This window comes from Paroedura picta, chromosome 1, assembly GCF_049243985.1.
Source record: "Paroedura picta isolate Pp20150507F chromosome 1, Ppicta_v3.0, whole genome shotgun sequence".
In the NCBI taxonomy this organism is placed as follows: Eukaryota; Metazoa; Chordata; class Lepidosauria; order Squamata; family Gekkonidae; genus Paroedura; species Paroedura picta.
Genome location: NC_135369.1, coordinates 131,228,063 through 131,300,151, shown reverse-complemented (window position 1 = coordinate 131,300,151; position 72,089 = coordinate 131,228,063). Strand labels below are relative to the sequence as shown.

The 72,089-nt window shown below is 41.9% G+C and overlaps 1 protein-coding gene across 2 annotated transcripts; it reads left to right on the top strand.

The window, feature by feature from the left end:
• Positions 1 to 35,239: 35,239 nt before the first annotated feature.
• Positions 35,240 to 71,092, top strand: UFL1 (UFM1 specific ligase 1). Of its 2 annotated transcripts, XM_077303882.1 has the most exons (19): positions 35,240 to 35,445; positions 38,276 to 38,421; positions 39,465 to 39,493; positions 40,862 to 40,959; positions 45,761 to 45,875; positions 49,765 to 49,895; positions 51,446 to 51,504; positions 53,430 to 53,576; positions 54,924 to 55,099; positions 56,219 to 56,398; positions 58,857 to 58,977; positions 61,498 to 61,620; positions 62,845 to 62,965; positions 63,069 to 63,235; positions 63,901 to 64,031; positions 64,655 to 64,735; positions 65,990 to 66,075; positions 68,352 to 68,532; positions 70,844 to 71,092. In XM_077303882.1, exons 1-19 carry the CDS (start codon positions 35,369 to 35,371, stop codon positions 71,057 to 71,059), a joined length of 2,385 nt encoding a protein of 794 aa, XP_077159997.1. In that variant the 5' UTR covers positions 35,240 to 35,368; the 3' UTR covers positions 71,060 to 71,092. The 2 variants fall into 2 exon arrangements, with proteins under 2 accessions (XP_077159997.1, XP_077160006.1); XM_077303891.1 differs by lacking the exons at positions 35,240 to 35,445; positions 38,276 to 38,421; positions 39,465 to 39,493 and having other exon boundaries at positions 40,862 to 40,975.
• Positions 71,093 to 72,089: the final 997 nt, after the last annotated feature.

Sequence of the window (72,089 nt, the reverse complement as noted above, 5' to 3'; positions counted from 1 at the left end):
TTGAGAGCAATAGCTGGGAATGCTTGACTGGGGAAGGCCCAAGTTTTCCTGCTTCTCTGTGATCCAGCCCCAACATACACACTGTTAGATCCCACATAAAAATGGAATGTAGATTTCTGAGCATTCTCTTGATGTGGGCCATCTGAGGGGGCAAGTCAGACCAGGAAGGCTAGGAGGTGGCTGGAGGAAGGGACTCATCACAGCATCAAGGAGGTGGGATGCAGAAGACTGCTGATTACCATTATAATGCAATCATGGTCAAAAACATTTACAAATCTTGAGGGGAAAGGGAAGGATGATGGGCATTGGTCAGATCTCAAGCATCATCATTTTGAGGTGAAAAACTGAAGAAAGCCAATGTGACTTTATATTACTGTGAATTCCCTCTCAGGGGACGGGGGGGGGACACAAATAGGGAGCACATTTGGTATTGTGCCTGAATCACCAGATTTTTGCGTGGAATGCTGGTAATCCCACAGAACATTAAGACAGCCATTGCACCATTTCCCCCCAATGTGGAAAGGGTCCAGGAGTCTCCCAACCTGGATCTGGCAATCTTGCCTTCCCCAATGCTCTGCCAAAGGCCATGGGGGACCTCCCGGCCCTAATCCAGCGGCACCTTAAAGACTAACAAGATATACTCCAGCATTGGTTTTCAAGGGTCAACACTCATGTCATCAGATGCATAAAGTGTACATCCACCCAAGAAAGTGAGCTATAACTCATGAATGGCTCATGCTGGAATATATTTTGTTTGTTAGTCTTTATGGTGCTGTTGGACTTCTGGAGTTCCAATGGAGAAAAGGGCATTTGCCAATTTAGACTCTATGGTATACAATAGACTTTCCAGATTCCCCCCTCCACAGGTACTGCCTAAATCTCCAAGAATTTCCTAGGCTAGTGTTGGTAACCATAGTGTGTAAAGTGCTAATAAGGATTTTTATTGGGAGGAAAATAAAAAAGATTTTAATCATAGATCTCTTATGCCATAGCCAATTTGTTTGTGAGGCTCATTGCATTTCTGGATGTAGTCAGGAGACATCTCTGGTTCCTAAAGTTCTCTAAAGCATCCTCTGGCTTCTCCCGAAGACTTTATGTAACCTTGTAGCTGTGTGCAGATAGCAATGTTACAACCTGTCTTCTTAGACAGCTGAAAAAAGTGGTTGTAATCTTCTCCCATATTTCCAAAGACTTATTTTAAAGATAGCTGGCTATAACACCTATAAAACAAATACTTGCAATCTTGATAGGTTTATACCCATCCATGGTAGCCGATAGCTGACAGTGGTTTTAAACAACCATTTCATGTGATAATTGTAACTGTCACATGGGAGGAAAAATCTGATTGCGGGATTCTAATTTTAGTGTGAGAAATCCTGAGGGAAAACTAAACAGATGCTTTAACTGACCGCATTCCACCTTCAGGCTTAGGATGTGGCTGAAATTTTATGGCAAATAGATTTTAATTTTTTGTATGTGGCTGCTGTCACATATTACCCCAAAGGAAAGTCAATAAAGATTGACTCATCATTCAAAGAGGTAAGCTAAGATTGTATTTTTGTATCATCTTATGAGACAAGTTTCAGTGTTTTTATTAATATTCTATATCACTCTGGCACATTTATTCACTGGGTATCCAGATTTTTCAATATGCATTATTCCAGTGGCTACAATATAAAACTTTGAGCTGTTTCGATAAGCAATTATTGTTCACTGAAAAGTAGCAATTCTTAATTGGATTTATTTTTTAAAAATATTATGAAAGTTAATGAATTAGAGGGTTTTTTATTATTATTGAAAACAGAATTATCCTTCTGCCCTGACTTTCTAATAGACAATTGCAGAGCTACCTACATTTTCCCACCCCTCTCTTCCTATTGGAAGGAGAGAGAGAGAGAGAGAGAGAGAGAGAGACCACTTTTCACTACTCAAAACAGCTTACAAATAGCTTTCCCTTCTTCCTCCTTCCTTCCTTGCTGTAAGAAGTAGATTTTTGAGTGGCAGAGCAGTCTGCCAATTTCAACAAGGCCAACTTAAATATGTAGCTACCAAAACAGGTGAATTTGCACATTCCTCCCCTTCCATAATGATGACTAGGCCTTACCTATATTCTCATATAATATTGTTCTGGGAGGCAAGAGTAGTAAATGTAGGACATGAGTAGATTCTACTGGATATTACAGACAGAAGGGACCTCCTGGATCTCCTGTCCTTCAGTACAAGCCTGTAGAAGACAGGCTGTTCATTATGGTGTCAACTGAAGGCACAAACCCCATCGTATTGAAGTTTCAGAAATCTTGGGGATGCATGTGGTTTCATGAGATCTGGGAGAGGAATGAGAGAAAGAATTGTCCCTGTAAATGGGACCATTTCAGCCAGGGAAGACAAATAAAGCAGGCTTCTTCTAGAGAAGTTGATTATAGCTGGATCAACTCACAGAGGATTTTTGCACCCTTTAAAAATAGTGAAATACTTACCTTTCATTGTTGTTATATTCTTGCCCCTCTACATGACATCACCAACATGCAGCATCTGAGCAGTAAGTAGCCAGCTACATCCTCCATTTTAAAGCGCTAGTTGGTGAATTTGCAAAAGTGGATTCACCAACATATGCAGCGCTACATACCAGAGAGCAACCAGCAGGCCACCAGCAAAAAATAAATAAATAAATGTATGGAGGCAAAGAAGCACTATCTCTGCCTTCAACGTCCCACCCGCCTCCCTCTCCCTTCTCCCGGAGATGGGAGTTTTTGTTTTTAAGTTAACTGCCTGGAGCAACGAATAGGTGTTCAGGTTTGCAGGCAAAGGCAAAAACAATTTTTCGCTCAAAGTTGTAGCAAAAAGCATGCCTCTCTAAGCTTCCTCCCCCCCTCAGGAATGAGATTCATTTTTAAAAGAAGCAAAGCTAGTGATTCCATAAGGGGTGACAATAAAGAAGCACAATGCATCTATGATTAGATACACAGGCATTTCAACAGATAATTATTGACACTGTGGGCCCTTTAAAACATGGAGAAAGGGGATTGGCTGCCTGGCTTGATTGACAATATAAAGAAACACCATTGGTTTCTTGTAGAAATACATCCAAAAGCAAACGAAACCAATAGGCAAAAAGTGGTATCTTTTTAGAATCATAGAATCATAGAGTTGGAAGGGGCCATACAGGCCATCTAGTCCAACCCACTGCTCTACACAGGATCAGCCCTAAGCATCCTAAAGCTTGAGATTTATCAAATGCAGTCCTAGGTTATTTAAATAATTTTGCAACCAGAACGGGGTTGCAAAAGTATTCAATCCCACTTTCTGTTACGTCTTCAGTGGTTGCAATTGTAGTCTATAATAAAGCAACAACATTGTGTAAAGTAACAAAATAATACTTTCATCTGTAGCCAGTAAAGCACACCCTCTCACTTTTAAATAAATTATACACAAAAATATATCAAGATCCAGTTAACCTACCTTAATATAAAGATTTAACATCACCAGTATTAATTTCAATTCTAAAGGTAAAGCATATCACATGGGCAATAGCTCTTCAGTAAAGGCATCATGTCTTCAATTGCGCCCAACCTGTTTGTAATGTACTGATTTAAAAGGGCAAAGGGAGCAAAAAGGGTCTACAAGAAGCATGTAAATCCATTGTAAAATTGAGTCCCTTGGGGGAAATCATATCCAAATGAAACATTGAAAAGCTCTCTCTCTGCTAGAGAGTGGTCTGAGACTTCATACCCACCAGATTTGGTTTTAAGGCTTGCAGTCCAAAATATCATTACTGTTAGAATGTTATTACTGTTACCTTTCATTCATTATAATCACTGAGTTGGATGTATTGTTCTATTTACATTCCATGTGAACCACCCTGAGCCTTGGAAGAGGGCAGTATACTAAATAAACAAATAAACTAACTAACTAACTAACTAACTAACTAACTAACTAACTAACTAACTAACAGGAGCTTGCACATTTTATTACTCCATCAAAACCACTCCCTCCAGGAAGTAGATATAAATATAAGGGTATTTATATTTGTTCTCTAGTGATAGTCTTAATGATTTGGGGTGATATAACTATTAAATATTAGTTTGGGGGGAGATATAGGAAAAATGTCATCCACAACAGCTTGCCTTTTCAAAACAAAGATTTGAGAAAAGCATTCCAGCAACTGTAATGTTAGTGTAAAATAAAAGCAAGGAGAGGAGGAGAAAATTGCTGCCATAGAATTCCTTTGCAAATATGCTTAGCCATTCACCAGCAAAACATTACAGTGTTGGCAAAACATCCAGATGGTTTTATATTCTTGTTTTGAATAGGGCCAAAGATAATGTGCAAACCAGACCAACTCAATTTTCATAATTATCCATGCAGCTATTAAAAGCAACTTGAGGGCATTGTGTCCAAATCTAAACAAATGCATTTGGTATATTTACATGCACAAGCAACGGCACCAGAAAAAGAGCTTAGAAGATCAGACCTGTGCCTCAAATGGTGGTAGTTTGCAGATGCTGGTGGGACTAGTTGAAAAATTATTGTCTTCCAGCCGAGAGAAAAAAAGTTAAAAACTCAAGTTCAAAAGAATAGCAAATCCAATAGAGTCCATAGCAACGTCTCCCAAAATGCCAATAATGGAGCAAAATGCTATCAGTTCCACCCCCACACTAGCTCTATGTGGAAGCAGCCAACCAAAGTATGCCACCATATACACACTCTTGTCTGCTCTTGGGCAATTGAATCATGGGATAAAATGGGGGGGGTGGACTTCCATGGAACTGACTTCCGGTTGCCACATCTACAACATTCTAGGAATTTCACCAGTCTCTACAGTCGTTACCATACAGATATTGGGAGGTAGTGACATCACTTCCAAGTGATCACATGGAAGTGATGTTGCTAGATCTGTAAAACTGTAGGCAGAGTTTACATAAGCAAACAGAGTGGCAGAAAACCAGGCTGCTTTAGGAAATTGAATAGTTTTATTGTGAAGAGAAATAACTTTGTGCGGAAAGTAGAGAGAGACCTAGCTAACTGCTTAACTGTTGTCTGTAGCCATATGTTTCTGGTACTATCCATTTCTGGTCCCTGTACCAAGCATAGCCGCACTGGCAGGTTTATACCAGTGCAGCACACTTCTGTGCTGGCAAACTACCAATTCAATGAGGAGCTTTAATGAATTCGGTCCTATGTGCTGGGAACCCAGCATTCACTAAGAGTGTGTGTTCCATGCAGTCCTCCGATTATGCATGACTGTTATTTGAAAGGGGCAATATGCATATTTTCAGCTTCAGTACACACATCCAAGGACCCTGAAAAATCAGCCTTGATACATGAATTATTCTATGATTCTATGATTCTATGAGTGATGGGGAACAAATTCAGGTGGGTGGTCTGAAGCAACAGATGGAAAAATTGGGTCCAGTGGCACCTTTAAGACCAATGAAGTTTTATTCCAGGTACAAGTTTTCATGTGCACACACACTTCTTCAGGGCAACAGGTTGATGTTAAAAGACAAAAGTGGTAGTAGCTGAAATGCCATTAAGATGAAGCATTTCTTGTTGTTACTTTTTATACCTCTTAATCACTAGAGACTATAAGAATGAGACTGCTGAGGAAGAGGGCAGAACATCATCCCCCTGCTAGTGTCTTCTGCCACCATAAATTGATTTACTTTATTGCCTTAATTGTGCATTGTTTTAATTTGTTTTTATTGTTAACCATCTAGGGAGCCATTATAGCTGAAAAGGGGTCTATAAATAAAGCAGTAATTAATAATAATGAATTCTGCTGCCTTGAATAGTAGTACAATAGAAAGGGGGGCTATAAATATTATAAATAAATAAATAAAATTAAGATAAAGGTGTCCTGAGGAATGAGGTAAGAAGCCCAGAATGAGATGGGCTGTGGGAACTGTTCTTTCTTCTGTCCTAGGAGGAAATCCAACACTTAACAGTGTTTCCCGCTACATATAAGGAACCATTTGTGCATTTGGTGATTTTGATCTCCATACAGCAATGAGAAACCCATGAAGAAAGGTCAAGGAAACTCATAACTATCTTATTTATTTATTTATTTATTTATCAAACTTCTATACCATCCTCCCCGGAGGCTCAGGGTGGTTTACATTATAACAGAGAACAATACATAAAACAATCTGTAAAACATGTATAACTGATAACTAATAATTGTAACCAAATAACAACACAGTCATAGAGCCTCTTGTGGCGCAGAGAGGTAAGCGGCAGAAATGCTGTCTGAAGCTGTCTGCCCATGAGGCTGGGAGTTCAATCCCAGCAGCCGGCTCAAGGTTGACTCAGCCTTCCATCCTTCCGAGGTCGGTAAAATGAGTACCCAGCTTGCTGGGGGGTAAACGGTCATGACTGGGGAAGGCACTGGCAAACCACCCCGTATTGAGTCTGCCATGAAAACGCTGGAGGGCGTCACCCCAAGGGTCAGACATGACTCAGTGCTTGCACAGGGGATACCTTTACCTTTTACCTTTAACAACACAGTATAACAGTAAACAATATAGTAATACAAACAGGTCCAGGGCTTATTGATGGGATTCTGAGGGGGGGAGCAGGGGCCCTTGGTCGCTGATTGATTACGTCTGGTCTCAGCCAAATGTCCACATGCCTCAGGTTTGGGGACTTCTCCCCCCACTCCCACTCCCCACATACTAAAATGTTCTGCCTAGATGCCCAACGTATATAGTCAACCTTTGGCACTCTAGAAAATCCCCAGATTCTTAGTCTTCACAGAAAACTTTAGCCCATAATGAGGCAGTCACTGGTAGTATTTTGGATCACTCATGGCTCCAAAACAACAAAGCTTTTCTCATACAGTTAGCTGCCCTGAGCCCTTCTGCCTATGGCAAGCAGAATGGTTCAGTGACCCTGTGATTTGCCAGCTTCACAGAATTTCCCCTCAGCATTTCAGATTATAGGGAAAGTAAAGGTCAGAGTGTGCTACCAACCATCAACAAAAAACTCACACTACACATAGAGTCTCTCTCTCTCCTTCCCCCTCTCTCAATTGTAGAGAGTAAAGCGCTGTTATTAAATTTGTGTAGCATGTTCACCACTGAAAGTAGTAGAAATAGTAGTCGTAAATGAGTAAACTAATAAAAAGAGAAAATACAACAGAGAGGGAGAAAATGCTGTCGCTGTACATTGGAACACTTGCTGTGAGAAAATGCTGCTTACGGCACTCAGCATTCACTCATCCACTCTGCCATCTAGAGTCCATTATTACAAAAAAAAAGAAATGAAATCTGAACAACAAAATGATACTCACACTGAACAAGACACATCAATCTGCAGATAGCTGTGCAGGAATTCTAAATTAAAGGCACTAACTGAAGCCAGCATGTGTCTTCCATTGGATTTTTTTTAATGTCTTGTTTGATGATAGAATGACTGCAAACATATGCTCCATGTTATTCAGTTGACAGGTGTCCAGAATAACAATAATCCATGGGTAGCTGCCCCATTTTGCCATTTTGAAAGATATTGGCCAGCTTTTCAGAAATTATGCCTAAGCATTTCCTTCTCAGAAAAACACTACAGATGCAGAAGAATAAGTAACCACATGTGGTAACCTACTTAGATATCCAAAAAGCAGGCTGGAAAATGAGCTACCCTGCCAGTCTTTAGAAATTGCTAACAGTGGCAACCCAATTTCCCAGCTGACCTGTAGGAGATGGCAACATTTACTTCAAAGTCTCTATTCAGAGCCTGGGCTCTCATGCCGAGCATAATTTGTTTAGGGATGAGCTGTGAACTTGGATCTCAATTTGCACAACAGGACATGGTTGGATTAAATGTGTCCAGATGCATCTGTAAAACAATTATAGATTTCAATTAGAGACAAGATAACAACCATCACAAGGTGATATTTTCTGGCACAAGGGCCAGAAGTTAATGTGCCCCCCCCCCATTTTTTTTTCTCTCCCCTCATCTCTGTGCTTCCTCCTCATTACTCCTTTTCTTTTTCCTATTTTGGTTTTTAACCTTGAAGTTTTGACATCAGAAGTCTGAAAACATATTTCAGGTGAGAAATTAGAGTCAAATCTACTGAAATGGTTATAACATGTCAGATAGAGATAGATGCAACAATAAAATAAGTAGCCTAGGGATCAGACTATCAAATGGCATTATATAAAATTTTTGACATTGGGTAGATTATAGGTAATTTATATGGCTGGACTAAGGCTGGATCTATATATTGCTGAATATTATGCATTCATGTCATTCAAGAAAATCCAAAAGTTGAAATATGACAACAGCATAATGTCCAAGAAGGTGTGGATCTATCCCAAGACATTTTTACTCTTGCACCAAAAAAGAAGAACAATCCAAATAACTCTCTCTCCTTTTCAGTAAAAATTATACTACATTATATCTAGGGGATTGATTGGCTGTTTTGACAAAGGATTATCACTGGCTGTATTTGGTTGTGACACGGTCTACTGATGTAACATAATTGATTTTGCTATATATTCCCAGTCATGTAAGAAGATCATAGTCTGTCAAAGAGTGTTTGCACTTGAAAGCTTACTCCCTGAATAAATCTTTGTTGATCTTAAAGGTGCTACTGGATTTTATTGTACCCATCTTATAAGATCACCATTATTGGAATTTGAAGGAAATATAAAGAAATAATTAATTCCAGAATATCTCCATTTAAATCACCAGTGGATGTGTATATGGATAAAGTAGAACAGCGCAGACTGGGCTTACTTAAGCACCAAGACGATATCACCCAATGGACACTTTAAAGACTATAGTCAATTAGCACAAGAAAGTATGAATTTAGATTGGTTAGCACACATGCAATTAATCTCTAGAATGAAACATGATTTGGAAAGCATTAGCAAACAATTAAGAGGTCTTACTTGATTAGAAACAAAAGATGAGCAAGTGAAGAACTGCATGATTAAATAGATCAAGAATTTCAGACAAGATATTTGATTTTAAAAATGGGAACAATTGTAGTGCAAAAACATCAAATTAACCAAGTGTCAATTATTGAGAGAAAACTGGTGTATGATGTTTCATAGACGGTATGTTACCCCTAAAGGAATTAGTAGAATATCAAACCAATCAGCTGGGAAATTTTGGAGATGTCAAAATGTAATAGGATCTTTTTATCATGTCTTGTGAGGTAATCCAAACATTTTGGGTCAAAGTTCATTGTTTGATACAGAATATTATGAATGTAAATTTCCAGTGCATACTAAACATATGCTGTTATGCTTTCTCCCACCAAACCTACCAAGACATCTGAATGAATTTTTCTTTCATGCAACAGTGGCAGCCTCTGAGAATGAAACAACAACTACTGCCGGGAACTGAGGTATGGATAAACAAGTTGGAAGAATTTGTATCAATGGCAAAATCAATGAGTTTAATGCAGATAATCACTTGAAGTATTCTTAGATTGTTGGCAGTGGTTTCTGGATTATCAGAAAAATACTGTTTATTTTATCAAAATGTTATAAGAAATCTGCAGGTTTAGTTTTTAATCTGTATGGGTACACTGTCATCTTATTTCTTTTCTTTCTTCTAAATTAATTCTGCTGAAAGTCAAATAAAATGTTTATTAATAAGGACAAGTGGAGACTTACAAGAAACTTGTAGACAGGGGCATTCTCCCTTTGTTTTCTCCCCTCTCCCCCTACTTTTCTGCCTTTGTACTATTTGGAATAGTGTCTGATTTGGGCCACTGATCATCTCAGCCTAAACCTGCAGGGTTATTGTGAGGAGAAAAATATGTCTGATACTTTGAGCTCCAGTAGGGAAAGTTGAGGTAAAAAAGTGATTGAAAGAAATGACACCATGACAAAAAATTCTTTTCTAAATTAGAATAATCCTGTTTGACCCCCCCCCCCCCAAATAAAAGCCCTGAAGCTAGGCCTGTTTTTTGAAAAACTAATAACACACTGAATGATGCATCCCAGGTTTGCTGAATGCCTCATTATAAAGAATGCTTCTAGTGTCAGCAGCAACAAATTGCTATTGTCTCTAGAATGTACACCCATGAGAGCCTGGGACACAATCAAATTAATCCTATTAATTAACAGGCCTTTCCCTCAGCAACTCTATTCCCAAGCTCAACATGACATGATTAGGCTGGCCATAACGGAATGAAAACAGTGTATATAACTAATATGAGGAGAGAACAAAACTAAGTTTAGAGGGAAGGGAAAGTGGGAAGTTGATATGAAAGGATGACAATATAGAGTAAACCTTTTTGAAGAAATCATGCAAAGCACTTTACAGTCTGCTGCCCTCCACTTTGACATCAACCTTGCGTCATGTGCCAACAAGGTTTGTACATATAACACACTAATGAGAAAATAAAAAAACATCTGAAGTAATTGCAAGTAATTTAGAGGGAAACAATCACTGCCTGACTGCTCCTCAGCTTTATTTCTATTATTTTGACAATTTCATTGAAGAATTTGATATAGAGATCAAAATTAGCTTTTATTCATTCATTCATTCATTCATTCATTCATTCATTCATTCATTCATTTATTTATTTATATGCTGTTATCCCCAAAGGCTCAGGAGCTGTACAAACAGTATTAGTTGACTGCAGGCACCAAACAATAGAGTGGGATGAGGATTCCCAGTGCTCTGGATGGCTCCATGTGCATATAGCCATTTGCATGACATGAGAAAATAGGTGTGGTATAGTGGCTGATAAAAGAGCTGTGAGCCAGGGATTCAGAATTCAAATCATGTCTCAGCCAAGAACAAGCTCACTAGCAAATAGGCAAAGATCCCCTAATCTCATCATCACCCCATTCTCTCCAAGACAGATGCAGAACATGCTTCCTGCTATAACTGGATAAGTCCATTCTTCATATTCACACATTAAGATGCATGATGTGCCGAACCATGGTGAAAGCTCCAGGATAGCCCGAGCTCTTATTCGCAAATTCTAATAATTTTTTGGGGTGCTTATTTTGATGATCCAGTTATTTTATGTTCTGCAAAATTTCCCTGAATAGGCTTCATTTTATAGTCTTGTGGTTGTTCTTTGGGCTTTATTCTGTTATTAAGATGCTCCTTCACTGATGCAGAAATGGAAGCCAAAAGGGGACCAATTGAAATGTTTCATGCTGTGAAAAGATGAGCATGTAATAACTTGAATATGTTAGCAAGGGTTCCCTGGCATAAATAAATGCTAGGGACTGCAGCAATCCTGAGGGTTTGCATAGTCATCCTCACTCACAACATTGCTGCTTCTTTGTCATGTTTAAAACTGAAACACTGTTAAGTGCACAAATTAACTGTTATTTCAGTAACATAATTCAGCATCCTACCATAATGTTCTACAGTAAAAAAAATAAGCACAGAAATACAGTACACCACCTGATGATTTAAGCTGTGGATAACCAGGCAGCAACACAATGCAGGAGACATACCAAGGCGTACTAACCCAGTTGTATTAGGCCGCTTTTTGGTAGCAAGTCACAACAGAGTTATGTTTGTTATTTGAAAATATATAAACATGAAGTAGAAACTTGTCTTTGTCTAGTTACTTGTCTTTAAAAGTTTTTTAAATTCTTTGAAAAGAATGTGATGGAAAGGAAAAGAAGCAGAAGAGTTGGTTCTTTTATGCCACTTTTCCCTACCCGAAGGAGTCTCAAAGCGGCTTACAGTCGCCTTCCCTTCCCTCTCCCCACAACAGACGCCCTGTGAGGTGGCTGAGGTTGAGAGAGCCCTGATATCACTGCTCGGTCAGAACAGTTTTATCAGTGCCGTGGCCCAAAGTCACCCAGCTGGCTGAATGTGGGGGAATGCAGAATCAAACCCAGCTCACCAAATTAAAAGTGGTTAGGCACTCCTAATCACTACACCAAGCTGGTTCTTGGTTCACTCAGGCCCATTATGCACGGCCGCCGAAACGGCGATTTCGGGTCACATGGAAAATGCGGAGGGGGAAGACGCGACGCATACCGGTTATGTACGGGGCGGGGCGCGACGGCGGCAAAACCCAGAGTAACCGATTATGCACGCGGCGATCCGGGCGCCGCTTCTGGTTGCGCCCCTTTCAACCGGAAGCTGCGCTTTCTTCCGCGTTTCACTGACGCGGCTTTTTCGGCGGTATGCACTGAAGCTGCGGCCAGTTGCAGCCGGCTCCGTGCGTTATCAGTGATTTTAGTCGCCGCCATTCCACCCCGAATGTGCGCTAAAACCCCCGTGCATAATGGGTCTCAGTGAACACTTTCTGGCCAGGGGACATAGGGAGCTGAGCAGAACTGAATTGAACCCTGGCTGCTATACCACATTGGGGGAGGGGGTGATTACTGGTGCTTAGCATCTCTCAGCACAGTTCTGTGCAAAAAATTAATAGTTGTGCATGGGGGGATCAACCCACTAAGGCAAGAGAAGGATCACACAGACCCACCATGCTCAGAAGAATTGGTCACAATTTTATTTGACGATATCAGGGGTGGCCAAACTGTGGCTCTGGCACAGCACGTTGCCAAAAAGCCTTTGTGCAAAAAAAAAAAGAGGAAAAAAGGGGATAAACATTAATATATTAAATCCTGTCATGGAAGCCAGACAAGATCTTTGTGGTGGCCTTTCAAGTGGCTGACAGCCTGAGGAAGACTTGGGGGCAAATTGGGAGGGTGGGATGACTTTGAAAGTGAAGGGTGCTTGGGGGGAGGAGTGAGGCATCGAGGCTGTCCAAGGCGAAGGAGAAAGCAAAACCAGCTTCAGCTTGGGAGGTGAATCCCCCAGATGGGCAGGCCCATCTTGGACCTTAAGGGGGGGAAGCAGAAGGTGGGTCTTTTGGGGGAGGCTTTTTGCTCCTTGGGTCCCATGCCTGACTTCCCTCCATCCTCTGCATGAGAAAACTCCACTGCCCCACATAAAAATAATGATGAAAAAGAGAGAGTGGTCTCTTTACCCTAAGTCCACCATTGGATAACTGCTGGTTATTTATTTAGAAGTTCAAGTCCCAATTTTCTCCATGACAGGGACCAAAAGTAGTTCAGGGCATCCCTTTTCCCTTCTCCATTTTATTCCCTCAACAATTATCCCGTGAGGTAGGCTAGGGTGAGATTCAGAGATTCAAGAGCACCCAGCAAGCTTCTGTGTACTTCCTGGCAAACTGAACTTTTTGGCGGACGCTCTTTCTCGCTTGCCACAGTACAACAGATGTACTTCATACACCTAGACTAGAGATAATAGCTACATCAACATAGTTTTGGTTTCAAGCAAGCATGCATAATATATGGGCCTGGGGCCCCCAGGCACAGAACTACAAAGATCAATCTAACTGTCATGGAGAAACTCAGGCTAATTCATGACAGGGTTTTCTAGCAATCCTGACACTGTGGCCAAATGGGGATTTGAACCTTGCTTTCCCAGATCTTGATCTGGTGCTGTGTCTAATACAGCGTTAGGAGTAATATCCTACCTTTTGCCCATGGTAAGAACTTACCTCATAGGGTCTTTGTGAAGATGTGACAGGAATTCTGAAGTGCTTTATATGTTCAATATTGCTATGCTACTGATTAAAAACTGTTCAAGAGATGTGAAACAATTGGGATGTGTTTTTTCGGTGTGTCTTTTCAATGTGCCATAGGAGTGAAGGTGTTGTTCTAGAACTTGGAAAGTGGAGTTCAAATCCCTAGTCAGCTGACTAACTTTGAACCAGTTACTCTTTCCCTGTCTTGAAGGATAAGATGGAGGAGAAGAAAGTGACACTTCTTGGAGGATGGACAGGATGAAAATGTACTAGATAAACAACATGTGAGAAAGCATGGCCTGTGTAAGAGATCCCTTGTGAATTTGTGCCTGTGATGTGATTTGATATTTCATAGTTCAGTCTCAGTAACTCTCAGTACTAATGACTGATGATAAAGAAGGAAAACCTACAACCAGTACTTTGCCCTAGGAATTCTCAAAATCTCCATGGTAAGAACCAGTGAGTTGTGTCTCTGCCAGGTTTTGCCATAAATCCCTCCCTCCATGCATACTTTCTTCTGCTGCATTGGCAAGTAAGTGAGCCCATAAGCAGATAGTCAGCCTCCTGGACCAGTGGTCCCCAACCTGCGGGCCGCAGCCCGGTGCCGGGCCGCAAAGGCCATGGCGCCGGGCCGCGGCTCCCTCTCCCCGCCCCCCCCCGCAGTAAAAAACTTCCCAGGCCGGGAAGCTTCTTACTGCGGGAGGGCGGGGAGAAGGAATCAGGGCCGGCCGCGCCCGTGCGGGCGTGGCCCAATGCGCGGGTGCGGCCCGATGCGTGGGCGCGGCCCGCGGGCGCGGCCCGATGCGTGGGCGTGGCCCGCACGGGCCACGGGCCGCGCCCCGATGCCCTGCCAGTCCCCAACCTCAGAAAGGTTGGGGACCACTGTCCTGGACATTACCCTGAGCTGTGCCAACTTCTGGTGCCCTAGGCAACTGCCTAGCATCTGGGCTACCACTGACAAGCCAGATTTCAATCACACATATCATTGTAGACTCACCTTACAAACGTCTTTTGTCTTCACTCTGGCTCAGAGTTTACCCTGGCAGGAATAGCCTGATTGATCCATATGCCTTGGGATCATGAGATGTGTGACTCCAAGTCAGGCTTGGGAACTGTTGACTCAGCTTAAAGGTAAAAGGTAAAGGTATCCCCTGTGCAAGCACCAAGTCATGTCTGACCCTTGGGGTGACATCCTCCAGCGTTTTCATGGCAGACTCAATACGGGGTGGTTTGCCAGTGCCTTCCCCAGTCATTACTGTTTACCCCCCAGCAAGCTGGGTACTCATTTTACCGACCTCGGAAGGATGGAAGGCTGCTTCAGCCGGCTGCTGGGATTGAACTCCCAGCCTCATGGGCAGAGCTTTCAGACTGCATTTCTGCTGCCTTACCACTCTGCGCCACAAGAGGCCCAGCTTACATCACATCTATTGTATAGCTAGGCCCTGAGTGTTACTGCCTGCCTGGGTTGCAAAAATAGAGGAGTTGTGAAACACTTGGCATGTCACACTGCAGAGCTGGTAGACAAAATCTGACTAGGTGAATCACAAGCTGTGTGCAGCTTTCTTTCCCACAAACCCTCATTTCAGCTGATGTCACAACATGGTAATGGCATGCCTATGGTTGATCTGGGAACACTTCACAAGTTTCTCTCTAGAAACACACAGATTCCTACAAGCATACACAGTAGCACATCTTCCAATCTGTACCCCATCAATTTGATTACAACATTAATTCTGAAGGTAAGGATTAAGTGACAGTTTTATTACTCCTTGGGGAAAGACATAGATAGGTACAGGAATAACAATGGCAGCTCCTGTTTTGTGGGGATGGGCTTTATCAGAAGTAGCAAAAGCGGCAAGTTGTTCCCTAATGTTGGTCTCATAGCTGTATGCCAAGCACTATGTGCTCCTACATCTCCTACATTGTGCTTTATATTTTTGAGAGGTAATATGGTATTAGCAGTTACAGTGTCAGACTAGATCCCCTATGGGGAGCAAAGCAGGGTATAAGTGAAGTAAATAAGAAAAAATCTCATAGTTATCCCTAAGCAGATTTGGAGTTTTAATTATAGGATGTTTAAATTTTTTATTATGAATATTTTAACTATTTTGTAAACCGCCCCAAGCCCACTTACAGAGAGGGGTGGTCTATAAATCAAATAATAATAATATACTATAATATATATAATGTATAATGTATAATGTATAATGTATAATGTATAATGTATAATGTACTAGCTTTAAAGCCCATTCCTAAGAATGGGCCCTGAAAGGGTCCCCTCCCTTGGCCCCCGGCCAGGCAGCTTAAGGTGGCTTTGGGCCGAAGATCACAGCCGGATCAAGTGGGGCGGGCAGGGGCTTGCCAGCTCCTTAGCAGGCTCTGGGAGGCCCTTTTTAGCAGCCCCAGCCTAGCAGGCCAGGAGGCCCTCATTAGCAGGCCGTGCTTAGCAGATAAAGAGGCCCTTGTTAGCAGGCCCAGCCTAGCAGGCCAAGAGGCCCTCGTTAGCAGGCCCTCCACCATGACCCTTTGCCCAGGCCCATCTCCCCTTACCCGCTGCTAGCTCCAGGCACTGAAGTGCAGGGACAGAGGGCGGGAGCTGCAGGGGCAGGGCCAATCAGGGTACAGCCAGCTTTGCCATGGATAAGGATTATATATTATATATTATATATTATATAATAATATACAATTATATATATATATATATATATATATATACACACATACAGATGACTGGGGAAGGCACTGGCAAACCACCCCGTATTGAGTCTGCCATGAAAACGCTAGAGGGCGTCACCCCAAGGGTCAGACATGACTCGGTGCTTGCACAGGGGATACCTTTACTTTATACACACACACCCAATAATATATATAATAATAATATAAATATATTATTATTTATATATTGGTTTTTATATTGATTTATTTGCTTCTTTTATACTCCACTCAAAGTGTCTGACATCCTTCTGCTCTCCTCCATTGTATCCTCAGACCTCCTATGGAAGGTAGGCTGGGCTGAGATTGTCTAGCTGCCCTAAGCATCCATAACAGAGTGGGGATTCAAACCTGCGTCTCCCACATCCTAGCACTGCACTCTACCTACTATACCAAGCTGGCTGTCAACCAAATGTACTTGAAGTCATAGGGAGCTGTGCAAATATTTCTCTGGGAATAAAACCTCAGCACATGAAGTAAGGTGCTTCCAAAAGAAGAAGAAAATGTTGAAGCAGGGGGACTGCTTGGTATTACTACCTGACTGGAATTACAAATAGTAAGGGCAAGCTCCATTTGGCTTGATTTAGAATTGGTTTGGTACTTAAGACTTTTCTTGTTGAGCATTTGGGGAAAACTCATCTTTCCCAGCTTGAATGCTAATGAGAGTGCCATGAACATTATCTCATTGTCCCCTTGGAACTATAGTTTGGACTGCATGCATGACTGAAGTTGTGGCAAACACAGATGCTTCAGCAGCACCATGGCTTGGACATAATCCCAATATAGCTATTTATGCTACAGTGTATTATTTTATAATAGTGAAGACTTGAAACAAATATTGATGAAGGTTAAAGCAGAAGATGCCAAAGCAGGATTTCAGCTGAAGAAGAAGAAGACAAAAGTAATGACTACTGAGGAATAACACAACTCTCTTTAATTTAAACTTTAATTGCATAACTTTGGTCTGCTATTGCTGTCAGGAAAAGTTGGAGGCAGAAGAAAAAGAGGAAGAGCCAACATGAGATGGAGTGACTGTACAAAGGAAGCCATGACCCTCAGTCTGCAGGATGGCACTTAACCCACACACACACACACACACACACACACAAGACTGTCAATGAAGAAATTGAAATCGCTAAAAGGTTTCTATTCCTTGGTACCATCATCAACTAAAAAGGAGACTGTAACCAGAGAATCAGAAGGAGGTTGAAACTGGGAAGGACAGCCATGAAGGGACTTGAAAAGATCCTTAAATGTAAGGATATGTTACTCACCGGTGACTGAAATCAAGATAATTCAAACTATAGTATTTCCAGGACCAGTTTATCCATGTAGCACATGCTACAGGCCCTGCACTTTCAGGGGCCCCACATGGTTCCTCCCTCCCACCCCCCTGGATCAAGGCCATAGCCTCTCTTCTCCCCTGTTACCCCTCTTTAAGCACACTCAGAGTGACACCCCTTTCTACTGTGGAGGCTTCTCTGCACTCAATCTGGACAATGAAATACACTGACAGGAAGAAAGTTGATTCATTTGAAGTGTGGTGGTGAGAGAGAGCTTTGCAGATACTGTGGACTGCCAAAATGACAGATAACTGAGTTATAGATCCAGGAGTCTATCTATGGAAAACAGTGCCCATGGCAAGGACTGTCCAAACATCTGACACCCACCTGAGGTGCAGGAAGGGAAGGTGGCACGGCTGATGGGCTCCTTGCAAGCCAAGAGCAGTTTTATCCATTGTGGCTTAAGAGTAACATTTTCCAGGGACACACGGGCTGCCTGTAAGGACCCTGCCTCACTCAGCAAAAAGGTGATGGACTCTCTCAAACACTGTGTGTTGTGTCTCAGTGCTCGGGGGGTAAGGGAGCATTCATAAAGAAGGAGTTGGGGTGGAGGGAGGCTGGTTCTTTCCTCAGGTTGGATGGACAGGACTGCCCATGAGGATTTGAACCTGGGTCTTCCAGACCTTAGTCTATCACACTAAATAATGTAGCTCATTTCTCCACTCATAGTCTTTTTATACCAGAGACACTGAGGGGGGAGGGGGAGGTCATAGCCTTCATAAATCCCCACTATATTTTCAAGTCACATTCAGCTTCCTTCAGATCTGAGCGTGACTCAAGATGGCGTTCTGGGGTCAGTGCGCAAAACCTAAGCAAGGCTTTTAACGGAAAATATTCTGGGGGTCATGAAATCATAGGCTCACTGTAAGTTAGATGTGACTTGACAGCACTTAACACAGAGACATTGTTTTATAAATAACAAGGCCATTTCAAATCTTCACTTTCAGAACAAGCCATGAGATTTTCTAGAGCCAGATGCACATGAAAGAATTCTGGACACATGCCTACAAAACCCACTTAAAGTGCTTCCCAAGGGAGGGGGAAGAACCTCTGGGGCAAATAGTGCTTAATTCACAACCAACCTAAGCATTATAGCTAGTACAAAGGCACGCACTGCAGCCGATATTTAATTTATATATTTTGGATATCTCCATGCTGCCTTCAACAGACTATTTCCCACAAGTATGGCAGGTTGTGCCATAAATGACAGAGAGAGCTAACTTGTTCAGTCAAGCATTTAGTTGCCCAGTGACATGCAGGTGGCTAATCCTGCTTTAATTTTTTTTCAGTATATCTTCCTAACATGACAGTGAATTGGATATCACACTGTGCAAAAGCCTGAAAGCATTAAAAATGTATCTCTTGTCTGCTGTAATACTCCGCATGGTACTCAAAAGACAAGGTAGAATAAATAGTTTTAGTAAACCCCTGTGTTTCATTTCAACAGTTTCCTGAAACAAGATCAAAGAAAGTTTGGCATACCATAAGAATGTAGAACTTTACTTAGCAAATTGCTCTAGCGTATTTAACTTTCTAACCAAAGCAAGGGAAAAAAAGAATGTAATCACCCTGGAAAACAAAGGTTTAATGACTACTTGGATATTTTGATCTGGGGGGGGGGGGAAATGGGTGCTATTGTTAGCCTCCAACATGTGACTATTAGGAACCCACAGAGTAGAAGAAAATTGGATCTTTTAACATCCGATATTTATATCCTAACACATCTCAAGAGACTCTGGAATAACTGCTTCCTACCAAAGATGTTCAGCGTCAGTTTTCATATCAACCACCGGAATCTTAGAAATTGTTTTTCTCTAGTGCAGGTCATGAATCCCTAACCTTGTTGAGCCTGTGGGCAGTATTAGAATTTTGAGAACAAGTATTAGGCACCAATATAAAATGGCTGCTGGGAGGGGGGGTAGATCTGCCCAAAAATAACAGCTGCCATGGAGGTTGGATCAGTCACAAAATCTTGGGACGTAATGTTAGAGGGAGCTGTTTCTGAACAGTTGTTGCCTGCAGACAGAAAGATGATACCTCTTCAGCTCCACCAAAACACCTCTGGCCCCAATGAAGCTGTTGAAAGCAAGAATTGGCTCTGCTTTGGGGAAAAGATACTTGAGGAAGAAGGTGGGGCTGGGAGAACTCTGGGACTTCTGTGTGAGAACAGTTCTAACAGGACTGTGACTAGCCTGAGGTCACCCAGCTGGCTGCATGTAAAGGAGCTGGGAATCAAACCCGGCTTGCCAGATTAGAAGTTGCCACTCTTAACCACTACACCAAGTTGGGTCTAACAATCATGCAATACGTTGATTACAATAGTGCCCTTGGGCACCACATTAGAGCATTCAAAGAAGAAGGAGGAGGGGAGGAGGAGGAGGTGGAGGAGGAAGAATTGGTTTTTATATCCCACTTTTCACTCTCCAAAGGAGTCTCAAAGCAGCTTACAATTGCCCTCCCTTTCTTCTTCCCACAACAGGCACCCTGTGAGGTAGGTGGGGCTGGGAGAACTCTGGGACTTCTGTGTGAGAACAGTTCTAACAGGACATTGACTAGCCTGAGGTCATCCAGCTGGCTGCATGTAAAGGAGCTGGGAATCAAACCCGGCTTTCCAGATTAGAAGTTGCCACTCTTAACCACTGCACCAAGCTGGGTCTAACACATGTGAGTGTGGCTAGCTCTTGGTGGGAAATACCTGGGGTTTGTGGGTGTGAAATCTGAGGCAGCAGGGTTTGGAGAGGAGAGAGACCTCAGCAGTAAACAATGCAAGTCCACCCTCCAAATCAGCAAATTTTTCCAGGGGAACTGATCTCTAGAGACCAATTGTAAAACCAGGAGATCTTCTGCCCTACCAATTGAAACCCTATCTATAATCTATAATCAACAGGCACTCAATGCAGCATTTTTGAGTCTCTACCCTGGTTTACACATGTAGTGAATGAAATGGCAACCCGATAGCACAGGCCCCCAGGAGTCCGAAGGAACTATGCCATTTCAGAATGCAGATGGAGGCCTTTCCTAGTACAGAATTTTGATAGCTGTGTCAGTTATTTTCAATAATTGACTCTACCATTGGGATATCTTCCAACACACAGTCAACTTTCACCTCAAAGTCTTTGACATGAGCAACTCCATTCCTCATGGTGACCCCTCTTGTTCTACCATTTTGTGGGGTTGCAAGATCTGCCTCTGCTCACTTCCAGAGTTCCTCATCTCTATCACCAGTCTCTCTGGAATGGCCTCCTAGAGGAAGTTACATGCTTACATATACTTCATTAGCTTTCTGGGAGGTCTGTAAAACTGTTCTATTAGGCTATCCTGATGCATACTTTTGGTGCCTCTTATTTCTATTTAATATGCTTTTTAAAATGTGCTGTTGTTATATGTTTTTGTGTGTGTTATTGCAAGCTGTCTTGAGGTCCCTTTTTCAAGAAAAGTCAGGAATATTTAAATAATGTATTAAAAATACATTATTAAAAATACTCACTGTCTTTGTTCCGGATAATGTTCAGGCTGCAAAACAATGGAATAAGTGAAATTAATTTGCTGTGGTTTTCTACTCATAAGGGAATGTTTACATAGGGAAACACTCCAAAACGTGACCCTGTGCCTGTAGTCTAAAGTGTTGTAGTCCACTCCACTACCTTAGTTCCCCGTCTAATGTAGCCAACAGCCTGAACTAAAAATGTCCTTTTGTAGAGACTTAAAGGAATATTATTTATCAGTATGTTATTGAGTTAGAAGATTTAACCCATGCTTATATAGTGGTGCCATTAGGGCCAGTGGAGCTTCAAAAAATATTGCAGCTTCACATTTGAAGTCTAGACTATCACTGAAGGTGATAATATAAAAGCCATCAAGTCAAGAATTTAAATTTGTTGACTGTGTCATTAACAGACTATTTTTCAAGTGACATGGTTAAAATATTGTCAACATTTCTCTGTGCAAAGACATTTCCTGGGGAGAAGGGTCAGATACAGCAAGTGAGGGGTGGTATATAAATTGAATGAAAAAATGTTTATTATTGCTACAGCTAAAATTTCTATAGGCCGGCCAGCCAGGATTGGTATGCCCGCCAACACTGAGGCTACATTCAGAAAACATTTTTTATCAACCCTGACACTCCACCCCACCTCCTTTCTTATAGGAAGACCCCTGGTTAGAGAATAAATCTAGTTACTTTTGATATACGGAAGTGAGTACAAGGGTTAATGAAAGTTAGTTTTCCCTTCACAAAGTAGATTTCTAATGGTGTAGCTTTAAGTAGATTTTATGGATACCAGCCAATTGGACCCAGGGTTCCCTAAGAATTACAGTTCATTTTCAGACTACGAAGTTCCCCTAGATAAAACGGATGCTTTGGAGGGTAGACTCTATGGCATTGTATCCCACAGAAGTCTCTGTCCTCCTCAGGGTGTATCCCCAAATCTCCAGGAGTTTCCCGACCTGGAGCTGGCAACTTCCCATTGATAGCCTAGCCACGTCTGCCTCTAACAGGGTTCTTTGTCCTCACCAGCAGCCAGAGAGCAGATTTACATTCTCTCTGTGCTCTGTTCACTGCCAATGGATTTAGGAGAACATAGCCCTGCTTTTGATGACAGCGCAAGAATCATGGCCTGCAGAGGTGAAACTACCATCCATTAATCTCTGCACCGAACCACAGGGGAACAAAGAGGGGAAAGAGAGTGCACGGAAAGTGCATGAGCCTGCCACCAAGATGCATTTTACATGGATAATGTTGGTTAAATATGCTCTCTAGTAAGTGGCCCTGGTCAGGTATTCTCTCTTCTCTAGTGGAGAACTGGATTTTCTCAATATGCTTTCCTGTGTAAAAAAAAAAGGGGGGGGGACTTAAAATATTTGAGTGGAAGAAAAAATGGATCATAAATTAGGTCAGAGGCTATTTTAAAACTGACCAGATTGGCCATCATATGTAGCCATCCATGTTTCCAGAAACTGATTTTACAAATCCTCAGTAGCTGAGAAGCAGATACAGAATTTACATCATTCCATGAACTCATACTTGGTTAACCAACAATAAGGTTTTTGTCCCTTGATGATTAGTTTTCAAGTGTCTTTGAACACCTGTGGGTATTACACTAAAGTTTGTCACACTTCCAGCATTAATTCATAGTGGCAGCATTAATACCAGTGGAATTTCCCTTTATTGTTTCTAAATAGGGTCAGTGAATGGCTTTACTAGTATGAATCAATAAGATACTGTGGATGAATTGCATATTGTTTATTAAACCTGCATTTATTGTATTTTTTGTAGTTGAACATCAGTCAGAGCTACAATATTGACATAGTGATTTTTTAATCAATTCGCTGTCTGCTATTATATATTCCTCTAAGAATCTGTATAAAGAGTAAATTGTCAGAAACAAACATCAAACCATTTTTGTGATCTTTATTGCCAGTAAAATTTCAACAGCAGCTATAAAGCAGAACATGAACCCAATAAACCATTTGTTTCTGCTCTAGCAACTGAAGTGTGTCAAAGGACATACTACTAATCTTCCAGCTCAGCTCCCCTCTAGAGCAACAGGGAAACAGGAGGAAGGCTTCGCTCACTGGCACCAAACAAGTTTTGATATGGTTTGTGTTTATGTTTTAAAAAATGGGTCATCTTGTCCAACTCCCTGCACTATGCAGGACACTCACAACCCTATAACTCATCCACTGTAACCAGCCACCCCATGAACCTTCACAGAATCAGCCTCTCAGTCAGATGGCTATCCAGACTCTGTTTTAAAATTTCCAAAGATTTCCAAACCCTAACCCACCATCTCCCAAGGAAGCCTATTCCACTGAGAGACCTCTCTGTCAGGAACATCTTCTGGAAGTTTAGATGGAATTTCTTTTGCAATAATTTCACCCCATTGGTTCTGGTCCTTCCCTCCGGGAAAAGAGAAAACAACTTGGCTCCATCCTTTACATGGCTGCCTTTTAAATACTTGAAGATGGTTATCAAATCCCCTCTCAGTCGTCTCCTCTGCAGGCTAAACAGACCAAGCTCCCCCAACCTTTCCTCATACATCTTGGTCTCCAAACCCTTCAACAACTTTGTTGCCCTCCTTTGTTGCCCTCCAGTGTGTCTACATCCCTCTTCAACTGTGGTACCCAAAATTGAACACAATACTACAGCTGAGGCCGAACCAGTGCAAAGTGGTACCATCACCTCCCATGATCTGGACACAATACTCCATTGGATGAAGTCCAAAATACTGTTTGCCTTTTTAGCCACTGAGTCACACTGCTGACTTATGTTCAATGTATGGTCTACTAAGACTCCTAGATCTTTTCGCACATACTACTGCCAATACAAGTCTCCCCCATCCTATATTGGTGTATTTGGTTTTTCCTACCTAAATGCAAAACTTTACATTTGTTCCTATTGAATTTCATTTTATTTAGTTTAGTGCACTTATTGAGCCTATCAAGATCATCCTGTATTCTGATTTGGTCTTCTGTTGTGTTTGCTACCCCTCCCAGTTTAGAATCATCTGTAAATTTAATAAGTACCCTCTCTAATCCCTCATCCAATTTATTCATAATTATGTTGAACAACACAGGCTCCAGAACAGATCCCTGGAGTACTCCACGTCACTCTTCTCCAAGAGGATGCTGAACCATTTACAAGTACCCTTTGGGTACCATCGGTCAAGAAGTTATCTATCCACCTGACAGAATTAGGATCCATACTGCATTCTACCAACTTGTCAACAAGAATATCATGTGGAACCTTATCAAAAGCTTTACTGAAATCCAGATAAACTGTGTCCACAGCATTCTTCTGATCCAGCAAGGTAGTCACTTTCTTGAAAAAAAAGATAAGGTTGGTTTGAAATGACTTGTTCTTGCGAAACCCATGCTGAGTCTTAGAAATCACAGCTGTCTGTTCCAGTTGCTCAAGGACCGACTGATGATTTGTTCCAAACTTTTGCCAGCTACAGATGTCAAGCTGACAGGTTGGTAGTTACCCGGATTCTCCTTTTTTCCTTTCTTGAACATGGGGACAACATTCACTTGCCTCCAATCATATGGTACCTCATCTGTTCTCCAAGAAGTGTCAAAAAGAATGGACAGAAGTTCAGAGATTACATATGGAAGTTCTTTTAATACCCTTGGATGCAATTCATCTGGCCCAGAAGACCTTGTTTCATTGACAGAAACTAGGTGTTTATGGACTGCCTCCACAGTGATCCTAGGCCACCATTCTCATCCCCCCTGTTGTGATATGTTTTTGGCACACTGAGCACTATTTCCCTCACAAGAGAAGACTGAGGAGAAATAGGAGTTAAGCGGTTCAGCCCTCTCTTCATCATCATCTATTATAATTTCACTTTCTTGTCCTCGCATTGGTCCTAAAGAGTCCCTACACTTTTTCTTACTTGAAATATAACTAAAGAAGCAATTTTTTTGCTATGGTTAGCACTTCTTCCTAGCCTAATCTCATATTGAGCTTTAGCTTTTCTAACACTCTCCCTACAATCATTGGTTATTTACTCATCCTTGGTAATAAGGCCTTCTTTCCATTTCCTAAACGACTTTTTTATTCCTCAAATCATTTGACAGCTGCTTATGAATCATAGAATCATAGAGTTGGAAGGGGCCATACAGGCCATCTAGTCCAACCCCCTGCTCAACACAGGATCAGCCCTAAGCATCCTAAAGCATCCAAGAAAAGTGTGTATCCAACCTTTGCTTGAAGACTGCCAGTGAGGGGGAGCTCACCACCTCCTTAGGCAGCCTATTCCACTGCTGAACTACTCTGACTGTGAAAAACTTTTTCCTGATATCTAGCCTATATCGTTGTACTTGTAGTTTAAACCCATTACTGCGTGTCCTCTCCTCTGCAGCCAACAGAAACAGCATCCTGCCCTCCTCCAAGTGACAACCTTTCAAATACTTAAAGAGGGCTATCATGTCCCCTCTCAACCTCCTTTTCTCCAGGCTGAACATTCCCAAGTCCCTCAACCTATCTTCATAGGGCTTGGTCCCTTGGCCCCAGATCATCTTCGTCGCTCTCCTCTGTACCCTTTCAATTTTATCTACGTCCTTCTTGAAGTGAGGCCTCCAGAACTGTACACAGTACTCCAGGTGTGGTCTGACCAGTGCCGTATACAATGGGACTATGACATCTTGTGATTTTGATGTGATGCCCCTGTTGATACAGCCCCAAATGCCATTTGCCTTTTTTTACCACTGCATCACACTGCCTGCTCATGTTTAGCTTACAATCCACAAGTACCCCAAGGTCTCGTTCACATACAGTGTTACCTAGAAGTGTATCCCCCATCCAGTAGGCATGCTTTTCATTTTTCTGACCCAGATGCAGAACTTTATCTTTATTAAATTGCATCTTGTTCTCATTTGCCCATTTTTCCATTGTGTTCAGATCTCGTTGAACTCTGTCTCTATCTTCCGGAGTATTTGCCAGTCCTCCCAATTTGGTGTCATCTGCAAACTTGATGAGTAGTCCCTCCACCCCCTCATCTAGATCATTAATAAATATGTTAAAAAGTACCGGGCCGAGCACCGAGCCCTGGGGTACCCCGCTACTCACCTCTCTCCAGTCTGATGAAACACCATTGACAACAACTCTTTGAGTGCGGTTCTCTAACCAATTCCCTATCCACCTAACTATCTGAAAATCCAGATTGCAGTCCTTCAACTTATCCATCCGAACATCATGGGGAACCTTGTCAAAAGCTTTACTAAAATCCAAGTAAATGACATCAACCGAATTTCCCCGATCCAGCAAACCTGTTACTTGGTCAAAAAAGGAAACTAGGTTGGTCTGGCACCTGTTGGAGACAAATCCATGCTGACTTCCTTGGATCACCAAATTGTCCTCCAGATGTTTGCAGATCGCTCCCTTTAATATCTGCTCCATTATCTTCCCCACAACAGAGGTCAGACTCACTGGTCTGTAGTTTTCCGGGTCATCCTTCCTCCCTTTTTTGAAGATCGGAATAACGTTTGCTCTCTTCCAGTCCTCCAGGACATCTCCAGTCCTTAAAGAGGTTCCGAAGATGATGGACAAGGGCTGTGCAAGTTCTCTGGAAAGTTCTTTGAGTACTCTCGGGTGCATTTCATCCGGACCAGGAGATTTGAACTCATCCAGTGCAGCTAAATGCCTCTTGACAACCTCTCTATCCATGTTAACCTGCCACCCAGACACTATCCTTTGGCTACGGCCATCTCTAGATGTGCCTAAACACTTTGACCTGTGGGAAAAAACAGATGTAAAATAGGCACTAAGCCTTTCTGCTTTCCCTGCATCTTCCGTTAGAGTTTGTCCATCCGCACCCAACAATGGTCCTATTGCCTCCTTTACTTTACGTTTGCTCCTCACATAACTGAAAAATCTTTTCTTGTTACAATGGGCTTCCCTGGCCAATCTTAGCTCACTCTCAGCTTATGGAGCCACCTTGGCTTCCTTAGGCTCCATCCACCTTTTCTTCTCAAGGGAACTGTTTGTGATTGAGCCTTCAGTATTTCACTTTTTTAAAATTCCCAGCCCTCTTGAACTCCCATCTCTTTAAGTCTTTCTAATGGTATAGATGGTGTGGCATCCCTGATGGACAACCTCAGATAACAGCTGGATTGAGGCAGGTTGATCTCACAGCAGCATTCTACATAATCATGAGCAACTGCTCAAGGTTCACCACCTTGCCAATGCGGGGATATGGGGGACACATCTACAGTGGCTGATTTCCTGTCTCTAAGGTCATGGATGGAGAATTGTACTCAGGAAGAATGTACTGAACTATTGCCAGCTCCCTTGTGGAGTTCCTCAGGGCCCAGTCCTTTCCCCAAACTTATTTAACATCTTTATGAGCCATTTTGCCCAGTTTGTCCTAGAGTTTGGACTGGATTGTCATCAGGATGCCAACGACATCCAGTTCTACCTCCTGATAGATGGCTACCATGATTCTCCCAAGAGTTATTCGCCAGATGTCTGGAAGCAGTGATGGGATGGATTAAGCAGAGTCATCTGAAACTCAACTTTTCAAAGACATTAGTCCTGTGACTCACTAGGAAAGGTCCACACTTAGAAGCATGATTACCCAACCTGGACTAGGTACAGCTTATACCTGAACATTCAACCAGGAATCTGGGTGTAATCTTTGATTCTTCCCTTATTACGGAGGTACAGATCATGAGAGTAGTGTGGCTTGTGTTCTTTCATCTTCTTGAAGCCAAATTACTAGCACCATATTTGACCCTGGAACACCTTGTCATGGTGATCCATGCAATGCTTACTTTGAGACTGGACTTCTGCAACTTGCTCTATGCTGGACTTTCCTTATCCCTGACCCAGAAATTGTACATGGTCCAGAATGCAGCAGCCCAGGCCCTCAAACGAATACACTGGAAGGCTCACATTCGGCCTGTTCTGTAGCAGCTGTACTGGCTTCTGAAAGAATTCTGGATCAGGTTTAAGATTTTGATACTTACCTTCAAGGCCATCTGCAGTTTGGGCCCAGCATACCTGAGGGACCACCTCTTTGCCTATGTTTCCCGAAGAGCACTTTGTTCTGCAAAGGCTTGGTAGAAGAGCTCCATCTTGCAGGCCCTGCAGAACTGTACCAGCTCCAACAGGGCCAGGATCTCCTCCAAGAGCTCGTTCTACCAAGTAGGAGCTCGTTCTACCAACTGGTGGTTCCTGGCCCTAAGGAAGTACATGTGGCCTCAACCAGGGCTAGGACATTTTTCAGTGCTGGCCCCTACTTGGTAGAATTAGCTCCTGGAGGAGATCCTGAGATTTATGGGCAGTCAATACTGGGCAGTTGCTATTGCTTAAGGCTGCTAAATTGCTATTTATGTTTTTATTACATTTTTTACTGTTAATGTTTTGGTTTTTAATTTACTGTTAATTTTAACATCCTGAGCCAAATAGGGAGGGCAGTATAGAAATTTAATAAATCATAATATATAAACAATAAAAACAAAAATGATGATGCATAGCCTGCCTGATTGACCCCCTGGGGAGTCACTCATACCAAAGGACCAATCTGGTAGGTTGTGCATTGGCCCTGACCATCCCTGTCTCCTCCTTGGACCTCAGGGATGTCACTTGCCCAGGAGGATCAACCAGGTGGGGGATGCTTCTCCACCACTACCTCCACCTCCTGCTTTTTCCAGCTGGAAAAATAACCCACCACTCTGCTGGCCTACCTCAGGGAGTTAAGCCAGCCAGAGAGCCTAGATCAGGGCCTGGGCCCAGCCTCAGTGCCACCATTTGGGGGAAAGGCTGGGAGTACCCTGTACATGCCAGCACTGCCCTGGTCAGGGCAGCGGGCAGTGTCTGTGGGGCCTCCAAGAGGCAGAAGCCATCAGAGCAGCCACTACTGCCACTCCAGTCCATGGAGTGCATGGCATTTGTGGGGTCTCCGAGGGCCACCAGCTCATGGAGTAGTTGGGGTAGGGTGTAGAATTTCTGGGGCCTCTGAGGGCCACTGGCCCTTGGAGGAAACTGGATATGCTGGCACCACTGTGGTCAGGGCATCACATGGCATTTTTGAGGCCTCCAAGAGCCAGTGGCCCTCTGAATAACCTGCCAACGCCAGTGCTGCCCTCGTTGGGGCAGTACACAGCATTTGTGGGGCCTCTAAGGGCTGCCAGCTCTTGGAGCAACCTGGGCACCCTGGAACCACATTGGTTGAGGCAGTGTGCAATGTTTGCAGGGCCTCTGAGGGTAGAGTGGCTGGGAAGCTGATGCTACCCCAGTCAAGGCAGCACACTGCGTGTGCATGGCCTCTGAGAGCCAGTGGCCCTTGGAGCAGCCTGGCCATTCTGTTGCCAACTGGTTAAGGCAGTGTACAGTATATATATAATCACCACTGATTTTATATTAATTCAGGAATTTACCTGCAACAATTTACCTGCATTTTATTCTGTTCTACTCTATTCTAAAGGTTCAGAAAAGATTATAAGAACACTGTAAAAAATTTTCCCAAACACAGAAGATTAAAATCCCAGTTTAAACGGCCCAGCTGATGGGAACCAGTCCAGGAAAAAAGGTGTTAACAGTTTTTCCTAAAATTGCACTACTAATGCTTCTGTCAAAGCTCCTGAGGAAAGGAATTAGAACATTTGTGGAATAACCTCTGTGCTTTATCCATGCTTTATGATTATTAATCCTTTCACTAAGCCCTTTTGGTATACTCAGTGGTCAGCAATTCTCACCTCAATTTATCTCATAATGTTGCTCGCAGTTCTGGCCAATGTTCTCAAAATAGGCTTGTCATCTGTTGCTTATTTCAAGGAAGTGTTCCTTATTGGCTTCAGAAATTTTCTGAACAGAAGAAATATACCAGATACAAAGCAATTTTAATATATTCAAGGAAATAGGGTTTCCAGATTGCTCCTTGCAACTGGCAGGGGATGGGGGGGTGACTTACCGGGAGAGAGAGGGAGACAGATCTGACATTACAGTGAGCCCACTTCCAATGTGATTTGGAAGTTGCACCATAATGCAGTGCCATCAGGGTAACATTCTGGTATTTGGGCAAAATCTTTATGATAATCTGGTTTCTACCTATAGTTTTTGCCCAAATACCCAAGTGCTACTTCAGAAGTGACATAAAGCCACTGCAACGTCAACTATGCCTCGATGTTTTTTCAGAGAAGTCCCCTCAATATCCCATGTCAATTAAGTTTACCCAGGAATCTTTGGTGATGAACCTTGTCAAAAGCCTTTTGAAAGTCCAGGTATATAATGTCTACCAGGCCACTATTGTTTACACCAGAGGTAGTCAACCTGTGGTCCTCCAGATGTCCATGGACTACAATTCCCATGAGCCCCTGCCAGCAAATTCTGGCAGGAGCTCATGGGAACTGTAGTCCATGGACATCTGGCAGACCACAGGTTGACTACCCCTGGTCTACACGTTTGTTCACTTTGTCAAAAAAAAAAAAAAACTCCAGAAGATTGGCAAGGCAGGACTTCCCTTTGGAGAAGCCATGCTGATTTCCCTCAGCAGCCTTTGTCCCTCTATGTGCCTAAAAATTCTGTCTTTGATGACCGTTGCTACTAATTTGTCTGGGAGTAATCTTAGGCTGCCAGCCTGTAATTTCCTGGACTTTTTCCACCTATGCCAAGCCAGGATACTAGCACCCTACCTGTCAGGAGCACTTGGCCATAGGCAAACAAGCAATAGTCACTTCTAGACTAGACTTCTGTAACTCGCTCTATGCAGGCCTTCCCTTGTCCTTGATCTGGAAATTACAGTTGGTACAAAACGCAGCTTCTAGAGTGGCCTCTAGAGTGGCTAGCTTCTCACTGCAAGGGGGGGGAAGAGACAGGTGTGGCCGCTGGCATGCCGGCAGACGCATACGTGCATGTGTGGAGCTGCCACGCAGAAGCGGTCCCCCAGAAGCGGTCCTCAACCAGGAAAAGGTTGGGGACTGCTGTTCTAGAGTCTTCACTAGGTCATCTTGGAGGACCCATATCTAGCTGGTGTTCAAGGTAATCAAGTTCAAGGTGTTGGCCATCCACACTCTAGGCACTGCATATCTAAGTGACCACCTCTCTCCTTATGCCCCTCCCCCCAGGGCTCTTCACTTTGTGGGTTTGAATCTGCTGGTGGTTCCAGGCCCATGGAAGATGTGCCTGGCCTTCGCTAAGGCCAGGGCCAGGGCCTTTTCAGTCCTGCCCCTGGCCTGGTGGAATGAGCTCCTGGAAGAGCTGAGGGCTCTGATAGAGCTATCACAGTTATGCAGGGCCTGCAAAATGGAGCTTTTCCACCAATCATTTGGTTGAGACCAGGCTATGGAAGATCAGGGTTCCTCCTGACCATCTGTGGTAGGAGATGTTCTCCTTGGGGACAGTGAGCCATGTGCGTTGGGTGTGGGCTAGTGAGTGGGAGGGAATTAGATGAGATTATGCTGCCAGGGAAGGAATTTAGTTGTTGTTTTTATCAGGGCTCATTGTAAACCGCCATGAGCTGCTGGGTCCAGGAGTGGCAGTCAATAAATTAAATAATAAACACATTTCTCACCAGGTCTCAAGATCCATTCAGAACCAACCCCAAGATCACTGCTCCTCTAGTTGGCTGAGTAACCAACGGTTCCTGTACACAGGAATCCCACTTCTACAGCATGGGTCAAGCACATATTTACACAGTCAATGTGAGGGTATGAATTCTCCCCGTGTAGTAACATTATCTGCTTTAGTCATTTCCCTTAGTTCCTTCTCCATCTCAAGATCAGCTTCAAGGGTTTGATCAGGAGAATGATAGCAAACCCTCACTTCTAAGTAACCTTTAGGGCTTGATGGCCACCCAGAGCCCCTCCCCTTCCCACCCCTTCAGGCCTCTCAGTGGTCATTTTGGTTAGGGTGAGTGGGTCAACGTAACCATATATGGTCATATTACCAGATAAATGTTTAACAAATTTAAAATATATATTAAAAATAATTAACTTGCACCCATTCAGGAAACCCTTCCAAGGCCATCAAGAAACTGCAGGGTTTAATGAAAACTAGTAGAGAAAGTTTGGATTATACCTAGGAAAGACTGTATCCCATAGATTTTCCCCATTCCACCATGTTTTTGAGATACCTACTAGATCTAAATTGTCACTGAACTCTAAACTAATCCATTTCCCCCATCATGGCTCAGAGTCTTCTCACTCTGGCATATAGACATCTATAATGTTTTTCCTTCTTCACCCTCCCTTGGCCCCTTAGGTAGCCCTCACGCATTATCCTACCCTCACTCCCGAGTTCAGTTATGTGCTACCAATATTAGTCTGAGTGCTAAGGCAATCATCCCTTTGGACTGACATATCCTGAATCAGATGTTTCCTATCTCCTGCTTGCTTTTCCTCTCTGCTCTGCCTATCTTTTTGATATTAACAGCCAGGTTCCCTTTTGGTTCAAGAGAAACTCATCTTTTTTGTACAGGTTTGGCTCATCCCACAAAGCTGCCCTGTGCCTATCAGATCTAAACCCTTCCTCCCAGCATCACTTTCTTATCCATACATTGAGACTCCTGATCTGTGCCTGTCTAGCTGGCCCTGCACATGGAATGAATAGCACTTTTGAGAACACTACCTTTGAGGTCTTGGTTTCTAACTTTCTGCCAAGTAACCTCAATTTTTCCTCCAGAATCACACAACAGGTACCATAACAACTGACACTTCCCCATCACTGTCTATCAACCTATCTAGAAAATACCTGATGTGTGCAACAACCACACCACTCTCTATATTTCCAATGATCATCCACTACCAGAAGCCCACCTTGTTAGGGTGTTTGGGTCACCTCTCTTACCCGGGAGGAAGAGCCTAAGCTCAAATAGCCCCTTCTGTGGGTCCCAAGGATGTTGAGAGCCAAAAGAATCACTCCAGAGCCAAGTGTTTGGAAAGGAGTATATTAAATATATATATGCTTAAGGCTACAGCAATACAAAGTAGCAGGTCGGGCAAAAGCAGGCTGACAGAGTTCCAAGAAAAAAACCTGTTTCTTGTTCCCCCCCCCCCCCCAATAGCTGGGAGACAGGATTAGTCCAAAAAGCCTAATCTCTCTAAAAACTTATCCTACCATTGAGCACAAATTCAGAATCTAAAACAACAGTATCCTTACAGATGGGAGCTAGGCTCACAATGAGGCTCCCAAACAAAGAAACACGCTCCAGTTATAGTTAGCAAATTCTTTGATGTATCAGAGCTGGGGCAATTATGATGATCTAATAAGCTAACAAGAAACAGATGGCTGCAATCACACACAGGTGCAAAACGGCAAAGCATCCCTGAGAGCCAGTTTGGTGTAGTGGTTAGGAGTGCAGTCTTCTAATCTGGCAAGCTGGGTTTGATTCCGCTCTCCTCCACATGCATATATTGTGGATATATTGTCAGGAGCTTCAACCTTCCCTTGACCTTTACTGTGCTTGTGTAGCTGCAAGGCAGCCTACTGTCATCACACACCTCCCCCCAGGAGTATCATCAGTATGAGGGGATATAGGTTTTTCGGCCAAAGAAGGGATCACATGCCCTCTTCTCCAACTGATGCCCTCTGTCTTTGAGATGGTCACTCTCCATAACAGCAGAAATCCTGTCAGCACAGGAATGGGAGAGTTCTGGTAAGACCTTGATCAATGAGCAACAGACCAGACAAAAGACTCAAACAAACCAATTTCCAGCAGGCTACAAACTCTAGGGTTGCCAGCTCTAGGTTTAGGAAATACCAGCTCGCTGAGTTCTGAATCTGCTTTGGAGAAACCTTAGGTCCATAGCCATCCAACAGCAATAGCAGTAATGGCAGCTTTGTGCTGCCTGAGGTGCACTGGCTCTTTTCTATTTTCAATGGCAGCATACAAGCAGTTTCCCTCACATACCACCCACATACACATACACTTTACAAACACAAATCCATTCTGCAATAAAACCATCTTGGTGTAGTGGTTAAGAGTGCGGACTTCTAATCTGGTGAGCTGGGTTTGATTCCACACTCCCCCACAAGCAACCAGCTGGGTGACCTTGGGCTCACCACAGCACTGATAATGCTGTTCTGACTGGGCAGTAATATCAGGGCTCTCTCAGCGTAGCGCGGCTGGCGGGTGCTCCCTGCCCGGCGGCCTGACGCCGCGGGAGGCACGGGAAGGAAGCGCACCTTTAATGGAAAAAATGTTAAAAATTAAGTTTCCTTTATATTCCAAATATATGTTGGTAAGCTTTTTTCCTGATAATTCACATGTAAATGCTAGAGATTTTTTCTTTCATGGTACTACTGCAGCAAGACTTTTAGTAGCAAAAAACTGGAAGCAGTCTGACTGGTCTGAACACATGGCTGGACAAAGTTGGAGAACTTGCCACAATGGCTAAATTGACAAATCTACTGAATCTACCCCTGAATTTGAATTGACAAATCTACCCCTGGAAGAATTATGATCACTGGGAATACTATCTAACATATCTGAATTAGTAATTTTATTGATGGTGTGGACAATTGTAAAGGAAAGAGATACTCTGCTTTATGTAATTAACTATTTTTTCTTTTCTATATTCTGCTTCTTTATAATAAAAAAACCCTAGAATTAAAGAAATGAAAAGATGGAAATCCCACACCTTTATTAACCCTTACCAGGCCAAAATGCGTCTGAACACCCCAGAATGGGCATTAAACAAGAGTACCGCAATAATTGGGAATGTATTACAGCTGCTCAATGACCATACTTTAGAAATGAAAAAGTGGATCTCCCACACCTTTATTAACCCCTTCCAAGCCAAAATGCCTCTGGAACATCCTGGAACAGGCATTAAACAAATAATAGTACAAAAAAAACAAAAAACAAACAGTATTTGCAAACATTGTCCTCAAGTGTTTGTAATGTATCCCACTGCTTTTTGTGGTACTCGTTTGTTTAATGTCCGTTCTGGGGTGTTCAATAGGGTGAATTCCACTTTCTCATTTCTAAAATATTTTTCCCAAGTGTCTGTAAAACATCCCACTGCTTCTTGTGGTTCTTATGGCCTGTTTGATGCCTATTCTACCCCGTTTTGGGCCATTCTGACTTTTATCCTGTCCCCATCGAAATCGAGTTATTTCGGAAAACATCCACATCTATATGAGGCGCGGGGCAGGGGCGACTGAAAAATGAGCTCGGAAACGGCGCCTCTTCCAGCTACCTCCTGCAGATGGCGCTGTTCAACGGGTCCGAGGCTCGTGAAGCGCCAGGCGGCGGCGGATTGACCCTGCGCGGAGCCCGTCGCCGGAGAGGCTCCGAGGTGACGTGTGAGTTGAAGCGGGAGGCCTCGCCGGAATCCTCCCCGCTCGCCGTCCCTCGCCGCTTCTCCTTTCCCTGGAGCGACGGTCATGGCGGCCACGTGGGAAGAGATCCTGAAACTGTCTCAACAATTCCAGTCCGCCCAGTTTGCCCAGGCGTCACAAAGGTGAGGAGAACAGCCGGAGAGTTCTGCCTCTACAGGAAGCCTCGGAGGCGGAGTCAAGCGCGAGCCCCTCGCCTGGTCGCGCGCTCCTCCGTCCCCTTTGCTCCAGGGGTGGCCCAACTGTGGCTCTCAGGATGGCCATGAACTATAACTCCCATGAGCCCTGCCAGCATCATGCTGGCAGGGGCTCATGGGAGTTGTAGTCCAGAAGGCCACAGTTGGGCCTCCCGTGCCCTAGACGCTTTTCGCGTAGCAATTCCAGCTGTCCCTTGCAGGCACTACCGGAGCTCTCCCTCTGCCCCGACAGCAACATGTGCTGACGTTTCCTCTTAACTTGGGGCCCGCGGTCTGTCGTGCTTTTAACGCAGTCCTGGCATGCAGGCATTCAGCAGGCAGTCTTCCCTTTCGCTTTACCTCCATGATAAGGAAAGCCAAGTTTTTGCGTTTCGTTTTTATAGCCACGGAAGAAAGTGGTTGATTTTTGTCATTTTAAAGCCGGACTTCTGCTTGCGGGAGTGGGTCCTGAAGATGCCTGACTGGATTTCAGCTGACTCGCTGTGTCGATACGTGCGCAGGTGTCGGTGCAGATGGCTTCCCAAATCAGAACGCAGGCTTCCCCCTAACTAGGGTCCATGAAACTGGGATCTGAAATCGAGGTCTACAGCTAGTATTATTAACTAGATTTAGTCCTAATTTCGGTTTCAAGTAATCACAAACCAGGACATCTTAATTCTGCCTTCTTCCCCGGTAATGCTGTCAGGTAGTTAATTATTGGCCACAGAGGCATTCTAAACAATGAAATCAGTGTGTTGAAGCAAAGTAGGTGCCTGCAAACAGAACCTTGGTTTGACAAAACATTTAAAAATCATAGTTTTGTGTTATTGTCCATATCAATCTCCTTCCCACAACACTCAGAGTTGCCATATTTTATTATTGTTGTTAATGGAGGTCTTCTGGGCAAAAGGCCAGCCCTAATATACAATATGGAAAAGCTGGAAAGTTATGCTCGCACAATATACATTTATCCGTTTGAGTAGCTTCATCTGTCAGATGAGAAAGAGAGGGCAACTCTGCCCTCAGTTTCTTACTATTGTGTGTATTAAAACGGGTTTACTCTCTTGAAATCTTTAAGAAGATGGTGATACTTAAAAGTAATGTTCCTGCTTGAGCTGTTGCCATCACAGAGTGCAGCTGAAAAATATTTCTGAGGCGTTCATTATAGTTTTCTCTAGACACATTATTCTGTATTATATATCCACATATTACTGAACATTTATGGCAGCCCTCTGGTTATAGCATAAACCATGTGTTTGAGAGTTTTATTCAGGCTGACAACTGCTTTGATTTATTGTGTGGAAATTAATGCTAATAACAATAAACATCAAATTATTCATCCACTTGTCTCAGTTTCTTCACTGAAAGTGTTTAATTGATTGCAGAACTTCCTTGAAGAAAAGAACAGAAAACTTTTTATTTATACTTTCATCGATTCAGTATCAGTGTAAATCAATTGACAAATAATTCCAAAAATTAGCAATTTATACGAAGTAGAGGAAATTTTGTATTATAATAAAACACTTCAGCTGTTTTCATTGGCCACAGTTAAACACTACAACAAACTTCAGATTGTGACAGTTACAGATATGGCTTCTCAATGACCATTTATGCACTGGAGGTTTCATGCTGGGCTGCAGGCTGGAGTTTTAGTTGTGGCAGGTTGCCCCATCTCTTCCTGCACCCACATGGGGGAACATTTGGCCTGTTGTGCCTCATCCGCCCCCAATTTGTGCTCCTGCACAGGAGCTAGGGCAGTGAAGTTCCCAGTGCATAAACGGGCAATCATGCTCGCCCTCATGTGTTGGGTACATGCAGGCATGTGTGCCGTCTAATACCATGGGGCTATAAACTAAGATAAAACAAAAAATTGTAATCCTAGGGTTGAGGAGGGAGCGGGTTGGAGGAGGAGACTGTCATTTCCCACAAATTTAAGATTAAATGGAATTTCAGCAGAAGCTCTCAGTCATGCTCTATACATGAAGGGAGGAGGAAAGATGCAAGTGAAGTGAGCAAGCCCATTGCGAACAAATAAGTTTTTTGTTCATTCATTTATATGTACCATGGTCTTCTCCTTAATGGGAACCTAAAGTTGCTTACGTTGTCTCCTCCACTTTATCCTTCCAACAAGTCTTGTGAGGTAGGTTAGGCTGAGAGTGTGTGACTGGTCCAAAGTCACTCAGCAAGTTTCCAGGGTAGAGTGACAAATTAGAGTCTCTCAGGACATAATCACCACTCTGTTGACTGTGGTATTTGCCATAGCTACATGGTTGAATCAAATCCTAGGTAGGAAGGTATTCGAGGTCACAGGCAGCCCCCCACCCCCAGTGTTTTTGAATCACCAAGCACGGTTTGTAAACACTTTGTTTCAGGCTTCTGCCTTGAAATGGTGTATACATCACTTAATTGTGATATATTGGATTTATTGGATATATATACTGGGCAGCTTGTCTTTTGCCAAGAACACAGGATTAAACCACATATATTAATCTGAAATAATATTCACCAGAAATAAAATGTATATCACATTAATTGCAATTCTTATTTACCCTACGAATACAGCTAGCTGAGGGGAGTAATGATGCTATCATAAATAGATACACCCTCCTAAATTCACTGAAGGGTTTAGAAGGCTGTTTACTCTGTTTAGGGTTGCGCTGCATAAGCGCAATGTGCTGAAGCTTCTCTGGACTGTTACAGTTGCAGCATATCACTTGTTTAAATTCCGAGTTGTGAGGCTGTACCTGAAGACACTTGTCTTGCTTTATTATGTGTGCAGATTATCGGAACGTAATTGCATAGAGATTGTCGCTAAGTTGATTGCTGAAAAACAGCTGGATGTTGTGCACACCCTTGACGGAAAAGAATATATTACTCCTGCACAAATTAGTAGAGAGATACGTGATGAACTTCATGTTCGGGGTGGTAAGTGTGCCTTTGTTTCTTAATGCACTTAGAAATTCAAAGAATGAAGATTTTACATCCCATTTGCTTTTGGAAAAAATATAACATAGGAAGCACATTTCTGTTTTGTTGAATCACCTGCAATATGTGTTTTTGGTGCTTGAGGGCATCATACTTCCTTTGAGTTTTATAAACTTCTGTCCGTGTACTACTGGATGTCGTTAACATCCAGGCCTGTTAATCAGTTCCACTCTGAATTGGCAAATACTGTGGTTAGAAATAATGTATGTCCTTTGAAGTATGAGAAAGGGTGCTAGAGCTAGTTTCCTTTCTGGTAATGAACTCTTCACAGCTTCACTTTCACAGTCAGCTTTGTCCATCCCAACAATCTTCTTTTTTCAATAGACTAGCAGACTTATTTCTGTGGAGCTCACCTCCAACTATTGCCATGGATACTGACCTGTGTGCGATCTTGATGTATTTATGAAGCACATCTATGAAGTGCCTTCTAAATTCCCTTCAGAGGAGGAGATGCTTTGTGGAGTAGCATTCTCTGCTTAGATTGGAATACCATTGTGACTGTGTAAAACTCCTTGCATATGTCAAAATTTCAGACCTCCAACTAATTGTTGGGTTGCAGCAAATGTCTTCTATATCTCTCCATTTTTGGTGACGTTGCTGCTGCCTATTCAAACCCTTTCATGCTGACCCAGGTAAACATAATGAACCCAATAAAAGTGTTTCAGCTTTTTTCAGTGCAAGTGGTGAATCAGATGGCTGGAAATGTGAAACTGGTGAAGCATACAAGTAATTGTGCATAAAGCAGCAATAGCCATGCTTCTAAATCTACATGTGAAAGAAATTTACAGTTCTCCATGTACTGCATGAGTGTAAGTTTCATTGAACTGTGTGGGGTTATTTACAAGTAAGCATACATAAGAGCTGGCTAAATGTTTGACTGGGTTATAAAATTAAATGAATATTCTTAATTTTTTACTTTCTTTGTTAATAACTGTTTATACCAGTGTCTTAAAATCTGTTTTAATGCAGTCTTCTTGTTATAGGTCGTGTAAACATTGTTGATTTGCAACAGGTAACTTTTGACTTTTCTGAAGAAAATCTGCAATCTGTATTTAATTGAACCAGTGTAAAATTTACAGCAGTCTTGAATGATTGGGTACTTAAACAGTCCTGTCCTGGGCAGAGTCTGCACTTAATTTATTTATTCCATTGTCAATCCTGTTGAATTCAGATCGCTTTGAACTTGGATCTTCCTCTCCCCCCCCCCCCATTGAAACAGGATAGTCTTCTGCACGTAGTTAGGGTAGTTCAGAAGGGGGGGGAGCTAAGCCCCTTTCTTTCTTTTCTTGAAGGGGCGGGGAGAAGCCAAGCAGAGAGCCTCTTTCTTTTCTTGGAGAGGGGTGGGAGAGGATCAAAAAAGACAGAGAAGGGAGAAAAAATCCAGGACCGACAGAAGTTGAGAGAAATTAGGGGCTTCTCCTTTAAGGCAAGTTTGTCACATGACCACCTGTGGCCAATCATGAGTCCTCTACCAAGGAGGAGAGCCCAGATTCAAAACAGCCATTAAATATTGAGCATTAAAAGCACTCTAAGATATTGCACAATAAAGGTAGAGTCATTCCGGATCAATCCTTCATGCTGCAGAAGGAAATTTTAAATCGCCCCAAATCCAAACGGAAATCGCATTCTGTGTAGAGGGCAGGGACTGAATCGATCTGGGGTTGGAATAAAAGCTCTGTGCAGTTTACACCCTGATCTTATCAGATCACAGAAGCTAAGCAGAATTAACCCTGGTTAGTATTTGGACCACTAAGGAAGTGCCAGGTTGCTGTGCTGAAGCAAGCCATGGCAAACCACCTCTGAATGTCTCTCTCCTTGAAAACCAACCAGAGTCACCTTAAGTTAACTGCAACTTAATGGCAAATAAATAAATACATAAATAGGCATAGAATATATACACAGCTAACCACTAATCTCTAGCTCATTGTTAATAGCTGTAAATAGCATTTATTTACATACCGTTATGTTGGTTACACAAAAAACATTCTTATTCATGAGCATTTAATTTAATACTTGATACCTGCTTTTTTTTAGAAGTCTCTTATTAAATGATAGAGCATATATAAATAAAACTGCTTGGTAACTGGGGCATTCATAAAATTAATTAACGTTTCATTTCCACTGATCCTTTTTTCTTTTTCTAAATTTCAAGTATTTTAAGCTTTTCATAATTAGATTTTTTCTGGAAATGTATATTTTATGTTGTGAGTTAATAGTTATTTTATTTTCTAATAACACGGTCTCTGTACCAGTAAAGATATTGCTAGTGTATTGACAATTGAAAAGTAGCTGGTGTATAATCGTTATGAAAAAAAGATTGTTTTAATGGCAATATAATTTGGCTTCTGGGCATGAACCTGTTTTGTTTTTCCCCTTCCAGGTAATAAATGTAGATCTGCTCCATATTGAAAGCCGAGCTCATGACATTGTCAAATCAGATCGAACCATTCAACTAGTGTTGGGACAGCTTATAGATGAGTGAGTTCTTTCAAGGGTAATTAAATGCAGTGGAAATTCATATCATGCTTTTAGGTGTGATGAATGTCAATTGAAGGCTAATAATTACGAATTGTGATTGAGGAATCATTCTTCAGCTTTTATGAAGCAGTTTGAGCTGCCATAAAAGTGAAAATCGCTGTTCTAAAGTATTACTGCAGTTCCCTAACTTTTTAAAAAACCATTTTAATCCTTCCTTAAGACAAAGATAGAAAGGTTTTTCTTGCAATATTTATTGTGGTTCCTTGTGAGCAAATGAATCCAAATAACAGAGAAAGACTATGCAGGTATATAGGATAACTGAAGGTGCCTCAGACAGGAAAGTATAGGAAGCAAAATGTGCACAGAAGATGGGGTGTGTGTGTCTTTTACTATGTATCTGGTATCTCAAGCATAACAACATTAAATGTGTAAAAGGATCTGGAATTACTCTACGAGCTTTTATTCTCAGGAGACCAAGCTTGATGCAATGGTTAAGAATGGCAGATTCTAATTGTTTCTCCATATTCAGCCAGCTTTGGCTAGTCACAGTCCTCTTAGGGCTGTTCTCACAGAGCAGTTGTCTTAGAGCTCTCTCAGCCCTACGTATCTCACAGGGTGTCTGTTGTGGAGAGGAGATGGGAAAGGCATCTGTAAGCCACTTTGGGACTCCTTCGGTTAGTGAAAAGTGGAGTATAAAAAAACAGCCCTCCTCCTCTCTCGATGAGAAGAGTCTGAAGCCATGAAGGCTCCTTAGGTTGAAGGCTGCTGAGCTGAGGGGCTGGAGCTACCCTCCTGTGGACATTGTTCTCTGGGATTCTTGGCAGAATAGATTTTAGGGTTTGATTTTAGGAACTGTGAGTGAAATAACACAGACAACAATAACGATGATCTGTTACGGACATGGATCATCATGACTTGCTTGTGATACCACGCCTGAATACAATGCTGTACTCCTAAAAAACTGCAATTAGTATGGCAACTCAAAGCTCCCCCAAAGGCCCTTCAAATGGCTGGTAAGAGAATACAAGGAACTGAACACTGTGGTTTCAGTTTACCATTAATTTAAAGATTTCATATAGGCAGCAAAATAAAACATAAGAACATGAGAAGAGCCCTGCTGGATCAGTGATCCATCTAGTCCAGTAACCTGTCTCACACATTGGTTGGTCAGTTCCTCTGAATGGAGGCTCCCCTCACTATGTCTAATAGCCACTGACAGACTTATTGTTCATCTAATCCCTTTTAAAGCTGCCTATATCCTCTGGCAGCAAATTTCACATTTTAACCACTCTGTGTAAAGTAGTGTTTCCTTTTGTCCATCCTGAACCTACTGCCTGTCAACTTCATTGGATGATGTCAAGTCCTAGAATTTGGAGAGAGGGAGAAAAAGTTGTCAACTCTCTTCATCCCATGCGTGATTTTATAAACCTCTGTCATAGGCAAGGGAGAAAGAGAAAGATACACCCAATTGAATGCAGAATTCCAGAGAAAAGCTAGAAGAGATAAGAATGCTTTCTTAAATGAACAGTGCAAACAAATAGAAGAAAACAATAGAATGGGGAGGGCCAGAGATCTTTTCAAGAAAATTGGAGATATGAAGAGAACGTTTCATGCAAAGGTTGGTATGATAAGGAACCAAAATGGTAGGGACCTCACAGAAGCAGAAGAGATTTTAAAAAGCTGGCAAAATTATACAGAAGAACTATACAAGAGCGAGTTTAACATCCCTGATAACCACAGTGGGGTAGTTACTGACCTGGAGCCAGACATCCTGGAATGTGAAGTCAAATGGGCCTTAGGAAGTCTGAGCAACAATAAAGCTAGTGGTGGTGACAGCATTCCAGTTGAACTATTCAAAATCTTAAAAGACGATGCAGTAAAAGTGCTACACTCAATATGCCAGCAAATTTGGAAAACTCAACAATGGCCACAGGATTGGAAAAGGTCAGTTTACATTCCAATCCCAAAGAAGGGCAATGCCAAAGAATGTTCAAACTACCGCACCAATGCACTAATTTCTCATGCTAGCAAAGTTATGCTCAAAATTTTACAAGCTAGGCTCCAGTAGTATGTGGACCGAGAACTTCCAGAAGTACAGGCAGGATTTCGAAGAGGCAGAGGAACTAGAGATCAAATTGCCAACAGACGCTGGATCATGGAGAAAGCTAGGGAGTTCCAGAAGAACATCTACTTCTGCTTCATTGATTATGCTGAAGCCTTTGATTGTGTGGAGCACAACAAATTGTGGCAAGTTCTTAAAGAGATGGGAATACCAGAGCATCTTATTTGTCTCTTGAGAAACTTATATGCAGGTCAAGAAGCAACAGTGAGAACTGAACATGGAATCACTGATTGGTTCAAAATTGAGAAAGGAGTTCGGCAAGGCTGTATATTGTCGCCTTGCCTATTTAACTTGTATGCGGAGCACATCATGAGAAAGGCGGGATTAGAGGAGTCACAAATTGGGATCAAGATTGCAGAGAGAAATATCAACAACCTCAGATATGCAGATGATACCACTCTAATGGCAGAAAGCGAAGAGGAACTAAAGAGCCTGTTGATGCAGGTGAAGGAGGAGAGTGCAAAAGTTGGCTTGAAACTCAACATCAAGAAAACTAAGATCATAGCATCTGGCCCTCTCTATTCCTGGCAAATAGATGGGAAAGAAATGGAGGTAGTGACAGATTTTATTTTCCTGGGCTCCAAGATCACTGCAGATGGGGACTGCAGCAAAGAAATTAAAAGACGCTTGCTCCTGGGGAGGAAAGCTATGGCAAATTTAGACAGCATCCTAAAAAGCAGAGACATCACCCTGCCAACAAAAGTGCGTTTAGTCAAGGCTATGGTATTCCCAGTTGCAATGTATGGCTGTGAAAGTTGGACCATGAGGAAGGCCAAGCGTCAAAGAATTGAGGCTTCTGAACTCTGGTGCTGGAGAAGACTCTTGCGAGTCCCTTGGACTGCAAGGCGAACAAACCGGTCAGTCCTAGAGGAGATCAGCCCGGACTGCTCCTTAGAAGGCCAGATCCTGAAGATGAAACTCAAATACTTTGGTCACCTCATAAGAAGGAAGGACTCCCTGGAGAAGAGTCTAATGCTGGGAGCGATTGAGGGCAAAAGAAGAAGGGGATGACAGAGAATGAGGTGGCTGGATGGAGTCACTGAAGCAGTGGGCGTAAACTTAAATGGACTCCGGGGAATGGTAGAGGACAGGAAGGCCTGGAGGATCGTTGTCCATGGAGTCGCGATGGGTCGGACACGACTTCGCACCTAACAACAACAACAACAACAAATCATAGGGAAGGTGCTCCAAGTCTCTACTTCTTCCGGCTATACAGTGTTCTCTTTGAGATTAAAAGAACAGTTAGTTTTTATACCTTGCTTTTCACTACCTGAAGGAATCTAAAAGTGGCTTATAATTGCTTTCCCACAACAGACACCCTGTGAGCTGGGTGGTGTTGAGAGAGCTCTGACAGAACTGCCTTGTGAGAACAATTCTAACAGGGCTGTGACTGGCCCATGATCAGTGGGGAATCAAACCGAGCTCTTCAGATTAGAGGCTGCTGTTCTTAACTGCTATACCAAGCTGTGTACAGTGATCAGAACTGTACATAGTATTCCAAATCAGGAATCTATAGAGGAGCATTACAATATTGACCATTTTATTCTCAGTCCCTTTCTAACATAGTTTGCCTTTTTTCACCACTGCATTGTTCTGCATTGACACTTTCATTGAGCTATTGACCATGACCTCAAGATCTTTTCCCCTCTTGGTCTCAGCAAGTTCAGATCCCATTAGCCGAGACCAGCCTTTCTCACTTTTTTTACCATTGAAAAACCTCTGAAATGTTCTTCAGCCTTTGAGAAACTCAGAACAAGCTTGTGTAGAATAAGGCTGGGAAGCATAACTGTGAACATGCCCACCCAGGGTCCCTCTCCTTGCCACCCACTCCAGGTCCATCATTGGCCATTTTGGGAGGGGGAAGGTGGCTCGGCATGACCATATATGGTCCTATGATTAACTCCTACCTATTTAATAGACCCTTCCAGGGCCATCAAGAAACCCCAGGCTTGAGAAAGCCTGGCCTATACATTTGTCCCACTAGGCATGACCTTATGCTTACCAACATGGAACTTCGTCTACCACTTTATCACCTACAGGACTCCAATTACACCTTAAAAACTAACAACATTTATTCCACAAAAGTTTATATGCTGGATATTTTGTTTTGTTTTAAGATCCCGCTCAAGACCTGTTTTATACTGATGTTTCTAAAAGGCCTGATACATGTATAATGTCTAATTTAAATGTATGAAATAAAGATTGATCCTATGAAATGGATCTTCTTTGCCTTTCTCTCCTGTAGATCCAAAAAAATCTTCTGTTGAGAACTGGGAGAATCTTGTAAACAAAATGCACTGCAGCACAAGATATAGTGAAGAGGGTCAGCGGGATGCAATATTGATTGATTGATGTTTATATTTGTATTCTGCCTCTCCTGGGAACTGCCGGGATTATAGATCAACACCGCAGTAAACCAATAAATTGGTTGTGCATGATTTCCCCCCTTGTGCATGATTTCCCCCCTTCATTCCCATGCTGCAGTACATTTTCTTTACAAGAGTTCCCAGGTTTCGATAGAAGACTTGTGGAATTCCCAAGGAGCTGTTGGAGGAAGGAAAAAGGTTGGTGGACAAGAACCGCTTCAGCAAACTATGTCTATTAACTTTTTCCATAGTATGAGACAAAGAAATGTTGATATGACTGTGTATCAACAGTTTATTCTTATATTCATTATAGGCGTTACCTGGATCAAGTGGCAGAAGAAACCAATGACAAATTACAGGAAACAGGCCAAGTAAAAATATCTGATTTGTGTAAGACCTATGACCTTCCAGGAGACTTCTTGAAGCAGGTAACTATATACTCTCTTCATGCAAAAATGGTCCAGTTTCCCCTGGCTCATATATCATTGCTGGGATAATAAGTTTATTTTCTGGGTGGCAGTGCAAGTATAGTAAATTATGATGCTTGATTTTTCTATGATCCAGTATGCATTATTTTAATTTGCTTGTTTCTGCTAAACACAGTTACCAAGATATCAAATCTCAGTGTTGTAACCCGGTTCAATTTCTTGGCAGCCTCTGTGCTTAATAATATGGACACGAAGCAGTTTCCTTCAAGCATAAACGAATGCTATCTGATCTACTAGTTCAATAAGATTCTCTGAAAAGAACAATAGTGTTTGTGCTGGGGTGCAGGGGGAGTGAGTCATTGCCTTAACCCAGATTATTAAAATAAAGACTTGGAAAGAGTTTGTAGGTTACATGGGAAGAGTTTGCAACCAGAAATAATTTTAAAAATGCATTTTCCTAAATTAATATGAGGAGAATATTTAGTATTTATATGACTCGCCAGTAGCATGAATATGCTTGATCCATACCCGTAAGGCTTCTGTCCTGGCTATGGGGTGGAGACGGTGTTGGTCACCTCGCAGGATGATCTTCGGCAACAGGCAGGTCGGCGGTACTCATGTTGCTTGATCTGTTGGCCACATTTGATATGGTTGTCCATGAGTTAATTACCCACCACTTTGCTGGGGCCTAGATTCGGGGAACAGCCCTTCAATGGCTGTGTCCCTTTTTCCGGGACCTGCTGTCCCTTTTTCTGGGACTTGCTTTCCCTTTTTTTGGGACCAGCTGTGTCCCTTTTTCCGGGACTGGTGGCAGTGGGGGAGATGTTATCATGCCCTCATAGAGTCCCTTGTGGGATACCACAGGGAGGGGTATTATCCCCCACATTATTTAACATTTTCATGTACCCTCTAGGACAGCTGGTATGGAGTTACGGGCTGGGTTGTCAACAATATTCAGATGACACCCGGCTCTATCTCCTAATGGATGGCCACGCAGACCCCCCCCCCCCGATATTGCCAGATGTTTGAAAGCCGTGGCTGGATGGTTAGAGCAGAACCGCCTGAAACTCAACCCCTCCAAGATGGAGGTCCTGTGGCTGAACAGGAAAGGGGCAAGACAGGAAGTGCTCTCCCTACCTTTGTGGGGGCACAACTTAACATCTTGCTCATGGCAAGGAATTTGAGAGTGATCCTGGATGCCTCCTTCACAATGGATGCGCAGGTCACAGGGGTAGCATGTTTTACCATCTTTGCCAAGCAAGGCTCCTAGTGCCCTACCTGTCCCCGGACTATCTGGCCACTGTTATCCATGTGACGATCGCCTGTAGACTGGACTTCTGTAACTTGCTCTACGCTGGCCTGCCCTTGTCCTTGACCCGGAAACTCCAGCTGGTGCAGAACACAGCTGCTAGTGTTCTCACGGATTCATCTTGGAGGGCCCACATCCAGCCTGTGCTGAGGCAGCTGCACTGGTTACCAGTTATGGCCTAGATCAAGTTCAAGGTTTTGGTTTTGACCTTTAAGGCCATCCACAGCTTTGACCCAGCCCTTCTGAAGGACTGCTTGTCTGCTTATGCTCCCCACAGGGCATTTCGCTCTGCGGGTACTAATCTGTTAGTGATCCCTGTCCCCAGAGATATGCCTGGCCTCTGCCCAGGCCAGGGCCTTTTTGGTCCTGGTGGAATGAGCTCCTTGGAGAACTGAGGGCCCTGACGAAGCCAGCAAAGTAGGGTCTGTAAAACAGAGCTGTTCCGCTGGGTCTTGGTTGAGGCCGGGTTAGCAAGACTAGTGTTCCCCCTCATAATAATAGTTCCCACTATAATATCTAGCACACTCTTGTTAGTTGACTGCAGGGGGTAGAAGGGATCTTGCCATCTCAGTAATTTTTGCACTTCTGCTGTTTTTAAGGTTGGGTTTTATGGGGATAGTTTTACATGCAATCCACCTTGAGTCCAAGAAGGAAGGTGGACTATAAATTTAATAAATAAATACGTATAGAAAGATCTGGTATTCTCCAGACTAGGCACTTAATGGTCCGTGTGGAATGCCTTGTTGTTGTTGTGAATACACTAACTGGACTTCAAATTGTGTCAGCAATTTTTCTGTGTATTAATTATTAGTTGTTGTCAATGTTGTAATTGTTTCCCTCCAAGAATGAAGTCCTGGATCTTGATTACTGCATCAGAACATCATTCTAGCTAAAATATTGAATCATAATCAAAGGTTATTAGCGAGTAAAAGGTTTTCTGTACTTAGATGTGCATATTCTTTCACTAAAGCAGTTTGCAGCAAAGTGACTTGCAAGAAATGATTTAAAAAAAAAACAGCGAGTACAAGGAAGGCTCATTCTTTCCTTTTGCACCCAGCTGCTATGACCCCATAGCCTCCTGAAAAAAATTCACTGCTGCAAATAGAAGTCATGACCCCTGAATCATAAAAGCTATCTATTTTCTACCTTTGTTTCTCATAACTGATGATGTTAAAGAAGAGAGCAAAGAAAAAAGGGGCAGCAGCTATGGAAAAGGACCATGGAGCGTGAATTTGGTCAGTATGGAGCAAGCTATCTCCAGAGTTACGTATAGATTCATTCCTGCTAAGATAGCTGGGAGAAATGTCTCTCTGAGGAAAAGGGCTAAAAACACACTTGAAAAAAAAGAAAAATGAAAATTAGAATTTCAGAGTGAGAGCATGGTGTAGATCTAAAAATGCATTGATTGTCGTGCTCTCCGCAGCTATGGGCTTGCCAGTTGCTGGTACCCATGTAAATTGCAGACTGCTTCAAGGAAATAGCATAACCAGAACGGCCTCTAGATTAAACCGTTTTCAATTTTGTTTTCCTCAGTGGTTGTCCTTCTTTAAATTATATTATATTATATTATATTATATTATATTATATTATATTATATTATATTATATTATATTATATTATATTATATTATATTATATTATATTAAATTATATTATATATATGTGGCCTTTGGCTCTCAGGTTTGTTCAAAAGACTCATCCCAACCACTGAGGAAAACAAAATTGAAAACGGTTTAATCTAGAGGCCGTTCTGGTTGTGCTTATACACATAAATATATAAGAAGAGATAAGAAACGTTTATTTGTATTTATTGTGGAATTGTTTAATATAGCCCGGGATAGGTTCTGTTTTCTGTTACAATAATTTTGAACCGTCCCTTTCTTTTCGTGGTGTACTCTTATCAAGGAAATAGCATGACAGTGTACCCCTGTTTATGTGCTTGCAGCTGTTTGAATGTATCTCACAGTGGTTCTGGGCAGGAGAAATCGCTTGTTCTTTCTGCTAGGTGCTGTTTGGGCATATGCGTGACTGTTTCTGTGCATCAGCTGCAAGATGCCAAAGAGGAGGACGCTCTAGAATGGAGAAGTAATATTAGGATTGCTGCACAGCTTCTTCCATTAATTTCTCATTTCTGCCCTTCCCTCTGTATGGGGCAAGGCAAAGCCCAGTTTGCAAAAATTCTAACCCGCTCAGGCTCCCACCAGTTTTGTGCCAGAGCCACAGAATATCATAGAAGATGGAGGCTCCCTTCAGTTGCTCAGGGATGAATGGAGATTATTGCTGTGATGTCTGAACCAAGCCTTCCAGGGCACGCTTGTCAAGCTCCAGAATATCAAGCCTTGTGACCCCTAGGGGGACTCTGGGCATTTCAAAAATCTCCCTAAAGTTCCATTCCACTCAAGATCGCTCAGGAAAGGTTCTTGTACCTGTATGTGGTAGGCAGTGATAGGAATGCTTTTGTGGTTGTGTAATGTCTGACCCTTGAGGTTAAATCTCTTTATTAAATACCTGTGGCATAAACTCAAAACTCAATGCACTGTTAAATCATTTGTCCAATCAAATACTGTGATTCTGTTCTCAGGCATTCTCTGCACGTCTGGGTAAAATTATCCATGGGCAAATAGATCAGGACAACCGAGGGGTGATATTCACAGAGGCATTTGTAACTCAACATCGGGCCCGTATTCGTGGTCTCTTCAGTGCCATCACAAGGTAAGTCCAATTAATGTGTTTCTGCTTGTGGCAGTTATACCATTTCCCCTGTACGTGGAAGAGGAATAAAGAGTTGATTCTTAATATGTACATTTGTAACCGTTTTTAAGTTCTTGGGAAGATACATAAGTAGTGGGCATAGTTGCAGTAGTCTGCTGCTATGTTAAGACTTTATATAAAAAAGGCAAAACTGGATATGAACTACATTTGAATTGGATTCTGTTTTTAGCACCAAGCAATGATGACTGCATCATTCTGATGCCTGCTTTTCCAAAGCACTCATTCCCGTAATTATACAGACTAGTAGTTCCACACTTCAATTTCTCAGATTGTGGGGTGTCAGATCAATAATTGTAATGCTTCAGAGCCTTGTAATGGTACTAGTACAATGTGTGTCACAATGACAGGAAGGGGGTATGCATCAAGCAGCTCATAGGAGGCAGATTTATTATGTTCGTGTGCTTTTCTCCCCCTAACCTTCCATCTGGCGATCCAAGTACAGCCCAGCTGTTGGGACAGAGTGAAAAAGAGCCAGAATCTACAAAGCAATAAGGGCATGCATACGACTCATTCCTGCCTAATTTACATTGAAATTGCATCCCAGAGAGCATCTCACACAGAGTGAGATGGTATTATCTGTAAAGTCAGCCACAGAGGAGTTCTTTATCTGCTGCCAGCCTATTCCCTATGCATAGTGGGGCTAGGCCTGCAAAACTGTGACTGAGCTTTGAATTCAGGAAATGTTATAGAAGTGGAAGAACTTTCCCTCCATCCCCGTTCCTTTACAGTCTTCCACCCTTACTATGGTCTCCCCTGTTATGAGATAATAGTGAGTTTGCATTTGGAGAATTCCCTGTTTACAGCATTAGCCTACATCACGGATTTTGTGGGACAAGACAACTCAATTCTTGGGAATTGCAAGAGGAGGTAATACTCCTATGAATACAGTTGTTCCTACCATACTAAATTTCATATGTATGAAGATAAATTTCAGTCTGCTAATATCTCCTCGGACAGTACAGGAGGTGTCTGACAGAAATGGAGAAAGCAGAATTCACTGACTTTTCACAGCCTTTTGCTGCTCTTGAAGGACTCTGTACAAGTTCCACAGGACCGTACTATGGCCTGCAGGGCCTGTTGACATGTTAATTGGGCATCAGAAAGTATGTGCAATTATGCATTAATAGGGCAAAGTGACTTGGGACATCATGCCATCTGCAAACATATTCAGTTCATCCACTGTGAAAGCCAAATTTGCAAAGCTCCAAAGTAACACTTCCGAATGCTACGACTTGATGTAAATATTCCCAAATTTCACAGCACTGCAGATATTGAAGCTAGAAAGTTGCATTTAGACATATCAATTTAGTATTATGGATCACATATCTATTGTAATAACGTTCCACGTATAAAGTGAAGCATAGTTGGTTCTTTCACTTCGAATTATTACACTGTTCAAAAATTTGATGGTTGACTTGGATTAAATTTAAGATTGTAAATTTTCATTTAAATGTTTCCTGACTTGTGCTATCTCTCTCTTATCTCTTTAGGCCTACAGCAGTAATTAACCTAATCACTCGGCATGGCTTCCAGGAGCATTTACTTTACTGTGAGTTTTCTTCAGACCCTTTAATACTAATGTTTCATGTTTTTGAAGACAGGGCAGAATATAAATCTCAAAATAAATTAAAAAATCAATATTAGTTTCAGTAGTCTTTCTGCATAAGAGGCTCGCTAGATGAGCTGCTGATAAGAAGTAGTCTAATGTCCTTAGGCTGTCATTAGAGCATTTATCTCCTCAAACAGTAGCTGAGTAGCTCAGATGCCTTTCCAGCCTGATGTAGTATATCAAGGGTGCTTGAATACCTTTTCTTTAAAAAAATGGTTAAAATGATCAGATGAAATGCACATTGCCTGGTTAATCTCTCTTAGTTACAGGCTTCATGTAAACAGTTTTGACGGAACACGTACAGATCTCAGCAAGCAATAGTTTCCTTATCCCACTCCAACTTAAGAGCTTCCCTGACACTCTGGCAATGAAAATTCCTGGTGATGAAACAGCTACCAGGGAAGGATGAGACAAGATGCACAACACTAGTTTTGTCATCTGTTCCATTATTTGTCCATGGCAGCAGATAGTTTTATCAGCCAAGCACACACAGGGGTACAAAATTCACATCATCCAGTGGCATTAACTGCTTGGCTTCTTATTTATAGGCTTTGCTTGGTGTTAGTAGAGCCAGATTCTCTGTGGTGTTCTTAGCGTTATATGCTTGTAAGTGAAGCATATACTTTATATCGCTGACTGTTTATTTTTCATTTAAGAAAGATAATCTATTATAGTGATAGCCCTTATAGGTCCCCTGCCTCATTAACAAAACCTTTCTGAAGCCCTTAGTGTATGTCCCCTGGACCATTTCAGCAGAGCATTTCAACTTAACTCCTCCTGCTTTCTTACTGCCTTATCTTTCCTTTCCTTGAATCAAATTTTGCATATCTTCTGGGAAAACATAGCTAGAATCAGACTGTTTCTTGTTCACATCTTGAGCATATACATATTCCAGACTAGTGGATTCTTTCACGTGTTGATGGAGCATTACGGTAGCCACCCCAAGTGTAGTGTAGTGTAGCTTGCATGTTAGACAAGAAACTAGGAGATCCAAGTGGAAATCTCACTCATGGAAGATTTCTGGGTGACCTTGACTGGGTCACCTGCTCACTGTCAGGACAAAATGAACTAGGGGAGAATGATGTTCTATGTCAGTGTCTTTGGGTTCCCACTGGGGAGAAAATTAGGGAATTCATAATTAATTGTTATTTCTGGTCAGGCTTCTATGTTGATGTTTGAAATTCTTTTACTGGAACAGCAGCTCTCCCCACACCCTTGAGGCACTGAGTGGGTCGTCGTCAAGCAGATGGGGGGTGCTTTTTTATTTTGCCGCTAGGCTACAGTGAGTTTCAATGCTGGAATTTTATTGTATTGTGGGATTTTATCATTGTAACCCACCATGAGACAGCTTGCCGATAGTGGCAGGTAAGAAATCCTCTAAATAATAAATAAATAAAATTGCCTGGAATCTCCCTGCCTGTTGTCAGCTTGTGCAGTGGGTAGGAATGTGCACTTCTAATCTGGTGAGCCGGGTTTGATTCCGCTCTTCTTCTTCTTTTCTTCTTCTTCTCCTTCTCCTTCTTCTCCTCCTCCTCCTCCTCCTCCTCCTCCTCCTCCTCCTCCTCTGCCTCCTCCTCCACCACCACCACCACCACCACCCAGGAAATGTTATTATTTTTAATACATCTATATTCTGTGCTTTCAGACCACCCTGGAGTGGCATCCCGTAAGCATACGTCAAATAGTTTTCAAAGTTCAGCAACAGTAGCTTGATTTGACAGGTTAATATGTCATTGGATGGGTGGGGATTGTGCTGTGAAGAAGTGGTCCAGGAAACCTGATTTCCTACCTCTTGGGACTCGTTAAAAGACACCCCCACACACACACTTTGTTTGCAAATATGTTTAATTCACATCTCTCATCAGCTGTCCTGGAGGAGCTTGTTAATGCTGGACGTCTGAGGGGCACAGTTGTTGGTGGAAGGCAAGACAAGGCTGTGTTTGTCCCTGACATCTACGCCAGAACTCAGAGCAATTGGGTGGATTCTTTTTTCAAGCAAAATGGCTACTTAGGTAATGGCTTCCTTGTAAACATGCATTTCTGTCTGAAAGTTAGTTGTCAAGTGAGGTACGTTTCAAGATAAGCGTCCAGCTCAGTTCAGACATAATGCTGCACGGTTTCATAACCTTCTGCAAGTGTGATCATTGGAATGGATGTTTAGGATCTGTCAAACTAGGATCGGGTTTGAAGATAGGTCACTAACCACACAGTAAGTCGTAACTATGGTTTTGTGTTTGTACGAACACGAGCATTTCCTCCCTGGCACATTCTCTACATAGATAACAAACACAGTGAAGCCAATGTTTGTGCAGGCAAACTCTGATCTGACTGATCACCTGAAAGCCAATTCCTGGTTTTGCAAAGCAAGCAAAATTAGAATAATCCATGGGTTTGCATTATCCTTGGTGGCCTGCATTCCGATGGTCGCAATCTCCGCAGTAAGTTTCATTAAACCATAGTCCCAGTGTTATGTCTGAATTGAGCTCTTCCTCTAAAATGCCTGCTAGAAACATTGTGTGGCCTGTGTAATCTTAATAATAGGTGAAAAGATGAAAGGAGGCTAGAAGAAAGGAGGTACATTCCAATTGTGGTGTAGTCAATAAATGCTGTGCATTTTTTGGGGGAAAGCCCATCAGATAAAGTTTAAGGGAAACCACACCTTTAAACAGCGTAACTCTGCCATCATAGCAGTTGTACTAGAGGAAAAGGAGAAGTGTCCCTCCATCATCCTCTCAAGACAGCCCAAGGATTGTGGGAAAGTCAAATATATGTTTCTGATGCTCCTCTCTCCCACTCCCAGAATTCCTAGCAGACAGATTCAGCAGGAGAGAAGGTAGTGCAGAACATCGTGATTACACTGCCTTTGCAGCCCCCATCCCAAACATAGTATTTGGCTTAGCTAGAAAAGATCTTCCTTCCCACCCCTTTTATCCCCCTCCAGGCTTGGTAGTAGTGATCAAGGCACTAACAAGACTGGGCAATCCAGGTTTGGAAATGCAGCGTTGCCTGCAGCTCAACTGCCCGTGGCAAAGTCCTTAATGGCAGATGGGAGAAGCAGAGGGTGGGGCAAAGTTTCATCTTCCTTCTTGCTATTCTATTCATCCCATGAGGACACTAGGTAAAGCAGGGATGGAGTGTGCCAGATTCATTCTTGTCAAGTGTGGGTGGGTGGAACGGGGAGAGTACTATAAGTCTCCATTCTCAAGCAATGGCCTTTAGTCTGAGTTCCATCACACTTCATTACACACAAGAAGCAGAACTTGGCAAAATGAACAGCCATGCAGAGAGACAGGTTAGTCTCCTTTCCTTGATTTCAAAAAAAAATTCTTTAAAGTCAAGGACTTTCTGTCATTTTGTAGAATTTGATGCATTATCCAGACTTGGCATCCCAGACCCTGTGAACTACATAAAGAAAAGATACAAATCCTTACAGCTCTTGTTTCTGAAAACATGTTGTGTTGGCCAGGAAATTATGGATCAAGTGGAAGCCTCAGTGGATGAAGCCATCAGTTCTGGAACTTGGGTGGATATTGTGGTATGATCTGTTTTCCATTTCTTCCCACCATATTTGTTTTATCTATTTTCCTACAAAGTTTTTATGCAGTTATGCAGACTTATTGCTGCATGAATGTCTGGGTAAATGAGGGCCAACTAGAGCATGGAAGCTTAGTAACATTATGCCCAAAATTGTGTAGCCAGTTATACCTGTGGAAAGGTATCTTGGAGACTGGAGTTACATGCATACCTGTCCTTCCAGGCAGAGCAGTACAGGATTATAGTTCATTGTGGCCAACAATTTGAGTGGGTTAGGTCATAAACAAGGTACAATTTGCTTCAGACTCATTTTTAATATATTTAAATACAAACCTATTGATCAGTAAGAGCAGTTTGAAACAATGTATCCTTTGCATGCACCTTTACCTTTGCATGTATGTTAAATATTTTATTTGCCAACCTATTTCCTTCCCTTAAAACCTTCAGCAAAAGTTTCTCCTATCAAAAAACTTTGGGTTTTGTGACTCTTTTAAACATTCATTTGCATCTTCATACCCATTTAGACCTCTAAACACAGTAAATATTCATAGGTTATTAAATATGCTGTTCTCCATGCTTCCCCACAGCCTTTGAGCCTTCAACAAACATTGTCCATATACTGACCTGAAAACTAAGATTTGGGGTGTCAGATGAGATTCAAGAGATCTGCGATTATGATTTCTGTGGTTTTTAAAAGCTTATTGGTAGCTGGATCACTTGGATGTCTAAACCTTTCCCCTCCATTCCTGTTCAGAGATTGAAGCAGTCTAGAAAAGATGGGCTCAAGCTGTAGTATCTCCACCCCACGGATTCACACATTCCTAATAGCTTCAAGGGTCTGTTTATATTATAGAAAATGCACAGAAAGGAAGGGTTAAAATGCCCTTTTCCCTCCTTCTCCAGTGTTCAGAGTTGTCTGTGACTGCTAGTTGGCTGCTGTATAGAAACCACAGAAGATCCTAATGGCAGATCTTTTCATGTGTTGTCTCTTGGCCCTCTGAATGCTGCATTGGGTGCCAAAATGAGCACCATAGCTAGTATGTACAAGTGACTTTGTATATGAGCAAATGACTGAGTGATAATTCTAGATTTCTTTTTCCAATTTTGTGTTTAATATTAGCCCCTTCTTCCAAGTTCATTATCAGTTGAGGACGCTAGCATGTTGCTTCAGCAAGTGATGAGATCTTTCATTAATCAGCCTTCAACTTTGGTCTTCAGTGACACTGTGGTGGTCAGCGAGAGGTTTATCAAGAACTGTGCTGAGCTGTTCAATGACTTGATGCACCAGAAAGCTGAAAAGGTTTGTTCCTGATCCCCCCTTTTCTAAAAGGATTGTACAACTAATAACTCCCAGGTTCAGTGCAGCCCACCAGTCATGTATAGTAGACTGCCAAGTGCCATGGTTATGAAGTCCTGCGCAAGCAGTAAAATCAATCTATTAAGCACCTGGTGAACTGCCATGCCTTTTAAAGGGAGCTATAGTCATCTTGAAGGGTGCTTAATAGGAATTTTTCATTTTTTTTGTTCACATTATCTCTATGGAATCAGCATCAAGTTCCTTACATGTTTTGTAGTTTGCACTGATTTTTGCTCATTAAATGAGAGTTTGATCTTTTTCTTTACAAATCTTCATCATATTATGAGGGAACAGTAGGCTATTTTTCTTCATTTGCCATCAGATTGGTTTACCTTGAATGTGTCTGTCCATGATTCATTTTCTAATGAAATGCTGGACTCTGGGTTCTTTTGCTGAATTATTAAGAACCAAACAGCAAGTAGTCTTGAAAGTTTCTCTTGTTGGTTAATTCTAAGCTGTATGCCTAGTTAGCACCACAGTGAGAACAAAAACCAGTTTTGATGTGTTTTAATCTCTCTTGCTCTCTTAGGTTAAATTTATATTTGTTGCCTTTATCAAAGTTTTCCCGGAAAAGGGGGCATGGTCCTATGGATAAAACCAAAATCTTAAAATAATGTTGTTGTAGATGGGCCTGACCAATAGACTTCCTCAGGCAAAAGTCATCTGAGCATGACTTGGATCCTGATTTGGTACTCCTTTGGCATAACAGTACATCTGCCCACAAAACAACTTATTTCTTTTCTGGAGGGCAAGAGGGCAGTCTTTCCCCCTCACACACATACATGTCCTATTCTTTTTGGATCCACCAAACCAAAGGAGATTGGTTTCAGGGGGCACCCTGCAAATAGGCAAGACCAGCAACTGCCCTTACACATGCCTGCTCTGGTGTGGCTCCTACCATAAGGAGTAGCCTGCCTGATGAGATCAGGAAGGCTCCTCCTCTTCCTGGCATTTTCCTAAATTATAAAAAGCTGTGTTATTCAGAAAGGCTTTTTTATATAGAAAATAGGATTTTATTAAAAGTGAGTAAAAAGAATACAGGGAAAGAGACTGTGGACAATACTACTGAGTAGAACACGTGCTCTTATGTTGCTGTATGTATTATCCTGCTGTGTACTTAATGCACCATTTAACATGCCATGTTAACACTTATGGTTTGTTTCAGCTTTATATCAGTTTTCTGCTTGATTTCAGAGTTTTGCAGTCTTATTTTCTGCATTGCTCATTGGATGGCCCATCCTGTTTGTGTTGACTTATGCTGTGTCATTCACCTTGAGGTTCACTGAAAAAAGGGCTATAAATAACACAAATGTAAAAATAATAGCAGATAATAGTTACAGGTTTTGCAAGTTTTTTGTGATGACAGACATAGGGGAAAATGTAGGCCAATTCATTATTCTAAATGTGCAGTATAAATGGATTAGAGAAATGACATTTTGTCAGAAACATTCATTATTATAGGAGAAAGGTTGACATTAGTAATTGGCATTCATAGCAAGAATTCAAGGTCGTTCAGTTTTATCCTTTTAACAGAAATATTCTTAAATTCTTAAATAGTTCTGTAGTGTCACAGGTAGGGCAATTAGATGCTTTCAGGCAGCCTGCAGCAATGAGATTTGTGCGCTTAGTAAAATGCATTTTACAATTCTCAGAGTCAAATACTGGATTTATAATATTATTGGGAAAGATTATCAGTCACTGCGGTTTCCCTGGGTGAGCAAAACTAAGGCAGTAGCAGCATTTTCTTTCTCAGACCACCATATTCTACACCTGTCACAACCTCTAAATTTTGTGAGGGAAAAGGAGCATATGTCTGAGCCATATGGAAGGGAGGTATAGAAATCAAATAAATAAATGACTTGTATTCAGTATATCCTAAGAGCCAAATCTCTAGTATAAAAACATGAATCTAATGAGTCACAAACGGGAGGGGGGAGGAATAGTTGTGGATTATCTAGCAGAATGGATCTTGATGGTGATCTTGGCACCTGAAGATACAAAGTAAAGCTCATAGCTCAGTGTTTGACGACCTTCTTAGCATGCCAAAGATCCCAAGTTTAGCAATAGCCTACAGAGTCACCGTGAGATAACTACAACTTGATAGCACTTTACCCATATGTAACTCTGTCATCTCCAGTTAATGGCTGCCAAGCCAGAAGCATCTCTGCCTTATGTCTTCGAGAGCCACTGCAAATGAGAGTAGACAGTACTTTTCATTTTTTCAAGGTTAGTCTAAACTACTAACTACAGTACCGCCTGTGTACGAGTGGCATCTCGCTCTGTTTGTTGAAAGCCCCTTATATCCATCCTGAGCAAGAGGGACAGATGGTCTTGAAAACCTTGAAAACTTCCAGTGTGTTCTATATAGCGCATTTGAACATACTTTTGTTCTTCATTTCAGGAAATGAAAAACAATAACCCAGTTCACTTAATCACTGAAGAAGACCTGAAGCAGTCTTCCCTTATAGAAAATGCCTCAAGTAAAAAAGACAAAAAAGATGAAAGAAGGAAGAAAGCCAATGGTAGGAAAGGGGGATTGTTAACTGTATGCTAGCATTGTTAAGAGGGTTTTTAAAAAAACTGGCTGAATGCCTTCTCCCCTCCCCCACCCTCCCATATGATGGAGGGGGTCACCACATTGGCATATTAAGACCTTTCTCCACTCTTTACTGACATTTCTTTACTAAGATACTGAGATACAGGATGGGATGGGATGGGGGGAGAGAACCCAGTTCCTGCTGGTTACTAGCAGCTTTGTCTGCCGTAGAGTGGCAGTAATTTCCCAGATATTCTGCAGCTTGACTGAAATCCTTTTCATCCCAGAATATGAAAGCTCACCTGTGGATATTTGTTGCCATTTTTCATCTCTTCTGAGAGTTGTGCATGACTGGGCACAGGAGTTGGAAAATGGTGAAAGCAGGCTTAGTAAGATGTCCACATACTTCACATGGCTGTTTTGCATAACCTTGTGCTCTGTCTGCAGAGTCCTGCTGATCAATTGATAATTTTGAATGTGAGAAGTACGCTTCAGTATTTCATGTACTGAAAGTGCTCTGAGACAGACTTGGTTGGGTAGGGGTAGGCAGGCACAAAAATAGACAAAATTCCACTTGGCTGCCAAAGTCTTCTGGGAAATTATAGAAATCCCCCTGAATTACAAATACCCCAAACAGCTTTTAAAACTATTTTCTTACAATTAAGAAAATACAATTGCAATTAAACAAGATAAGTTTACACCAATGAACCAGCTACAAGGGCTTATCTTATACTCCATACGTTAGGAAATCTTCAAGCATTTAGCCAGTGCAAATGTAAAAAATGACACACAGTTTGTTTATTGATTGATAGATTGATTGATTGCATTTGTTTACCACCCTCCCCTGAGGCTCAGGGTGGTTCACATGGAATGTAGGGAACTCTACATTGAACTCTGTTTCTATGTCAGTAAACTACAATGCAATAACAACAACAACAGCAACAGAGAATAGCAGTTTAACATGGTAATAATCAAACAGGTCCATGGTTTAGATTTAGGTGCATGGATTCCTGGGAGGGAGGTTCAAGGGCCTAGTGGTGTTGCTGATTCTGGCCAACCTCAACCAGAAGAGCTCCCTTTTGCAGGCCCTGCGGAACTGTTTTAGTTCCATCAGGGCCCTGATCTCCTCCAAGAGCTCATTTCACCAGGTGGGGGCCAGGTCAGAGAAGGCTCTGCACCTGGTTGGGATCAAGCGGGCTTCTTTTGGGCCAGGGATCACTAGCCGGTTGGTGGTGGCAGAGCGCAGGTCTCTTTATGTAATGTATAGCTGTGCAGTGCTACATTACTCATTCACTTAGGATGATAGACCTGTTCACAAGCCATAGTGTTGTTCTTTTTTGTATGTCTGTGTTTTGAGTATTTCACATTACACTCAACTCACATACAGAAGAACATGTGGGTTAAGTCCCATATTTATCCAGATACTGTCCATTTATAAAGTGAACCATACATTGGCTTTTTATTATGGATATACACTTAAATATGCATTCATTATATCATCATTTGAGTCTAGTGGCGCTTTTAACACAAACACAAATTTTATTCAAGGTATAAACTTCCATGTACACTCACACTTCTTCAGATGCCACTGGACTCAAATTTTGTTCTGCTGCTTCAGACCCTCCTGAATCTGCTTCATGTCAGCTGATTGAATTGTAAGCACTGTTGAGCCTGAGGGGCTTTTTATTGGCGCTTATTGTTGCAAATAAGTATCACAGATGTTAAATTAGTATTTTCATTTAACAGGTGTTAAGTTTTAAAGGATTTGCTGTGATTAAGAAACTATTTACATCAAACATTGAGATTAGTCATGGTGTAAATCAGTCAAGGCTACTAATTTTTATGCTAAGTGATATTTATCAGAGAACTAGCAGCTGATTTTGATGTAGAGTGCCTACAGAAGAATAAATGAGAAAAGTGTTACATAAGGTGAAAAATATTTTCGTTAATGTTTTGCTCTTGCGCTATTCTGTAGAACAAAATATTGTACCAGAATCAGTTCAGACTCTGTTGTTGATGATTGAGGATTACTGGAGTCGTTTTGAATGAAAAGTACTTAATTCTATTTATAACACTTACAATGGCTATAGTTAAATGTAAGTGAAGTTCCTGTATTCAGCATCACCAAACTATGTCTTAATGTCATTGCTGCTCTACTAAAGGTGTTTCTTTGGATCTTTAAGCAGCAGTGTGCAGTCATAGATCCTGTTGTGAAGATTGCTTTCATTTGGCCTGAGTTCGATTTAAGTGATTTTGAGTTCATCAGGTTCTAATTTGTTTTACTACTGCATTTGACAATTAAGCGTTCATTATTGAATTACTGTGCTCTTTGTCCTGTTCCTACACATCAAATAGTGATAGTAATAATTATTTTTCTCTGCATCATACATCAGGCCTTCCCAGTATCTTTATTTGAGTTTACAGGGATTTCACTTTCCTGTCGTGTTTGCCTGAGAGAAAATTCCTTCGTACACTCTGTGTGCTAACCAAATAATTTTTCCACCAGAGGGCAGCGGAAGTGTGAGAGGTGGTGGTGGAGGAAATGCTAGAGAAATCAAAATTAAGAAAACCAAGAAGAAGGGAAGAAAGGATGCTGACAGTGATGAGGAGTCGCAAGCAAGTAGCACAAGTCTGTAATCTTGTTTTGACCTCAGATGCTTAAGAAAGACTAACTCAGCCTCTGCTTTTATGTTTTTGTTTTTATATAGAAAATAAGTAAATTATATAGAAAATAAGTAAATAAAAATTAGGTGTGTATGTAAAATACACATATGTACAAACACATTCTTGCAAGATATCAATCTTAAATATTAAACAGTTGGATGGGCAACATTTGGAGTACCCTTTTTTAACCTAGAGGTTAGATAAGTGTCCACCCAGATATGGTGCTGAAACTTTGCCCTCCCTTCCCAGGGAGATTCATCTATGTCCCTCTTACCATCTTCCAGCAGCAGGTGAATACTTCTGTTTGCTTGGTGTTCCTTCACTAACTCATTCTAGCCCTTCTCTCTGATGATATGTGCTTGTGCTTACATGTTTTTTTTTTAAGTAGTGTGAGGGTATATATATAAAGGTTTAAAATGGTTTTATGGTTGTTGCCTTGGGGACCCTGAATTGGGTGGAAAGGCAACATAGAAATGTTTTACTAAATATCAATAAATGTTTGTTATTTATTTATCTTCTATTGTAAAGAATAATATCTTCTTTCTGGTCACGCTATAGGCACACTATTAACAGTAAGTGGCAATATAATGAACAGTGTAAAATAATTTGGTTTCCCCCAAAGAACAGCTTTTACTGACTTTGCTTCCAAATTGATTTTACCTGATTATCAAATCAACAAGAGGCTGAAGGGATAGGGAGATCTAGAGTATTTTGTAGTTCATTTGCAGGAAACGAGAGTGGCTTAGAATAATTTTTGTATCAGTATTCAGTGTGTTCTATTTCTATCTCTGTGACATACAAGAGAACTGAAATGAAAAAGAACATGTTTCACGTTGTCTTTAAGAAGTATGGCATGATTATATTGACTTCAGTTGGGGAAGCTTTAAGCTATCATGTTCCACAATTGTCATGTTCAGTCTTAGCCAATTTGGTGTAGTGGTTAGGAGTGAGGACTTCTAATCTGGCATGCCAGGTTCGATTCTGCACTCCCCCACATGCAGCCAGCTGGGTGACCTTGGGCTCACCACAGCACTGATAAAACTGTCCTGACCGAGCAGTGATATCAGGGCTCTCCCAGCCTCACCTCAGAGGGTGTGTGTGGGGAGAGGAAAGGGAAGGCGACTGTAAGCCGTTTTGAGTCTCCTTCGGGTAGAGAAATAAGAACCAACTCTTCTTCTTCTCATTCCAGATCGGAGTAAACACTTGGAGATTCTTTTTCTATCACATGAAGAGATTGAGGATGTTCTAAGAAAACACATAAGGGACTGCCCGGAAGAGCTGATACTAGAACTTGCTGACCATCTAGTAAAGTAATTGCATTCGTTTATTTATTTTGGGGCAGCCTTCACAGATTTGGAGGAATGCTGGCATTTTCTTGTTTAACATACCTTTTTTTGTTCCCCTTATCTTCAGGCCTTTGACAAAAAGCTATCAGGAAGTACTGCATTCAGTGTTTATGTCCTCGGCTTCTAATTTGTCTGGGGCAAGCAGGAAAAAAACCATCAAGGACTTGCAGGAAGAAGTTTCCAGTTTGTACAATAATGTCCGGTTATTTGAAAAAGGAGCAAAGCATTTTACAGGTACAGTAAATAGATGTACAATCTTAGTAACTTACTCTTGATTAGAATTCTGAACAACAACATGTGGGGAAATCAGGAAGTGAAATTTAGATACCTTGGCAAACTAACACATGGGAAGCGCAATTGCAGTTTCATAATTGAAAATATGCCAGGTTTTCTTTGCATGTAAAGTGGAATGAGGAATACTCTTGGTTACCAAAGAAGCAGCAGATGAAAGTCCTGCTTTTATTCTAACTTCTTCACTTTTCTTCTTCAGAAATAGCCTTGCTGGTTTATTATATGCCAATATCTTTCTTAGTGTACCTTGGCTTCTTTTTCCCGTAATTTCTCTGACAGTATTGCACATTCATTTCCATGATTTTGTTAACTTCTTGCTTCCTGTCTACTTCTTTCTCTCCACGGGTATTTTTGAGTTAATGGCGGAGTCCTACAATTTGTGCCCCGCAAATGGAAACCAGCTTCTTTGTTTATTTATTTATTATGTTTAAAAAAAGACACTTCTAAATACAAATCTCATGTATTCTTTATAGGTCCTTCATGCTTTGGAATGAAATTTCTGTATTATGTCCATAGAAAGCTTTCTGGTAATCTGGAAAACTTATGACCTGGTACTGAAGTTAATTTGCACATGTTGTGATGTGCTGGTTTCCATTTCTGTTCTGCAGATGAGACACAAACAAACATTGCCAAACACATGCTGAAGACTGTTTGTACAGACATTACCAATCTGATCTTCAACTTCCTAGCTGCTGATGTAATGATGGCAGCAGAAGACTACACTGCCATTACCAGCGAGGTATATTAATACCATTTTCTGTCCCCTCAGTGTTTCTAAATTCCTAGCTTGTGCATTAGCAGTGTAGTTTCTTAACACACTGGCTCATAGTCTTGCCGTTCCAGACTGTTGGCCCCAAGCCTTTGTAAGGCATGTTTGCTTTTTCCAGCCATCTGCATATAGCCACAGGCAATAGCCACATGTAGGCACCATTCGAAAAACTGCTGAGTAAAATCTAAGCAAGCACTTGCCCTCCAGTGGCCTGACTTATTCTGCATGGACGTACCTGTCATTAAGTCCCCTGGCTGCAAGGTTTCTTTCTGTGGGCTTTGACCAGTGCTGAATTGAATTTTACTCAATGTGTTGAGGCTTACATGAATCCAGATATACAGTGCCAGGAGGTAAGACCAAGATTGGGGTACTTGTGCTGTGGAATGGGGAGACAAAGACATAGGAGAGAGATTCAGAGGGAAGGCAAGCTCCTTTAAGATTTGCAGGGGACTAGGGTATAGATCTGAATGCCATGATCTTTTATATAAATTTCATAGTCTCTTGTTAACTATTATTCATTTGGTGCTTTAAAATTATTTAAGTGAAATTCAAATATTTTCAGTGTTTTACATCCTTCTTCCAACTTTTGATAGATGAGAAAGAAGATTTTAAGTACACTGCATGAAGACATGAGAGGCCCTCTAACAAAGCTCCACATTTCTTTGAATGGCAAGGTAAATTCCAGCAATGAATTAGCAACATTTTAGTATCTCCACTGAATGTGTATACAAAATGCTAAAATAAAATATCAGATTTAATATCTTTTACCTAAGTTATGCTAAGAGCCTCTTGTGGCTCAGAGTGGTAAGGCAGCAGATACACAGTCTGAAAGCTCTGCCCATGAGGCTGGGAGTTCGATCCCAGCAGCCAGCTCAAGGTTGACGCAGCCTTCCATCCTTCCGAGGTCGGTAAAATGAGTACCCAGCTGGCTGGGGGGTAAAGGGTAATGACTGGGGAAGGCACTGGCAAACCACCCCGTATTGAGTCTGCCATGAAAACGCTGGAGGGCGTCACCCCAAGGGTCAGACATGACTCGGTGCTTGCACAGGGGATACCTTTACCTTTAACCTTTTTTACCTAAGTTATATGAAAGGTCTAAAAACCATCTTCAATAGCCACATTTGACAAGATATTAGCTCTTTTCTCTCTCTTTTTTGGCTGCTATAGCAAAAAGAGACATTCTGTGTGAGATGTTAGAGTCAATATCTGACAGCAAAAATATCAACTTGTCTGTAGTGGAGTCAAATTTTGAACTACAGGAAGCCCCATTTATAAGCTTGGCCCTAAGGCCTAGGCTGTCCATGCAGAGGGCATTCAAGGGGTGTAGTGCGGTAAATCCTCCACAGCTAGTAGGCCACAAATACAAAATCGTTGGTCCTTCTGTATCCTGTTATACCAGCCTAACCGGACAGCGGTTGTCATTGTTTCAAAGTGCGGACGTTTTATCTGTTTCATTAGTGATTGATTTTAATTTGTAATAGTATTTTTTTTAAACTGACTGACCAACTCCTTAGGCTAGAGCAAAGAAAGGTACAAAAAACCTTCTCCTTTCAATGAGTAATAGCCACACATTGACCTTCACAGGAAAGGAAGGCATTATTGGGGGGGGGGGTTGGTTAGCAGATAAGAATAAACACTTGATTGCTGCAATTATAAGCAATAAGTTATTTTATGTTACTCTGTCATATAATGTGTTATGTAAAATGGCTATGTGTAAACGAGTTAATATTTTTTTTTCTTCAAATATTGTTGAATGTAGTTTGTAGAATTCATTGACTTGTTTTGGATTCTTTCCTCCGTGGGCTACTGTTTATTTCTGCATGAACAAAAATATTTTGAGTGCTGGGGAAATTTCCAGGATTTGAATTGCCATGAGTGGAAAGGAGATGAAGGCCTAATGATTTTGCTTTTTTTTTCTTTTGTTGAAGAACTTAGAAGAATTTGTCTCTGCTCTTGATTCAGCTACCGAAGCTTGTGATATTATGGTGAAAAGAGGAGATAAGAAGAAAGAAAGGTACTTCTTCTGCAATTCAATTTTTGCTTTGGGGCTACCTTGATAGGAGCAACGTCTCTGCTTGCGTATTAGAGGGTTAGCCCTGATTCTGCAGCAGTCTGATAATCAATGGTGGCTGCCCTCAAAAGTGTGAGTTGTACATGTCTTCCCACCCCTTTGTTGATGAAGCATTCCCACCACACCTTCCCTCAGTGCCACCCATCCAAAGTTTACCTTCTGGACCCCAGATTCATTCATAGAACTCTTTTTACTATCAACTATTACCCTAATGATTTTCGGAGTTTCCTAGGAGCATTTGAAAGAGTCAGGATTCAAGCAGAGGTGGGAAGAACAAACTGCTGCAGTCCCATCCCTCTCTTCCATCTCAGCATAGTTCAAGGTCTCTGTGTGACGTTCATTATGCCTCTGTGAGTGCTAGCAGGAGAGAACCCACAGACTCTTTTTATGCTATGAACGAAGTAGAGTATTAGAGTTTGAGGTTTTAGCTGCCACCTTGAGGACAAAAAGAAGCTGCAGTGAATATCAACAGGGCTAGCATTATTGCTTTAAAGAAAATGGTTTTTAGCATTAGGGATGCCAGTTGCTAGGTTGGACCTGGGGACCTCCTGGGTTTACAGCTGATCTTCAGACAACAGAGCTCAGTTCCCCTGGAGAAAATGGCTGCTTTGGAAGGTGGTCTCCATGGCATTATACTCCGTTGAGGTCCCTCTCCATCCCAAATCTTAACCACTCCTGGCTCCACCTCCAAAGTCTCCAGGTATTTCCCAACCCACAGCTGGCAACCCTATTAGGTGTTAAAGTAGTCATGCTTGATGATAAAAGAGCAGCCATAACTGAGAGAGAGGGAAGGTAAGTTACCAGCCATGATCTGACCCTTCATCAGCCATATACAGTCTTAAGTGATCTATCTCTCTTTACATATACACCAATCAGCTTAGCAGGACCTTGATCTTAGGCTTGCACTCCCTGATCTAAAAATACTTGTGGAGAGCCAAAGAAGAAGAAGAAGAAGAAGAAGAAGAAGAAGAAGAAGAAGAAGAAGAAGAAGAAGAAGAGTTGGTTCTTATATGCCGCTTTTCCCTACCAGAAGGAGGCTCAAAGCGGCTTACAGTCGCCTTCCCATTCCTCTCCCCACAACAGACACCCTGTGGGGTGGGTGAGGCTGAAAGTAAAGTTAAACACTGTCAACAAGGTATGAGTCTCTCTGTTGCATGACTGTGCTAAATCCTTGTACTTACAAGTTGCTGCTTATGGGTAATATATTAGAGGCTGAGAGAATTGGATGGCTTGTTTAAACAAAAATTGCCAAAATCGTACTTCAAAAACTATGAGCAGATATTTCAGCTGGGGTTGGCACATATATCTCCTCTGGAAAATTGACAGGCTTTACTACTTTACTACTGTAGTGATTGATTGGTTGGCCAGTGCTTGAATAGTAAAAATGAGTCCAGGGTAAGTAACTGAAGAGTTAAAGCTCCATCTCTGACTAGCCAGGAAACTGCAGCAGTTTCAATGTTGCATCGCTTGGCACCAGCTGGACATCCTGAAATGCAGTGCTAGCTCTTATAACCAGATGATCCAAATCAATAGAAATCCTGACCATCATCAGTCCGGTGGCACTTTATAGACGAACAGAATTCATTCCAGCATAAAGTTCTTCAGGTCAGATCTCATCCTGCCATGGAAGTTTCCACCACAGCCAGCGTGGTATAGAGGTTAAAGAGCAGCAGACTTTAATCTGGAGAACTGGGTTTGATTCCCCCCTCCTCCACATACAGCCAGCTGGTGACCTTGGGCTAGTCACAGTTCTCTTAGAGCTATTTACCCAGAACAATTCTCTTAGAGCTCTCTCAGCCCCACATACCCCATTGGGTGTCTGTTAGTGGGAGCGGAAGGGAAAGATGTATGTAAACCACTTTGGGACTCCTTTGGGTAGTGAAAAGCAGAGTATTGAGAACAACAGCTCTTCTTCTTCTCTGTTTAATTTAGCTGTAGCAGACTCAGCTATCACCTGGACATCATGGTAGCTCAAAATCATTTAGAATAATATATTTAGAGTAATGCATTTGGTAGCAGGCATGGTTTTGGGGAGCTTAGTATCAGTAATTTTTTTTTAAAGGACAAAGTGATGCAAGTATAAGTGGCAATTATCACTGTGATACAAATGGAGGAATGTGAGCCTGAGTGAGGTCTCGTAAATGTATTTGGCATTATCCCAGCCCTGCAAGTGATGAAACTGATGAAAGCCTATTTCAAGCATATGTTCTGTTTCTTAGGCAAATCCTGTTCCAACACAGACAAGCTCTCACTGAACAGTTGAAAGTCACAGAAGATCCTGCCCTTGTTCTCCATCTGACCTCAGTCTTGCTGTTCCAGTTCTCTACTCACTGCATGCTTCATGCACCAGGAAGATGTGTACCACAGATAATTACTTTCTTAAGTACCAAGATCCCAGAGGTATTTATAGCAGAGACCAGTGTTTTGTATTGTTTTTAACTGGAATGTCCTGTAATATATCTTTCTGTTTACAAAAGATAAGGAAGTACTTGCTTTCACTTTTCAGATTAATAAAACTTTACATTTTTTCCCTTTGGTTTAATAGTTCCACACACACACACACACACACACACACACACACACACACACACACACACATGATGGAATTGGTTGGGTAATAGCAGTAAACTAATTTTGGGAGATAAGTTTGGAGAATGATCCACTGAATTTGAAAAGTGACAAGATAGGGATTTTGTAATGTGAACTATCAATGCACGTTCTGTGTGGTGTGGGCAGCAAAATGCCCCATATCAAAGGATGCAGCACCTCTTCATGCCATTTTAATGGCTTTTATCTTCAATAGATTTCAGCTTTAGTCCCTATAAGACAGGATCTGAAAATTGACCACCCTTAACTTGAAAATACGCTTTTGTCATTTCATCTCACTTAGTGAAATTCTATTTTTGTCACAAATTATACTACAAAAATATGTATCTTAGTCTTCATGCTGCAGTGCTGTCATGGTTAACAGACTGGATTATGGATTCAACCTCGAGAGACTTAGTATTCAAGAAATCTGGTTTAGAAGATGGTTTGCATGGCCTTCTATGGCCCACACACAAGATTAAGGGGAAAAAGCAGACCTAAATTATTGGGCAATGACTCTAATGAACATTTGGAAAAAATACAAACCGAGAATAACATCTAACACATCTTTGTTGAAATCTCCAATTGAGGCATACTTTGACAGAGATTTATTGATCATCTCGGAGGATGTGCATTATTTGCACATCTGTTTATTTTTATATGCTACTTTTTCAACCAATTAGGTGTTACGTTATTGTCAAATATTGTGAGCCCACTAAACCATGTAAAAGTTGATATCTTTCAGATGAAGGATTAAAATTCATGAGACAGTAAAGGATGAAATAGATATTATTCAATTTATCTGATAGCAGATAATTTTAGCAAGTCAGCTTTGTAGAACTGTGAAAGCTATCACCCTCTGAACAAGCTTGCTTGTTTCAGGAGGATACAGCTGTTTTCTTTACAAGACCTACTTCAGATTGTTTCATGGTCTGGTCCCAAACCTTTTTATCACCGGGGACCACTCAACGCTTGACAATTTTACTGAGGCCTGGTGGGGGGGTAGTTTACTCCTCTAATCTCAACCACTGCCCTAACGCTCTCTGATCGCCATGGTAATGTTTAAACATCCCTTCAAAATAAGATACAGACATGCCACAACAATGAACATAAGGAACATTTTATTTTCATGGAAATTTTAACTCATGAAAATGACAAATCAATGGGAACCCTGAGCTTGTTTCTCTGCAATGAGATAGTCCCATCTGGGAGTGATGGGAGACAATGACACCCAAAGTGTGTTGTAAAGGGCCGGGAGGGGGGGGGGAGGCGTCCTTCGCGGCCCACCTCCAATTAGTCAAAGAAGAAGAAGAGTTTGTTCTTATATGCCGCTTTTCCCTACCTGAAGGAGGCTCAAAGCGGCTTACAGTCGCCTTCCCATTCCTCTCCCCACAACAGACACCCTGTGAGGTGGGTGAGGCTGAGAGAGCCCTGATATCACTGCTGGGTCAGAATAGCTTTATCAGTGGTGTGGCGAGCCCAGCTGGTTGCATGTGGGGGAGCGCAGAATCGAACCTGGCATGCCAGATTAGAAGTCCGCACTCCTAACCACTACACCAAACTGGCTCTCCGCAGCCCACAGGTTGGGGATTGCTAGTCTACAGTGATGTGCAAGTAAAAAACAGAGGCAATAGGGGTGCCAATGCCTTCCTAATCAGGTCTACTCAGAATCTTAGTTAAGTCTTTTCAGTGGTGCTTACTCCTAGGAAAATGTTCTGAGAATTTCCCTGTAAATGACTGAATTATTTTTGAAGCCTTGATTAGCCTCTTCAAAACCACAGACTTTCCAAATCTTTATCTGCTTAAACTCATACGGTTAATATTCTTTATTCATATCTCACACACTTGTCAGTACTTTAAAATCATCTCCCTTCTGTTGGAGTAATGTGTGTGATTCCTATTTGGTCTTGCATTTGTTAACTAAATGGAGCAGATATTTGGATAAGATTGGCCTGCTGTGTGTATTATGAACTAGATCGAACTTTATTTGCTGTGCAGTATTTCTCTCTGCAGTATTTCTCTCTGCAGTATTTATTACACAGCCTTCCTGAGTAATAAAAACATGTTAACATATCTGAGCTGCTGTCTTACTAACCACTTCTTTTAATTATTTATTCTTTACCAGGATCAGCATTCTTCTCTTGTCAACTATCAGGGATTAGTAGTCAAACAGCTGATAAACCAAAATAAGAAGATTGGGCAAGGCGATGATGATTCACTGGGTACCAACCTGGAGGCGGAAGAGAGCGTGGAAGCAATCCGAAAAGAACTCCAAGCACTCACACCCTCAGTCAAAGATCTTGTTCTGCGGCCCAGAAAATCATCTGTAACTGAGGAATGATAGTCTTAATAAAACGTGTTCAGGCTTTTAAAAGAGTCAGAGTATTTTTAATGAGGAAAATTAAGATGTTCTCTTTGTTTATGATGCTTGAAATAGCCTTGACTTTTAGAAACTGCTTGCAATAACATCACGCAGCTGCTGCTGGTAAACTAGGAGTGTGTTTTAGCTGGAGAACCTCAATACAGCAGAAGTAAATACTGCACTCTTTTTCAAAATAATTTTTAAGATAGGAAGACTGAACAAATATGTATGTTTAGCTTTCCTTCCGTTAAGCATTTTCAGTTATTTCGATGATGTTTACAGCATTAATCTGAAAGGATAGATGAGGCAGCATAAAAAGCATTCCGTTGAATTAATGTAGCTTCTTTATTGCTATCTTAAGCTTTCACATTTTACAAACTATTATGTCTGGAGAACTATTTGAAACTTGAATGGCTAGACTTTTCTAGATCAAAGTAATTTGCACCAATACATGACATTATCTTGTTCATCTTCGTGGTTTCTATGCAGTCACACATGGGTCTGTGTCTTCACAGGTTACGTCCTTAACAAAGGTTCTAGAATCTCCCAAGAATGCTCACCCATCCCCTCAGAGAAGGTGACTTTCCAGCCCAAAGTCACATGATGAGGGAGGGGTTAACACTCCCCTCAGTTCTCTTTTTGCTGCTGCTGAGAGAGGACTGTTCAGCAAGCTGAAGCAGAATTTTTACTTTAGAATCAGAATGACAGGAGAACAACTCAATTCTGATATTATTGGCCATTGTAGCAAGGATATGACCTTCTTAAGATAAATACATATAAGTATGCATACATAATGAACAGGGGGGGTGAAAATGGCCCCAGATGGAGAGCTCTGTCACCTCTGTTCTGACAGAAGTCCTCAACAGTACCTCCATCTTGCTGCCAAATCAACCCAGAACTCAAGGGAAGGAAGAACAGTTCATCTGGAAACTCTCTGGAAAAAGACCTCAAATCCACAAGAAGAGAAAGCCCAAGTGCTTGGTTTTTACATTGTAAAAATATGGGTTAC

Excerpts from the sequence above, each read along its gene's own strand:
- UFL1 (XM_077303882.1), top strand. The coding sequence starts at position 35,369 with ATGGCGGCCACGTGGGAAGAGATCCTGAAACTGTCTCAACAATTCCAG. Across the intron at positions 64,736-65,989 it reads ACATTTCTTTGAATGGCAAG|AACTTAGAAGAATTTGTCTC; the intron begins GTAAATTCCAGC and ends CTTTTGTTGAAG. Across the intron at positions 66,076-68,351 it reads GGAGATAAGAAGAAAGAAAG|GCAAATCCTGTTCCAACACA; the intron begins GTACTTCTTCTG and ends TCTGTTTCTTAG.